This window comes from Gossypium hirsutum, chromosome D13, assembly GCF_007990345.1.
Source record: "Gossypium hirsutum isolate 1008001.06 chromosome D13, Gossypium_hirsutum_v2.1, whole genome shotgun sequence".
NCBI classification, from domain to species: domain Eukaryota; kingdom Viridiplantae; phylum Streptophyta; class Magnoliopsida; order Malvales; family Malvaceae; genus Gossypium; species Gossypium hirsutum.
Genome location: NC_053449.1, coordinates 49,941,178 through 50,013,266, shown reverse-complemented (window position 1 = coordinate 50,013,266; position 72,089 = coordinate 49,941,178). Strand labels below are relative to the sequence as shown.

The window sequence follows — 72,089 nt, the reverse complement described above, 5'->3', positions numbered from 1 at the left end:
ATTCAATATGAAATTGAATTGTGTTATATTGATGAATTTTAATTGTTTTAATTCTGTAGCTAACGTCATACCAGAATCCTCGACTAAGGAGGGGAAAGATAAAGTCGACGTCGAATAGCTCGAAATTCCTTGTTTGTATTTCTATAATCCGAACCTAGTTGTTAATTGATGTATTTTGATTTAATGCATATGGTAAGTGGTTGAGGTGAGTATTTGACACTTTGATTATTGAATTGATTTCATGTGTATATGAGATTATATGAAAAATTTATTTGGCACTTGATATTGAATTGAATTAAAATTGATTGAACTAATATATATCTTATGAATATATTTTTGTAAATGTGATAATGTGTAAATATGATAATTGGATATTGGTTGTATTTGGAAAGTGAATTGGAACCTTCTTAATTGTATAGGGCTGAGTCAGATACCAATGGCATGCCATAAGATAGGAAAAGTTCAGAGATTTCTTCGACTTTGAGTCGATGAGGCACTGGAACGACGGAAATGTGCAAGTGTACACAATCGCAATAAGTAATAAGGTGATAAGTAAATGTCGAGTTATCGTACCCATAAGGACTGTGAAAAGAATTATTTATGAATGCTATTTAAAACACTCTAGTGAAGAAAAATATTTTGTTTGAAGAGGGTGATTAAAAACTAAGATTTTAAACTAAGTGAACTAAATAAATAAATCTCAAATGCACAATTTCAAAATACGATTTTAATTAAGATGACATAATTGTGTTAGATTAATTACGTCTCTTAACTAAATAAACTCATGTTTATATTGTTACAAATAAGTTCACGGCAACTTGGTAATTTGCTAACTTATGAACATACTCACCTACCAAAATCCATTTATCTATTGACTATATCCCTATGTCAATTCAACCGATTAAACAAATCTTAATAGACAAATATGTTATTGCACATACATACTTATTAAATTGAAATAATCTCTTGTACATATCCCTATGTCAATTCAAACAATTAACTCGATTTAATAAGCACATAAAAGACTATGTGAGGTAACAAAGTATCCTTACCTTGAAACATTTTAATCACAATAATCTTGCAAGTTATGCAAGACAAATGTATCGTCAGATATCGTTGCTAATCTAACCCTCATCTACTTTAGATGATTAAACATGCACTGATTAATTACTGTGTCCATTAATTACAATTTCAATCCGTTTAAATAATTAATTCATTAGTTACCTAACAATTGTAATGCAAGAATAACTTAGTCATGATTTTACTTAATCAAGCATCTTATCGAGGCCAATAACAACATTACACAATTTTAATAATTTTAACAAATGAAATGCAATCAACCTAACACGAATTAAATTCAAGCTAAATTGATTAAATTAACCTTTCCAACAACATAAATATTCATAGATATGTTCAGCATAACAACAACAAAAATTAAAATGATAGGGAACAAGAATCAAATCTGGTGTTTTTTCGTGGCTTGACTAGTTGATCCGTTCTTCCTTCTCCGTTGTCCTCGTCGACCAAGGCTACTATGAACACTTAATTGCTGCTCCAAATAGCTGATGAATTCCCCTTTCCCAAGAGGAGAAATCTACAAGAGAGCAAGTGAATTTCGGAATGGAAAAGAAGAGAGAAAGTGGAGAGAATAGAGGAAAGATGTGAATGCTTGAGGTGTGTTTTTAAAATGACCAGCCTAAGGAGGTTTTTATAGCTGAGGAGGGCTGCTAAAAATAGCTAAAATTATCAGCCAAAGAACCCTCCCTTGGCCAGCCACACATGTGGCAAGGTTTATAGTTTTAACTTTGCTAATTTAGGCTTGGGGCAAATTTATAAAGCCACCAATTGTGGAGGTGTTTGAATGCAACTTGAACAAGTATTCAAGGGCCTCTTTGCAAGCTTAAATAATCAGCTAATAAGATGATTTAGGTTAGCTCTTGGGACGGTTTTTGGGCTGTCCATTTCTTGGTCGGTTCGGTTCACTCGGTTCAGTTCAACTGGACCACTTTTTCATAATTAATTAATAATAATTTATTAACCCAAATTAAATTAGACATAAATTGAAACTAATTATAGTATGAATTAATACATATAATTTTGGACCGTCTTAGGTTGAAATTTAGTTCGCCTCAATACTTCAAATTGCTTCCCGGTTTTGCGCTTCTAGTAGTGTCTGCCGAGCCATTTTTCGCCTTTTGTGCAAATCTGTCAAAAATAACCAAAATTCATCAAAATTAGTTATAAAATTAACTAAAATTCAACATGTTCATATTTTAAGTGCACTTTAATTATTTTGTAAAAATTAATTATTTTTTCGACAATAATTTTACTGAAACTGTATGATTTTAAGTTAAAAAGGGTATGTAAAAATGTTTAAATTTTTGTGTTTCCAGGCATTGGGTGCCAATTTACTTTGGTTTAACTGATGAGACACTAGGTGTCAAATTTATAGAGCACTGGGCACAATTACTACTTCGGATTTATCCGATGAGGCACTCGGTGCGAAACTGGTGTGTTGGTTGGGTCCGTGTATCTGTCCGAGTCCATGTTGTGTTAATAGGGGTAATTAAATAAAATTGTTTTATGATTGATATTGTATGTGAATTGAAATTGGGATAGTGATTTGAAACATGAAAATGAGATACATGAGTTATGTACTCATGAAGTGGATATGAAATGACTAATACTATTGTTTAAATGATGTGTGGATCAAATTGTGAAAAGTTATTGTATTGCAATGATGAGAATTAAGTATGGTATGAAATGATGTATTCATGAATTAAGTATTGAATGACTAATGTCATTGTACAAATAAATATGTTTTCATATGTGAATAATTATTTATATAGCAATTGTGTGAATGATGACATTGTTCAACAAATGAAATATGATAGCATATGATAGTCATTATATTAGACATTAATATGTGCTTAAAATTCAATTGTGCATATTATATTATCTTGTCTTTAAAGATTTAGATTATAAAAATACCACTGAGTTTTATTTAGCGTACGTTTATGTTTTCTGTGCGTAGGTTAGGTACTTAACTTTTGATCGCCGATTCAGCATTCAATAACGATCCCGAACTCAAATGTAGTGATGTTTATCTTTTGTGTCGGCATGTACCTAGGATGTCTAAATGATAATTTTTTATTGGATGGATTGTAAATAAGGTTATAAGTGTAATGTTGGTTTGGTATATATATAAACATGTGTTTGTGTTTGAAGCCATATTATGGCATGGTAAATTGAACCAAATCTAGATAGGTGCATGTGAATTTAGGTTGATGTTTAAGTGCTCATGAACTAGGCAAAATGGATTAAATTTGATATGTTTATAATTTGGATTTGACTGATGCTTTGATGATTTGAATTGAGGATATAAATGTGGTACTAATGAAGGTACATTGGTTAGGCACCTAGGATGATTGTTTTGACATGTTTTGATTGTATTTGATCGTATTTTGAACTAGTTAAATGAATGGTTTTTTGAATTGTTTAATGTCTAACCTTGCAGGGAATGGTAAATTATTGTTTAAGACACATTTTAGGTCCACACGGCCAGGCACACGAGCATGTGACTTTGCTGTGTGAGACACACGGCTAGCACACAGCGTGCGAGGCCATTTCGAAAGGTACACGGCCTAGCACACGGGTGTGTGGCTCAAGTCAGAGAGTTACACGAGCACAGATACGAGCTGGGACGCAGTCGTGTGTCCTTACTTCAAATGCCCACACATCCAGAAACACAGGCATGTGATTTGGTCATGTGAACCCTGCAGCTAAAAAATTTCTAACTTTTTCTAACAATTTTTAAATGTTCCCTATTTAGTCTCAAATCGTTTCTAAAGTGTTTTCAAACCCTCAAAAACTTAATATGAGATTCTATGCATGTTAATGATGAATCATTTTATGAGTTTTGAAATGTTTGAAATGAATGATTAGATTACGATTACTCAGTAATGTCCCGTAACCCTATTATGGCGACGGATACGGGTTAGGGGTGTTACAACCATGTAGGCGAACCTACACCTAGGGAACACATGCTAATCTTAGAATAGGGTATGTGTTGGCATACATGAGGACCTACCTACGACATCACATTTATGAACAGTAACAATATCATATAAATAGAGATTTTAACCCTTTTGAGGGACACAAATACAAAAACATTCAACAAGTTTGGTTTCCTTATTACAAGTTTAATTGATTTTGTAATCATTTTATGAGGGCTTTTATAGCATTTAAGCATTTTTTGTTAACTCTATTTAAAATTAGGTATAATAATAAATTTAGCTCTTAATTTTTTAATCTTTTTTTTCAATTTAGCCCCTACTTCTTTTCTTTTACCCAACTTTTTTTTATCAAATTGGACAAATTTCGTTATAATTTAATGGAATGATTAGAAATTATGCTAGAAACAGTCCCTAAGATAGTCCAAATATATTTTATGATTGACCTGTCACTATTCTTTCTTATATGTTTAACAAAATTTAAAAAATAATTTTATAAAAAAATACAAAAAATATTAAAAAGAGAAAAAAAATCCAAAACTAAGAATTAGAAAAAATGTAAAAAGAATACTATTTCACTACTTTGTTATAAATCTTCAATTGCTATGTTACACAATATAAATATAATTTTACTACAAGTATTTTTTATTTAAATTTTAATAAGAAAATTTTTAATAATGAAAATGAATAAATAAAAAAGGTTACGTTAAATTGTAAAAACAATAAAATTATTTCTTCCATAAAAATATAATAAATAATTTTTAAAAGACTTAAAAATAGCAGAAAAAGGAAAAAAATATTTTATAAGAATATTTTAAAAGAATATAGAAAATAATTAAGTAATTTAAAAGGCTAAATATATTTTCAGTTCAATTATTTTAATAAGAAAAGTATTTTTCTAATAACAAAAAGGAAAGACGGTTTTTAAAATATAGAATATAATAAAAAGGGAAATTTATAAAGATGTTGAAAAAGAATTCAAAAAAAACAACAACTATTAAATATTTTGGAACCATAAATATATATTTATTTTTTAATCAAATATTTTATAAGGATATCATAAAAGAAATTTTATATATAAAATATTTTAAAAGGATATTTTTAATATTTTTGGAGTTCACACTTATGCTTTGCATTGGTTAAATTTATTTAAGAAAAAACCGAGTAACAAGAAAGTAGTAATAGCTTACCATTAAGGCAGAATAAACGTTAATTCCATATTGCCAATCCACAAAGCAGCAACTTGTTTGAATATTGCCTATAATTATTTATCCATATCCCTCAACTAGCCCTCATTGATTCCGGTCCGGCTAATGTCAAATTTTAGGCCCACTTTTTAGGTTTGAGATCGACTCGACTTAAAAAATAAGTTTAAAATTTTTTTCAAGTCCAACTCAAATAAAAAATATCAAATCCAAGCTCGATCCGGTTCGCTTGTATTAAAATTTTTTATATAAAAATAAAATTTTAAAAATATAATACATCAAATATACTAAAAATATTAAAATAAATGTTCCCAATAAATTGAAAATACATTAAAAAAATCTTTATACTTAAATAGTAGCAATTGTCTTTAAAATAGTAGCAAAATTATTAAATAAAACAAAAGTTATACAATATCCAAATAATAACAATAAAATAGTAACAATATAATAGTAAAATGACATCAAAATAACAACAAAACAGTAGAAAAACAGTACCAAACATCAGAAAATTTTTTTTAGACATATTCGGGTTGGGCTAGGCTCGGGCCAAAAAACTTACTCGATGCCCAGCTCATTTTGAAAACAGACCTTATTTTTTTGTAAAAGTTTATTTTTCGAATCTATATTTTTGTCCAAACCCTCCCACTTTTTAGTCAGGTGGCCTGACCTATGATCAGGTCTACCCTCGACACACCAACCAATTGGATTGTAGCAAATCACCGTAACCTTCCAAGAAAACAATCAGCAACATGATCACTTTTAAGAATTCTTCGGGGAAGCTAGCAAAATAATTCAAGAAAGATACTTTTATTTCTCTATGTGAATGTTAAAGCCTTTTGTTTTTGTTCATATTCATGCAAAGCCTTTTCAAGGCACTGATAGTATCAACTCATACGCCATTAATCATTATCCTTGTTGTTGATCTCTGATATGCCATTTTTCTTTTCTTTCATCTCTCTGTCTGAATGTTAAAGATTTTTGTTCTTGTTCATTTCTCATACAAAGTCATTTCAAGGCATTGAAATTATCTGCTCATATGCTATTATTGTTATTGACCTTTTGATAAGCTATTATACTTTTCTTTTATCTCTCTATATGAATGTCAAAGCTTTTTGTTCTTATTCATGTCTCATGCAAAGTCATTTCAAGGTACTACAACTATTTGCTCATACAATGTTATTGTTGTTGTCGATCTCTTGATATACCATTATATTATTGTTTTATCTCATTATATGACTGTTGAAGTTTTTTGTTCTCATTTCAAGGCACTCAAATTATTTACAGATACCTCTTTATTGTTGTTGTTGATACCTTGATATGTCATTTTACTTTTCTATAAGTTAAATCTTTCGGTAAACTATCCCGTTAATCACTCAAAAATAAAATCTTCGTCTAAATCGCTGCAAGTACATACAGGTTAAATACAAGCTAAATAGTGGTTTTGACTTTCCCATTGAATGGTTAATACCTGGTAAGGATGTGTGTTCAAGGAAGCAAGAAATTATGACAGAGATAGGTTGGGGCAGTATTATAGACTTCGCAAGGGTCGCGTGCCTGCACAGCTCGCCTGGCCACATGGAGCTACTGACGAGTTGGGGTTCATATTATTGGGGAACAAAGATTAGCCTAAAAATTATTTTTATAGTTTTTGTAAATTAAAGCCCCGTGCGTGGTCTTCAAAATCTTTAAGGAATGCAGAAAATGGTGCGAACACTCTTATGCTAACTGCTGGTGCTGATGTTACACTTGTTGGCGATGCAGGCACAGCTTGCAACATTGAAGAAAGTTTAGAGGAATCCACCAGCTTATCGAAAGAGATCAATGAATACATAGACGTGCAATAATTTATGCAGAATATGCAAGGTGGCCCCTTTGGCATTGCTATTGGGGAATGAAATGCCAATAGTAGAAAGAGGCAAAGAACTATTTTTGGGATTGGTAACATTATACTAAGTAGCGAGGATGAGGGTAGCCCAATAAGGGAGCTTCTTCGTAAAAAGAGAAGGGATCGCTATAGACCTTCTGTTGAGGTAACTCCTATTACTACAATTCTTGCCACCATTCCATCTCCCCATATTTCTCCTATTGCTTTTCCACCCCCACCAAGACCAGCAACTAACAAAGTCTTTGGAGTTGTTGTTTATCATGGCCTTCTGGTGGTTCCATAAAGTTCACTGCTTGTGGTGGTGAAAGAGGGACCTTATTTCCATGGCGAGAGCATTTCAATATGCAAAAGTTTCCCTTTAGTCCTAATGAGGTGAGGAAATAACGAAATATTTGTATGTCTGAAGAAGCAAAGAAACACATCTGCCCATCTGAGTCATTTAGCAGTTCAAGCAAACCTTTATTGCAAGATTTAACACTCTCTTTGCAAGTGATGTTAGCTGAAGCTGGCGTGGGGTATATTTCTCCTATTGCAAGGTTGCAATATCCCTAGACTGGGTCTAGTAGTTTTGGGTATATTTTTCGGGTTCCAAGCGTGAATTTAGGAATTTATCGGGTTAATAGTAATTTTTAATTTGATTTAGAAGGTTAATTTCATCTAAAATTGTTTAAACAATAATCCAAAAAAAATAAAAATATTTTTTAGAAAATTAATTTTAAAGTAATTAAATAATTATTAGTGAAAATAATTAATTTGGGTCGAAAAAGAATTTTAAAATAATTTTTATTAGGGGTTAATTTGAGTTAAATTTAAATATTAATTAAATTAGATTTAATTGTAAAATAAGAAAAATTTTGGAGTATTTATTTGGCAAATAAACTTTTAAATTTAGAATTTTGGAGGGAAATGATCAATTGGTAAAGTAAGGGAAGTGTGAGAGTGGCCATTGGGCAAATTTCGTAATTTTTAAATTTTTGGTGAATTGTTTCAGTTTTAAATATAATGCATCTAACCTACTTTTCACACCGTTTACATTAGATTAGAGAGTTATAAAATTCGTTTTCTTTGCATGGTTTTAAAGATCAATCATCAGAGAATAGATTTAACAAATTTCGTTCTCAAAATACTCTCTTTTCACCCGAAATTATTCATTAAAGTAGCCAAAAATATTTTAAAATTTCTCAAGATTCTTGAATCATGATTTTCAATCAAAGAATTTAGAACGAATCAAAGGTAATTATTATTTCTAAACTTATTTTTATGATGATTAGAAGCATATAAACATGATTTGAGTGATAATTACATGATATTTTTTTTATCAATGTCATATTCTTCAAAAGCTTAAGGTGTTTTAATGCTAGATCTTGAATTTTGAGAGGGAATCAACAAATCAATAGATGTTCTAACTCAAAATGAATCTCTTAGAAGGTTTTTGATCTTATTTATCAAGATTAAACATGTTTTTTAAAGTAATTTAATGAAATTCGAATTTCATCATCTTCATGAACTAATTTTCTAGATTTTTGTGAAATACTTAGTATATGTTTATTTGGTCTATTATTGATGTTTGGAAGTGATTAGGAGGGCTGGAGTGATCGATTTTGTGAGGATTGAGTTTTCGACTTGATGATACTAATCCGGTAAGGTAACTTTGAGTGAGAATTTCGTGTAACCTAGTTGATGAAAATTTGTGTTTATTAAATCTTTAGAAAGGTGGTAATATCTATTTTATCTCTATTGAAGCTCCAAATCTTGAAGAGGATTGAGCTAATCAAAATTGAATCTTGGATTTGCTTGGTTGATCACTTGTTTGTGGTTGAGTTAGTTGTGTAATGAGTGTTATTAAATGGTGATTTGGTAAATTGACCCTCACTTATGCTTAATTGGATGATTAATTACTGATTGCAAATATTTAATTGAGTGTTTGTTGGTTAATTTGCAAGATTATTGATATATGTTTAAGTGATGAATTTTTTGTTAAGTGTTGGTAAGTGAGCATCTAGTGATTTTATGTGCTTGATTTGATTGATTATAATGGTGAACTCAGCAAGCATGCTGGAGTTTTTGGTTTATGGTATGTTGATATTTCAATTGATAAATAAACTTTGATAATAGGTAATTGGTATGCTAGATTTAATTTGATGTTAAAATGACTATGTTACATGATTCATATATGCATTTTGGCACTTTAAATTGAGCACATTATTGACTGAAATTACGTTATGATTGATTGGTTATATTTGCATTATAGCATGGTGGATCCCTTGGATATAGTTGGCATGCCATAGGATTTGTGAGTACTCACCATATTGATATGTTATTTGTGAGAAATGAGGCTATAGGTGGATTGGTTTGGAGTAGATAAGGGAGTGTTGTGTAACACCCCTAACCCGAATCCGTTGCCAGAACAGGGTTACAGAGCATTTCGGAGTTTACAAATCAAAAAGGAAAAAATGCAAACATTTCATATCATATAATATTCATATCAAAACCAATCGAAATCAAACATATTGTCCCTTATACAAGCTCTCGGGGCCCAAAATACGCGTTAGAAACAAATTGAGACTATTTGGTTACTTAAAGAATTCTTTCAGAAAACATTGAAATTTTTCAATGCTGTAGGGATTACACGGCCGTGTGGCCAGACCATGTGATTCACATGGCCAAGAGATATGCCCGTGTCTTAGGCCGTGTGGACATTCGAAATAGGGACACACGGCTGTGTCCCAGCCCGTGTCTGTGCCCGTGTAACTCTCTAACTTGGGTTACACGGCCAAGGTACACGCTCGTGTGCTAGGCCGTGTAAGCATATTGACTTGCATTTTAAATAGATACAGGGGACACACGACTGTGTCATTTGGTCGTGTGTCACACATGGATGAGACACTCCCCCGTGTCTCTGCCCGTGTGGACGAAAATAAACCCTTTTCCAAGCCATATTTCTCACCCAATTTGATACCAACCTAAACTCAACATCTTGCACATCAACAAGTCATAACAAGGCATTCAAAACAAGCCAAAATTGAGTCTTAAACATGAAATATCACCACATACAACCAATATGCCCTTAAGCACCTCAAATGACAACTTAAAAACATGTCAACCAAGTGTCTCAACTTACCTAAATGACCAAATACATATATGCATATTCAAACCACATTTTTTACTTTCTTTTATTCTACCATATCAAACACACATCATACATGATAAGGCCACATATATATACTTCAAAATATACCAAACACAAGCCATATAAATGGTTAACCTCAACAAAACTCTTATATGCCAACATTGGCCAAATTAAACTATACATGCCATTATAACCGAATTTAAATATCTGAAAGTACCAAAAGAGTCGATGGATAGTGTGATAAAGCTCCAACAAGCTTCCAAACCGGACAAGCTTCCAAATTACTAAAAAACATAGAAAAATAACACAGAGTAAGCATCTAAGCTTAGTAAGTTCGTATAACATGGAATTTAACTTACCATATATCCATAAAATAGATAAGTAAATATAACATATCTTAACCAATTTGGTCAAAAGCCTAAGCACATGATCACTAACATATTAGCCACGAAAATCACATATAAGATCCAACAAACATGGTTTAATTCATCAAATAATCACATTTTATGTATTTCATGTAAATACCAGTAATAGTTCATATAGAACTCATATAATCTCGTAACAGAATTGTGCCCGTTGAACCATTTAGAATAATGTTGGATAGCAGGTAGTACACACGAGGTGTACTGAACTGTAATCCGTCAATTCATGTACATGTTTGCTCATACAAGCTATAAACGGTAAGCTCCACCGAGCTGAGTAACGGTAAGCTCATATGAGCTGAGTAACGGTAAGCTCATATGAGCTGAGTATCAGTAAGCTCATAAGAGCTGAAATCGGTAACCCTAATGATATGTCATATGTGTCCTACGAATTCCTAAGGTTCAAACGGGGCTCGGTAATTATCGAATATACTACCGGTATTTATTCATGGAAATTATACAATTCACAATCAAATATTCAATTTAAAACATATAAATGTATAATTTAATTACATGAACTTACCTCGATGAGTGTACGTAAACATGGAGGTGACTGATCCGATATTTTCTCTTTACCTCGATCTAACTTTGTACGAGGTCTGACAGGATCTATACAAATAAATTTAACTCATTTCAATATAATCCTCATTCAATTTAATCTATCATGGAATTTTGGAAAAATTACCTTTTTTCCCTATACTTTTAATTCCTTTGTAATTTAGTCCCTAAGCTCAAAAAAATGGAATTCCTACAATTTAATCCTTACTCAAGCCTAGCCGATTTTTATACATATTAATAGCAGCCCATATATTTCACAAAATTCACAAATTTTACCATAAATTTATCACCTTTCTCAATTTAACCCCTAATAGATAATTTCATCAAAATTCTCTTTACAAAAGTTATTTATCTAACAACAACCATTCATTTTCTATTATCAAACTTCAAAATTCAACCATACTCATCAGTGGAAAAACCCAAATACTTTAACATTTTTGCAAATTAATCCCCGATCTAGCTAGATTAAGCTACTATGATCTCGAAAACATAAAAATATTAAAAACGAGACAAAAATTCATACCTAATTGAGCAAAATAAGCTTGCCTAAATTTTAAGCTTCCATGGCTAGTTTTTTTTTTAAATTTTGGTGGAAGATGATGAGAATGGATGATAATAGTTTATTTTATTTAATTTATTTTAACTTTAATCACTAATTTCAAAAATTAACCTTAATATTTCATTCAGTTTCCAATGATGACTATTCATGCTTATCCAATAACAACTTTAATGGCTAATTACTATATAAGGACCTCCAATTTAAAATTCTATAGCTATGTAATATCTTTAGCTATTAGAACTTAACTTTTGCACTTTACGCAATTTAGTCCCTTTTATCAAATTAGGTATGTAAACGGTAAAACTTCTTAACGAATTTTTTATACAGTATTTCTATCATACTGTAGACCATAAAATAATAATAAAATAAATTTTTTTTGAATTCAAATTTGTGGTCCCGTAACCATTGTTCCGATTTCACTAAAAACGGATTGTTACATGTTGAGCTTGTGTCTCTACTCAACGGGACTGATTTAAGACGATATAAAGAAGCGTGTGGCCTCGGCCCGCTCAATCTGGGACTGATTCTAATTCTGATTGGGAGTAAGGAGATCCATTCATTCGACGTATGATCACCCGATTAAGCTATGATTGTATATGCCAATATAAATGTATGAAATGTTATATGCTAAATTGATGATTATATGCCATGAGTAACTCTGATTTTAGATAGATGGTTGAGCATATGACATTGAACTATTATGGATTGATATTGTGATTGAAAATTTATATTTGATTGGTTTCAATTTAAGCATGATTTTGGTGCTAATTTACTCGTCGTTTTATTAACATTCATTGAGCTTTTTAAGCTCATACCCTCAAATTCGTGTAGTTAATCGACGGGATTGAGGAGCTGAGGAGCCGAGCAAGAGAGTTCCAAGAGATTAAGGCTTGGTAGAGATTTAGTTACACGTTTTAGAGATATTAATCGGGATTTGTGGAACTTTCGGGACTTAGTTTAATTTTGGTTGTAATTAGACTTGGGCATTGTACATTTTTAATTTTGGATCATTTTATAATATCATATATGCATGTTTGAGTTTGATTATTGAATAAATTACGACGTATTGTTGCTTGATAACACGGTGATTGGTAACACGGTGTGTGAAGCATGATGTTTACAATAACCATTGTTTAAATGAAGCTTCTATGGAGTGGTTTACTAGCAACTAAGGTATGCCACTTGTTTGAATTAACCGGTGGGTGATATGCATGAAATTGAATGTTTAATTCTATTTAATTGAGGCTTAATTGGTGTTAATAAATTCAATTGAAAGGGTATGAACATTTATGATATTTAATTGTAGTTGAATCAAGTTTAATTGGCCATTAAAATACTCAAAATCAGTTTTAAAATCAAATTTTTCGCACAAAAAAAACTGCAGTGGACTGTTGGGGTTTGAATTCTAGTCTTTTTAAATTGTCTCTCTAGTTTGTTTAAATTACAAATTAGTCCTATAACTTGATAAGTCTAATTAGGGCCTTAAATGATAAGGAAACTTGATAAAATTTTAGGATTAGACTTGTAATTGATACAATTTGTTAAAAACGCACTCAATTTAATATTCAAGTATAGTACTCATAGTTTGAAATTGTTACAATTTAGTCCTTAATGATAAAACTTGAATTAGACATAGAAAATAAACTCAGATTAAGCTAAAATTTTTAGGGCTTATATAAATTGACTAAAAGAGTGTTGGAAAATATATAGATCTAAATTCAGGTTAATTTAATCATAGGTGGTAAAATAATAAAAATGCCCTTATGTTAAATTACTTATAAAAAGTTTAAAATTGGTTCACATATTGCTTTCACATTAATAAATAACTAATAAATGGATAAGATTGAGGTGTTATAAGGTCGGGGTGTGTCTTGGGAGGTCGTTAGCCGGGGAGTCACTTAGCTGGCTAATGTAATGCTTCGAATTCAGGTCAGTCTGTCCAGGTCGGGTTTGGGGTGTCACAAAGGTAGTTGCTCTATGAAGTGGTAAGAATTTAGAACCCAAGGAAGCTGTGATTGAAGATGAACTTATTGATAAAGAGGAAAGTCAACCAACAGTTGAAATTCCTACACTAGAAGAGCCAAAACTTACAAAGTCTGATGAGGTAAAATTTAAATTAGGAATTTTTGATAATCTAACATCTTCTTTAGATGCAGATTTATCTCCTTAGAAAAATTGTCTAGTCCAACTCAAATCTCCATCACCTCCGTATCATAAAAAAATTCCAACCAAATAAGCAGAAACAAAAGGTACAATTTAAGAAGTTTCTGGATGTTCTAAAACAACTTCACATCAATATCCCATTGGTAGAGGCTTTAAAACAAATGCCCAGCTATGTCAAGTTCATAAAGGACATCCTATCCAAAAAGAAAAGACTTAGTGAGTATGAGACTGTAGTACTAACGAAGGAGTGCAGTGCGTTTTTTACAAAACAAGCTACTTCATAAACTGAAGAACCCTGGAAGCTTTACTAAACCATGTAATATTGGATAATCTTACTGTGGTAAAGCTTTGTGCGACTTAGAAGAAGGCATCAACTTGATTCCCAGATCTATTTTCAAGTTGTTGGGAATAGGTGAAGTAAGACCCACAACTGTGACACTTCAACTGGTGGATTGATCTTTAGCATACCCTAAAAGAAAGATCGAGAATGTTTTGGTAGGAGTAGATAAGTTTATTTTTCCTGTTGGCTTCGTTGTCTTAGATTTTAAAGTAGATAAGGAAGTACCGTTCATCCTAAGGAGACCTTTCTTCACCATGAGAGTTCAAGACAATTAGGTGACACTTAATGTTCTTAAAGCAATGAAATTTTCCAATCTAATGGAAGAATGTTCAGTGATGGAGGAGTTAGAAACCTTAGTTTCTATGGAATGGGAGAACAATCTTGTAGAGGATCCATTAAAGAAAACCTTAAGGTCTGAGCCATTGGAAGATGAATAAGGTAATGAAAATGTGGGTTTGATGAAAGCCAATACGAGGAATTATGTTCAACCAGCACAGTTTGAACCCTTAGAGTTAGAAGTTCGGGAATTCGCACAACTGAAGTTGTCAATCGAGGAACCACCGAAACTCAAACTTAAGGTACTTCCTTCCCATTTGAAATATGTTTATTTGGGTGATTGTTTTACTTTGCCTATGATATTTTCAGTAGAACTAATAGAACACCAAGAGGAGCAATTGATCAAAGTTTTAAAGAAATTTAAAAAGGCGATCGGCTAGACCATAGTTGAAATTTGAGGAATAAGAACTTCTTTCTATATAGATAAAATTATCTTATAGGAGGGTGAGTGAATTAGAATTGATGGGCAAATGAGACTCAATCCTATTATGAAAGAGGTAGTTCGAAAGGAAGTTATCAAATGGTTAGATGCAGGAATTATCTACCCCATCTTATATAGTTAATGGGTAAGTTTGGTATAATATGTACCAAAGAAAGGTGGAATCACAATTGTTGAGAATGAACGAAATGAGTTAATCCCTGTCAGAACGGTCACGGGTTGGAGAATCTATATAGACTACAAAAAATTGAACAAAGCCACTCGGAAAGATCATTTTTCGTTTTCTTTTATGGATCAGATGTTAGACCGACTTGCAAGTAATGAATATTATTGTTTTTTAGATGGATATTCGAGATGAAACCAAATAGTTGTAGCCCCAAAAGACCAAACCAAAACCACTTTTATTTTCCTGTATGATACATTTGTTTTTAGGTGAATAGTTTTCAGTTTATGTAATGCACCTGCCATATTTTAACGATGCATGATGGCAATATTTACTAATATGGTAGAAAATTTTGTTGAGGTTTTCATGGATGATTTTTCTGTTTTCAGTAATACTTACGATGTTTGTTTGAGTAATTTGGCTAAGGTACTGAAAAGATGCGAGGAGACAAATCTTGTCTTTCATTGGGAGAAATGATATTTTATGGTTAATGAGGGAATTGTCTTGGGGTATAAAATTTCCAAAAGAGGGATTGAATTCAACAAAGTGAAGGTGGACGTAATTGAAAATTTACCACCACCAGTTAGTGTGAAAGGAGGTAGAAGTTTCTTAGGCCATGCTGATTTTTACTAAAGGTTTATCAAAGATTTTTCAAAAATTTCCAAGCCTTTGTGTATGCTTTTAGAAAAAGACACCATTTTTTATTTTAACAAAGCATGCTCGAAAGTTTTTGAAGAATTAAAAATTCAATTAATCTTAACCCCAATAACCGTTACACCTGACTAGAACTCACCTTTTGAGTTAATGTGTGATGCAAATGATTTTGCTGTTGGAGCTGTGATGGGTCAAAAAAGAAACAAAATGTTTCATTTGATATACTATGCAAGTAAAACTTTGATAGAAGCCCGGCTTAATGACACGACAACTAAAAAAAACTCTTTGATATAGTTTTTTCTTTTGACAAGTTTCGCTTATATCTTATAGGTACCAAAGTTATATTATTTACTAATCATGCGACCATTAAATACCTACTCACAAAGAAAGATGCTAAACCAAGGCTGATTCGATGGATACTTTTACTCCAAGAGTTTAACCTTGAGATCCAAGAAAGAAAAGGTGTTGAAAATCAAGTACCTAATCATCTGTTGAGGTTGGAACAAAACGAGGTAACTCATTCACTTGTTTTAATTAATGAGAATTTCCCAGATGAGCATATCTTCAAAATAAGTCGATTTCATGAAATACCTTAGTCTGCTGATTATACAAATTATTTAGCATTTGGAATAATTCCTCGAGAAATGACATACCAACAAAGGAAGAAATTCCTTCACGATAGTCAGTATTATTTTTGGGAGGATCTATTTTTGTTTAAACAATGTGCAGATAACATAATCAGGAAGTGCGCAGCTGGAAGTGAAATTGATGAGATCTTGTATCACTACCATTCATCTCCAAGTGGGGGGCACGTTGGTGGTGCCTACATTGTAGCGAAGATTTTACAAGTAAGATTCTTTGAAAAACATATCAATGAAGAACAAGATGTCCTTGAAAAACATTTTAAAGGTAGAATTATTTGACGTATAGGGCATTAATTTTCTAGGCTTGTTTCCTTCTTCTTATGGTAACTTTTATATCTTAGTAGCTGTGGATTACGTATCCAAGTGGGTTGAAGCCGAGGCATACCCAATGAATGATGCTAAGGTTGTCATGCGATTCCTACATAAGCATGTGTTTACACGGTTTGGGACTCCTAAAGCTATAATTAGGATGAAGGATCTCACTTTTTAAATAAATGGCTTAAGTGGTTGCTTGACAAGTACAATGTGAAACACAAGATTGCCACTGCCTATCATCCACAGTCAAATGGGCAAGTTGAACAGGTTAACCATGAGATCAGAGGAATCATTGAGAAGGTAGTGCGACCTAATAGAAAAGATTGGTCTCGAAGGCTCGATGATGCTGTATGGTCCTATCGAACTTCTTTTAAAACACCGTTAGGAATGGCTCTTGTTGGTTAGTCTTTGGAAAGGCATGTCATTTGCCACTTAAGTTGGAGACTAAAGCTCATTGGTCTTTGAAATAATTAAATTTGGATCTTAAACAAACCGTTAAGAGAAAGATGTTATAGCTTGACGAGCTTGAAGAGTTGAGGTTATTTTCATACGAGAATGCTAAGATGTATAAAGAAAAGACAAAGAGATGGCATGACAGTCATATCCAACCTTATGAATTCAAAGAAGGTTAGAAAGTGTTGTTTAATTCAAGGATAACGTTATTTTCGGGAGAGCTCAAATCTCGATGGAAAGGACCTTATACTATCCACAAAGTTTATCCATATGGAGCTGTAGAATTGTATGACAACAATAAAGGTATATTTAAAGTTAATGGTCAATGTCTCAAACACCATTGGGATGGTGAAATTGAGCGAATTGAAACCCTGTTCAATTTAATAGACCCTTAAATTTTAATAATTTCATTTTTAATAAATGATATAGATAGAAATTATTTTTCTTGAATTAGTACATTAAATTAAATCTGTCTAAGGAGATTAGAACTTAAGCAGGACCATTTGTGACCCCTCCAACCTTTTTTAGGTTATTAATTTAATGTAATTTTTCGAGAAGAAATTTTCTAAGTAATCTATTTTTTAAAAAATTTTATTTATTTGTTTAAGCTTAATAAGAGGGTCAATTTGGCCCAAGTTATAATTAGTTTATTTTTCTAGTTTTGTTTAATTTTTTTGTACAAAAAATAATTGCAGTTTGGGCTTGAGGCCTGAAATAGTGATGAGGAGAGAATTACCCATCATTGTCATCCAAAGGGTTCCCCAAAACTCTAATTTTTTCTGCCATTTCCCTTCCCTCCTTACCTTGTTGCCCAAGCATCCTTTATAGCTAAATTTTTGCTACAAATTCACCCTAATTTATTACTATATAAACCACTCTCTACAATCATATTTTCCACACCATTCAAGCAATTAGCTCAAAACTAGCCACATGCTTTTCTTCTCTTGCCGCAACCTCAAATCCCAAAAGATCTCTCTAATTTTCTTTATTTTTAGTAAAACCCTCCTATCGCGGTAGCAACATCATCGTCGAAGCAACCTTGTCGTCTCCACAATACAGTCGTTGTCGCAATCTTTCACATTGTTGATTCCTTATTCTTCCTTTGCTGGAATTTCTCTTGTTGTTTCGGGATAAGTTACCATGTCTTACAAAAGAACTAGATTTTCCAAAACTTTTGCCGAAACTCCAATTGTCTCTGTTACTTCACATGAAATTTAAGAAACTCTTAGTTGAATATGATTAGTAAAATGCATGTTTTTCTAAGTAAAAAATTTCGAAAGGAATTAATTTTGGTTTCAAACTCATGAAAGATAGAGTTGCCTTGGATTACTTTTCCAGAGCATTGTAAGCATGATGAAAATGATTACTTTTCCAGAGCATTGTAAGCATGATGAAAATGAACTAAGTTGAATAATGTGACTATTCTAGCATATGCATGTTATTGTTGTTGAAATTTGTGATTTTGCTGCTAAATTCATCTCATACATTTTAGTTAACTATCATACTTAGGATAAATTGCATTAGGGATCATCTTGCATCTAGTTAATTATTCTTTACATCCATCACTCAAAATATTGTGTTTTTTATCACCAACTTGTGAACTTTAAATTTACAATTAATTGATTAACATTGATTAACATACACAGTTCCTATGGAGACGATAACTCTTTTATTTACTTATTACTTGATAACACACTGTGTTTACACTTGCAAAGGAAAATTTTCCTTAGGGCAAGCTTTATTAAGGTTGGTGAAGTGAGTACACATTTTTCACTTTCCACTAGCCTTATTCACCATCACAACATTCGACATCCAATTAAGTTAGCCACTTCTCTGAGAATACATGCTGACAGTAGTTTCCCTACCTCTTGCCTTATTGCCTCTACAAATTGCGGAGCAAACTTTCTCTTCTTCTACTTAACTTATTTGACCTCTGGGAACACAATTAACCTGTGAACCATTACTTGAGGATCCACCTTAGACATGTCTGTAGCTGACGACATAAAAACATCGAAGTTCACCTTTAAACACTAAACCAAATCCTCTTTTTCCTCCTTTGCCAATGCTGAAGAAATTTTCACCAATTTATCCACATTATCGTAGAAAAATTGTAAAGTTTTCGTGACCTCTGTCGCTTTTGGCTTCCTAACTCTTTCTTCACCATTGACATCCAAGTTGTCCAAATCCAGGACTTGACCAGCCATTCATGTCTACTGTGAGCAATGCCCTTGTGGCACCTGTTTGTACGTTTGCTTGACTGACAACATATGACACTGCCTTATTGTTTGTTGATCAGACTTCATAAGACCTATCCCTATTTTTGTAGGAAATTTAATCTTCATATAGAAAGTTGCAACCATCGTCTTAGTCATTCTCATGATGGGACGCTAAAAAATGACATAGAATCCAGTGGATGGTCTACAATAAAAAACTGAATGTACTCTATCGTGGTATGCTCGCTACCCCTTAAGGTCACAAGTAAAGTAAAGCATCCCTTTACCTCGATAGGATGGTTCCTAAAACCATACAAAGGGATCGCCCTACTCAAAACTTATTCATTGAATCCCACTTTCTGGTAAGCCTCCCAAGTTAGCACCTCCACAGCACTACTACTACCAACCAATATTCTCTTTACCTCGAACCCTGTAATAGTTGCTGACACAACCCTCAGATCATTTCATTCTTCGTCAGAAATCAATTCCTCATTTTCATCATTAATTCCACCTTCCACTTTTCTTGTTGTTGCGACCTTTTTGGGAGCTGACTGACATCACACTTCTAAGGTAAGCCTTTCTCTTTGTGTTAAAGGTTGCCCAATCTTCATCAGTACCGATTATCACATGAATTGTTTCTCTAACCTTTTGCTTACCTTTGGCTTCACCTAGCGAACTTTGACCTAGCTGGCTAGTGACTTAAGCTATAAAATCTTTTAGCTTGCCATTTCTAATCGCTTCCTCAATAGCATGTTTTAGAGAAGAGCAATCCTCAGTCTTGTGTGCCTCATCATTGTGAAAACCACATATGTCTCTCGAGCTCGATCTTGGCACATGGGTGGAGGACTTGGCAAGATGCCCAAGCTTTTAACTTGGCTAAAGATATGCACGCGTAACATTTAAAAGAGTATAAGTCTTAAATTTACCATGAGGGGCATACCATCTTGTGTACTTTGGTCGAGATCTTTAGAATGCTCTCGATGATTCATTTTGTGAATGCTCTCATCAAGTCTGCCAAACTCAGTGGCCTATTATTAGTAAACTAATACTGCACGTGCTCATTCTGAACACCTATGATAAAAGCATTAATGGCCTACTGGTCCTCCAAGTTCTTTGTATTTAGCATTGTTGCATGAAAGCATTTAACATAATTCTACAAGGTTTCTCCCTCTCTCTGCTTTAAAGACATTAAACCCATAAGAGTGCTCATTATGGTTCTATGAGCTCGAAATCTTCCCAAAAACATTTGACCCAACTGTGAGAAACTCTAGATGGAACCCTGTGGGAGAAACAAATACCAACCTTTTACATTTCCCTTAAGAGTCGTTAACAAGGCCTTGCACCTTACAGAGTCAGAGGCTCCTAGCACTTTCATATAATCATTGTACTACATGAGATGTAATCGAGGATCCCTTCTTCATTCGAACATTTCCTACAGAACTTTAATTCAACAGGCAAGCTCATAGTCTCTACTTCAGGAGCCAATGGATTGTCTAAACAAAATAACCAATCCATATCTCGAGAATCAGGATGTAGAGCCCCTAAATCCCTACGCAAAGCATCCATTTAACTCTGCCACAATCTTGCATGTGCCCTAACATCCTCTTCCTGGGTGAGCATGATCTTGAGGATTGGAATTATCATATTACACCTTCCTCTTCAAGTCTTAATTCTGTCTTAACATTTCTTGCTGAAATGTTTGCTACTGCTCGAACCTACTACTTTATAAAGCCATCTGCTCTCTCATCAGCCTTAATTGTTCCTAAAGGACAAATAACTATGATGGGGATGCCTCTTGATGAAAGGGAAAGATAATCCCTGACTAGAAGGAACATTTAAATCAAAAGAATTCAAATCCCCTGCATAAGCTGACTTACCCAAATTTTCCATTCGTTCGGCAAACCAACTAGCAAATAATTCCATCTCACTGGGTTGATTGTCGATGCCAAAGTCTCCAGCTTGTACCGTTAAAAAATATTTGGGGAATTCTCATTGGGGTGAGCCATTTTGATATTTTACAAATTGAAAATCTGAAGGTCGGAAGTCTGTCCACACTGACCACATCAAATTGTTATGTGTTTTTCTCTATCTTATTTAGATGGTAAGGTTGTATATTTATATGATATGGTTACTGTTCATTGATGCGATATTATAGGTAGGTTTCATGCATGCCATCACGTACCCTACTTTAGACTTAACACGTGTTCATACAATGTGGGTTCGCATAAGAATTCACGGGCAAACCCATATCGCACGATCCCATATGTAACAACATTTAGCGTCATGTGAGCTCTCTACGCGAGCCCTATGTGCGAGCTCAATATGCGAGCCCAATGTGTGAGCTCAATACACAAGCCTAATGTGCGAGATCAATGTGTGAACCATTTAGAATCCAACCCGAACCCATTTGGGTTGTAGGTGGACAATAGTAAGTATCATAACAAAAATCCATTAAAAAGGGATTTTTGTTTATGCTGTGCATGCTCTTTATCTTGTACTTGAGAGAAGGTTCTTGGTTTTCTTCAACTTGTTTAGACTCTAGCTTGGTTTCTGTTTTAGATTCTTGTTTGGTTTTTGGTTTTCTATTTTTTTGGTAGCTATTAGAGAAAATTAATACCAAAGACAAAAACATTAATTTTCCCAAAAAAATTGGACTAAAAATATAGAGAGAAAGAGATTATAAACTCTAAGGAAATGCTTAAGAAGTGAAGTTTTAAAGAATGACTAAAAAATAAACTTAACGTCTAGGGAGTTGGTGCTGACTGGGGTAGCAAAGGAGCAGTAGCTTTTGAGAAATTAATTTGCATGCACTTTGATGGAATGTCAATTTCTTAAAGATTTGTTTGTCGACCATGGAACCAGGCCAACTGATGCACACGTCGGTTAAAATGCCATTTAGGTCAATGATACCTTGAAGGGTGTTGGAATACGAGTGTTTTGGGTATTTTCCCATTTGTTTCTTATTTAAATATGCAGTAGCGGTGGTTTTCTAAGTGCTGACTGGAACGTGAGTGGTGTAGGTCGTGCTGACGACATTTGGATCTCGATGACTGTTTAGGTTTTTTTATTATTGATTTTTCATTTTAGTCTAACCCACTTATCATTTTACATTGTTTTAAATGTAAGGAAATTTTGACCTTTTAAATATATGGATAATAGGTAGATCCCAGGCTGGCTTGGCTTAGTTTTCCATTAGAGAGGTAATAGTTGAGTGACTATTTTGAAAAAATTTCTAGCGATAGTGACTAAACCGAGAAAAAAATTTAGATAACCATAATAGGAATGATCTTATTTTAGAATAGCTAATGAAATAATTTACCCTAAATCATTTTGTTCTTGTGCATGATTTCTCATACAAATTCATTTTAGGCACTGAAATTATTTTCTCATAGGTATTGTTCTTGTTGTTGATCTCTTATATGCATTATACTTTTTGTTCTTATCTATATCTCATATAGAGAATTTAAAGAACTCATTCATTCTTCTTGTTCATCTTTCACATAAAGAATCCAATAAATCTTTTCATTTCATTCGAAGTAATATGTGCAAGATAAGCCATTATGTAATATATGTTGGATATTGAGATTTGAAGTTTTTTATGTTCATCTTTCACAACATAAGAAGGATGTTTTGATGAAAACAAGAAAGAACCTTTATCTACAATGTTTGGATGAATTGGTTCTTGTGAAAGTGGCTAATGCTACCATTGCAAAAGAAGCTTGGAGATTTTGCAAAGTTCTCTCGAAGGGTCGACAGAGTGAAGAAGGTTTAACTTCAAGTATTACAGGTGAGTTTGAAACTTTGTGAAGGAAGGAATCCCAGTTAATTTCATATTATTATCAAAGGGTGTTGGCTATTGTAAATAAAATAAAAAGATATGGAGAAACTTTAGTTCCAAAGTTTGATTATGTGGCTTGTGTCATTGAGTCAAAAGATTTAGACTCCATGACAATTGAACAAGTAATAGGAGAGTTACAAACACAAGAAGATAAATTCAAAAGGAGACAAGATAAGTCCTTAGAATATGTTCTCAAATCCAAGGTATTTTTGAAAGATAATCAAGAAGAAAAGAGCCAAAATATGAGATCGAGGAGATGGATACGAACATGGGCGCAATTATGGCCAAGTGACCACGCCGCGGTGTGCTTGCACCGATGCTAGATAAATAATACAAATAAAGATATGTAAGTGTGATATACTACAAGTATATAGGTCAAATTATAATATAGTTAATTGCAACGAAATACTAAAGTATTACGAAGACTGTACTCAAGGGATTGTTAAAATTGGTAAATGTTGTTACTAAATTAATTATTTAACAAAAGTACTAATCTAATCAAATTACGAATTAGTAGTGCAAATCCAGAATCAAATTGAAATAAAAATAATTAAAATAAAATTAATCCTAATTTACTAGCTACTAATGAAATTCTTATATCTCTATTAAACATGAAAAAATCAATCAATTAATTAATAATTAAGCTAAAATCCTAACTCGATTGAATTGTTAACTACATTTACCCAGAAATACCCCTTTGGTCTCTTCCTGCTTAAGGATTACTACCTAAGATATCATTTGTGTCTCACTTAGAGGTATACCTACTAGATTGATACACGAAAAAACATCTCATTTCAGTCTTATTTGTCTAGATGATCTACTAGAGACGTCAATTCTAGGATACTAGCAATTTATTGAAATCAAATAACAACCCAAACGAATCAAATTAGAAAATTAATTGAATAATTAATTTATACAAAATATTCATGTCAACCCAAAAATCAATCTCATTATTTTACAAGAATCCAATTACGCAAATGACAAATAAAATATAAAAGAGATTGAGTTGAGAAAATTCTCATTGATAAAGTTTGTTTGATCATGAAGTCTTGAATCATCTCCGAATGCAACGTCAAATCAAGAAAATAGAACTTCAATTCAATAACAAAAATAAGAGAAAAAAAATATAAAAAGAAAAATAAAATAATACAAAGTAACTTTACGAACGTATTTACCTAAGAGAAAACGTAACCTAAACTAATCTACTGACTAACTACTGATTATCTCCCCTAATTCTGAATAAAATGTTGATTATATAGTTACTAATCGAAAGACCAAAGTGCCCCTACATTTAATACAATAATTAGGATTTAAAGTTAGAGAAAGACCCCGAATTTCCCTTAAAACTGAAGTCAACACACGCAGGAATTCATTGCGACGTCGAGCATCTCCTCGTCGCAACGTGGAGTCTGTTTTGGATCTTCCTTGCGTCTGTCTTTGGTGTAGTGACTTCCATGGCCTATTTTTGTGAAAACAGCTGCAGTTTCATCCCATAAGTTGTATTTTCAGCTCCCGATCAATCCCACATAACCACATAATCTTATTTAAATGTAAAATAACATAAAACTACTAAATATCATACTTTTAATGCTTAAACTCTAAAAATATAAATTATCATTAAAATAACTCAATTTTACTTGCAAACATGCTAAAATAAGTGTAAAAGAATATCAAATAAGCATGATAAATTGTGACAAATCAAATCCCCCACACTTACCTTTCTACTTGTTCTCAGGAAAAGCAAAGTCTAAACACACCAAGCATGCAAAAAAAAAACATCCCTTGAATTATTTTAAATTTTATGAAACATGACAAGTAAATATTAAATTTTCCTCAAACCTATCTCACATGCAACTTAAGCTTGATATTTCGATAACTTGAAAACTCCTAAAGTAAATCTCCTTAGTTCATTAAGTTAAAAAGTTAACAAACCTAGAGGTAATCCAAGTAAACATATATTGAATTATGTTACCATAAATATAAATCATATGGATACATAATAGATATAATCATGGGAAAAAAAACATTCAACAAGTTAATTATTAGCAACTTAAGAGAATCATGCAAAGGAAATGCTTAAGTCATATAGGTCTTTTAAGTTTGTAACGTTCTGAGGCTTAAGACGATATGAATTCAAAGAAAATATGGCTCAAACGATTCAAACACTAAAAAAAGTAAGGCACATGACATTGTTCCTGTTCACTCCCAAATTTATCTTTTAAGCTCATTTCCTTATTTCTCCCTCTCTCACATTCCTTATCTCTTCAAATATGTGGATGATATGGTTTTATATTGATGAGTACAACAACCTCAGTAAGTTTTAGTGCATTGTAGAAATAAAAAAAATTTCTTTGAAGCTTGAAAATGATTTTTTGCTTAAGCACATGCTAAGTATTTCACTCTCAATGATTTTAACTCAATCCATGCTTTTATCCATTCACTTTGCTTTTAACCTTCATAATGCTTTTATTCACTCAAATATTTTTCATTACGCACATTTTTACAACAGTTCCATACTCACCATTTTGCACCATCTCTTCACTTTTCACTCAAACTTATTTTGGAACCGCCAATATGTCTCTACCTAGCCCCCCAATATCTATGGTCTAACGTCTATTTCATAATGCAATTAAAAGACAAGGACAAAAAAGGTTTTATGTTTCAATTCAGTTTCAGCTCAAGGTTTCAATCATGAAAGGTTCATCAAGAAAGAGTAACATAGGCTAAAAAATGGGAACTAGTTATACATAGCATAAAAGTAGGTTTATTTAAACATTGTCTATTCAAAGAATGCCTTAAGTCATCCCTAAGCATTCCACAAAACACAATTTCTTTCATGCCTTTAATTACACAAATGAATGATAATCAATTTAAACATCATCTATCTAAAGACATCTATACTACTTATCTATTATATGGCATAGAATCAAACATATTTACAAAGGTAGTTTCCTCTTAGTTTATTAAGCAATTTAACTAAGTAAACTAGTTAATCTACCTTTAAAATAACCAAATTATCTCCTATCAATCAAATTTTGCATGTTTGAAAAAAATCAACACATAATTTACTATTCACAACTAATATTCTCAGTATCGACATAATCCAAGCACCATGCAATTCAAACAAAAACAATTTTTTTGGGTATATAAAAAAATAACAACCAAAACAAAGCAAACCAACAAAACAAACAAACTAACTAACCAAAAACCTATGTACTCCCCCCACTCTTAGAACATACATTGTCCTTAATGTAAAATAAATAAAGCATACACAAGAAAACATCCTTGAATAAGGTCAAATCCTTTCTATCATCCAGCATCAAGATTACGTGTACTCCAAATGGACAGAATATTACCTAATAAGACTTAACACCAAAGTAAAATAAGACATAAAGAATGTAAAAAAAAGGAATAAAGTAACAAAATAAAAATAATTTTTTTAAAGAAAATAAACAAATACAAAGAATAAAGAAGACTTCCCCAAAGGTCATTAAAGTAACCATCATCGAACTCGTCCGCACTGTTGTAGTTGTCCTTGTCCAAGATGATCATTTTCTCCTTCGTTTTGCTTGTGGAAATGGGCTATTGAGGTGGAATCATAGGATCAACATTGGTGGGAGCATTCAATGATAGAGGTGGTTGTGGCCATGGGGACATCTTTAAACCATGCATGTCAGCATAGTAAGTCACTACTGACCCGAGACTTACTAAGCACCGCGTCAGATACTCGATGTACACTTGCATGTTCGGGTTCCCACTCATTAGAGCTGATGATATTTCTTTCTTCTGTTGTACCATCGGTGACACAGGTCTCGGTTCCTCCATGGGTTTCAAAATTTCGTGGTCTCAAGTATAATCTTTTTGAGTCACCGCTCTGATCCTACTCATATTGTCCCTGTTGAAGAGATCGAGGTTAGGCCAGATTTGACCTTTGAGGAAGAGCCGGTTCAGATTCTAGATCACGATGTTAAGGTTCTGAGAAGGAAATCCATTCTACTGGTAAAGGTTCTATGGCATAATCATAGCACTGAGGAGGCCACATGGCAGCCTGAGGATGCAATGTGTCAGCGGTGTCCTCATCTGTTTTGATCAAGTAAATTTCGAGGACGAAATTTTCTTTAGGGGGTAGAATTGTAACACCCCAAAATTTTAATTTTGGGTATTGTGAATGTGTGACACAAAATATCTGTCTGCTTTAGTGGTTATATGTTCTGGGTGTGTTTGAGAGGTCCTAAGTTTAAGCCAGGACTTGGGCAAATTTTGGTATTTTTATGAATAAGCGTATCTTTGGTTAGTAGGCTTTTAAGTAAAAGTTGGCAAATAATTAACAGAATGGGCCTGCTGCTTTGGTTGATAAGTGGAGTGTTAGTGTGAAGGAGGTTCTTTGTTTGAATCTTAGCATAGGCATTATTTTTGCTCGTACGTCTAGGAGAGTTTGAGATGGACTAAAAATCTGAGTGGTGGATTTAGTGGGGAGTTTGATGGAGAGAAATAAGGGATTGGGGTGGTTATCAAATATTTTGTTCATCTTTTTTTTTCTTTTTTTACTTTCCCCAAAATCCCTCCACCCTCTTGTCATTTTTCTCTTTATTGCTGTCGAATTTCTGCTCTCTTTCACCCTTCATCTTCTTGACTTTTCTTTTCCCACTCTGCCTCGTGTGGCTCTACGTTTGTCTACGATCGTTCAGTAAGTTTTAGATAAGTGATTTGTCTCCGTTTGTTAACTTTCTTCTAAAGTGTTTAGTTTATGCCAAATAGGGGAGGATTCAAGGGCTCGTAATCACCAATCGGAGTAAATTGCTTGCTATTTGGACAGCAATAGTAGGCTAAATTTGAAAAATCTCCATAAATTGTGGAAATCAAATTAGAGGATGACAAAAATAAGAAATTAAATCCTATTGAGTCTAGTTTTTCATAGCAGAAACGGTGTAAGTAATGGAATTGTAAATCACGAGATATAATAAGTTTTGTGAGACAAGGTCAGAATGAATTTGGGTTCCCCTATTCTGAATTTGGAAAATCATCAAAAATTGGAGAAAATTAATTAGGGGTTAAAATTTACATGTTTAAATGATGAGTCTATTTTCAATAGAAACAAATGATAACATTATCCAAATTTTGTAGTAAGAGATAATTAATTTTTAGCAAAGAAAGGTCTAAGCTGTCATACAACAGAACGACGGTAAGATTGAAGATTTTACTGTACTTATTGGCTAAACAAAAAATTCTAAAAATTTTATGGTATAAATATATTTGAGTCTAGATTCAAAAACATCAAGCAGACCTTAATTTGGAATTTTGTAGCTTGAGATATAAATAATTTAGTAACAGTGAGTGAAGCAGACAGCTTTGAAAGAACATATAAATAAATAGTGAAAACATATTTGAATATTTAGCTAGCAGGGTTACATGAAAAATAGACCACGCGACCAAGGTCAATTTGGGCTGAGTGGGCCACACAGGCAGACCACATGGGCGTGTGAACCTATTTTCACTGAATTGATTGCTATGGTTGTACGGGTTGCCCAAGTCAACTGTGAACCTACTGTAGGGTCGGTAAGCATCACTTAGACCCCTAATTGTACTAACTGACTGTCTGATTTCTATATGTTTTGAGCATGATGATAGTATGCTTGTATACTGAACTGGTTATATGTACTTATGTCCTGAGATAGCATGTCATGACTTGTATGTTACATTGCATGGGGTTGGGTTAATTATATTTGGAGGAAGTGTACTGAAAAGCTCTTAAGCCTAGCATACTGGCAGCTCAGCTGCAAATTACTGTTTTGTGCCACATTCGGTACTACCTAGAGTGTAGGGATGGATGGGTTGATTTGATCCCCACATGGAGTGTAGGGTTGGACAGAGATGGTGTGTAGAGGCTGGTTGGGTAGGACTTTGTTACTGAATACTGCATAACTACTACTGATACTGTGTTGGGCTAAGGTCCTACTGCATATTTGATACTGTACTGAGATGGGCTAAGGCCCAAACTGTTATTGATACTGAAAAAGGGCTTAGGCCCAGGACTGCTTTAACTGTGCATTGTGATTTGCTATTGTTTGTTTTCTGTGGGATTACACACTGAGTTTTCATAAACTCACCCCTTTTGTTTAAATGTGCATAGGTAATCCCCAGATCTAGACGGTCGGTGCAGTAGAGGACTCGGCGGTGACCATAGTTTTAGGGTTTCATGGTTTTTAACCCATATTTACAATTGTACAGGCCCATTTTGACCTACCCAACTGACCAAACCCAACTAGCCTAGCCCAATACACCACAGCCCAAATCAGAAAATAATAAGCCCTATTACCTAAACCCAAATCAGGCCTAAAACAATTATTCAAACTAGGGTTTTAGCTTTTTTGAAACCCTAGCGCCGCAGCCGCCGCTACCTCTTCTGACCCCTGCTCTTCTGCTACCTGCCGCCACCTACTCTGTCGCTCACCTGCCCTGCCCACTTGTGCCTACACCTGAAGTGACAAGAATATTAAAAAATGAAGCTTGTATATTCGGCTATAAAGCCATTTTTAAACAGATTGTAAAAGGGGGGGCGATCTTTATGTTTGTAAAATAGAGGGCTCTCTCTTTCACGATTTGAAGAAATAAAAGCAAAAAAAAAAAGAATAGATTCGAAAAACCCTTCTTCGGTATAATCTCTATTTTTTTATTTTTCATTTTTTCTTTATTTTTCTTTCTTTCGTTTGCAATCGTTTTTTTATATTTATATTTTTCTTTTATTTTTAAACAACTTATAAACAAAGAAAAAAAGCAAAAAAATAAAATAAAATACCTTTTTGAATTTTCTGGCCACCACGGGCGGTGGCCAGCGCGGCGGCGACGAGGTGGCCCTGTTCGCAGGTTTCTGGGCTCTGGCCATATGCTTGAGAGAAAAAAAATGAATGGTTTTGAGTTTTTTTTTAAAGAATGGCTGCTAATGAGTTATTTGAAAAAAAAATTAATTTAAATAAGGGTGCAAAACAGCGCCGTTTGGAGCTAGGGTTAATAGGCTCCAAAACGACGCCGTTTAGCTCCTGACCCATGACCCGACCCGCCTTCCCAAAGGGGATCCGCGTGTTTTTTATGTAAGGGCTAATTTCACGTTTAGCCCTTCTGATTTTTAATGCTTGTAGAATTAGGTTCTTCTAATCTTTCGAATTTTGCCCGGAAATTTTTTTGTGTTTTCAATTTAACCCTTACCCGAACTACGTCGTTTTAAAGGAAGGGCAATTTGCTTTTCTGGTCCCTCCATGTTTTGTGCGCGTTCAGAGCAGTCCCGCCCTTTTCGTTTATTTGCGTTTTGAACCCCCGAATCTTATTTTAATGTTTAATCTAATCCTTTTGCTATTTTGTTTATTTTCCTAACAAATTTCATATTATTATTATTATTATTATTATTATTATTATTACTTTTATATATATACGTATTTTTACATATATATTTTTATTACTTTTTTTATATAATTTTTATATATACTTATTTACATTTTTTTATTTTCATAAATACATACACATACTTATATGTTTTTTATTTATGTATATATTTCCATATAATTTACATATACATACAAACTCATATTTTTATATATTTTTATAATTCATATATGTACATATTTGTATACTTTATAGCTTAAAACTATCTATATATATCTATATGCATTTTTATAAATACATGTATATAAAAACATATTTTTATACATCTTTTATAATATATATACGCATATGTGTATGCATTTGCTTGCTTACATGTTTATTTACAATAATTTTAAAATGTATTCATATATATGTATCCTTTTTACATTTACATTATCTTATTTATTTCTTTTTGTTTATTTCTTTATTTGTATTCATATTATTTAGAATGAAGGCTTTAATATTATTGTGTGCATGTTTGCCATGGTGTATTATATTAGTTTGACTTTTTATTTATTTTATAGCCTTTGTTTTTATGTTACTTACATTATCATCTTTATCATTGTTTTACATCCATTTTCACTTGGGTTTGCCAAAAAAATGAAAATTTTTTAAATATAAATAATATTCGGTATTTTGGATCTTCGAGAGAATCGAGCCCTAACGTATTGGGTTTCGACTTTCTTCGTTGGATTTAAATAATCGAGATTACTCTTTTAAAAATGATAAAAAGCTCGTTATCGAGAATTCAATATGTTGTGTCCTAACGCATTGGATGTGACATGTTGTTTTCTCGAGACGAGGATTTTTCGAAATAAATACAATATTCAATGTTTAATATTTTGAGAAATTGTGCCCTAACGTATTGAGTTGCGATTTCTTCATTTGATTTAAACAATTGAATATTCTTTTAAACTTCATTACACGAATCTTTTCAAACTCAAGTTTTAAACGATATCGGGAATTAAAAAAGGATCGTGTCCTAACTTACTGGTCGTGATCCCTTTTTTATCCAAGATAGTTAAATGTCTTTTGAACAAGCATTTTCATTCGTGTATCGGGAATTCGAGACATTGTGTCCTAACTTACTGGATATGATTCTCTTTCTCGAATAACGTGAAACATGCCCTTTTCCTGAAAATTTTCAACTTTTTAATACAAGGATCGTATTTTTAAATTCTTCAAAGTTTTCACTCTTCGACACTAAGACATTAAGTAATCAACTAGGTACCAATTTTGGGTGTATTGAGGGTGCTAATCCTTCCTCGTGCGTAACCGACTCGCGAACCCGTTTTTCTGAATTTCGTGGACCAAACTTGTTGTTTTAATAAAATCAAACCGTTTATTAAAAACAACCCCTTTTCGAGGTGATCCAATCACACCTCATAAAAAAAAGGATTGGTGGCGACTCCCGTTTTCATTTTCAAAATCCAAGTCGACCCCGTTTTTCATCCAAAAAAATGGTGTCAACAACGATAATTGGTTTTATTTCTATTCTATTTTTACTAGCTAAGTTTTTGGATTGTAATTGAACTTTTAGACTTTGTTTTTGGGTTTTAATTATCTTTACCTTATGGATTACAACTGCTAGTAGTAGGAAACCTCGGTTTTCAAAAGAAACAAATGTTTTTTCTAAACACATGATTGTTTAATCTGTTTTAAAAGCTTTCGCAAGCGAATAACGTTTTGAAACTATCAATTAAATGAGCAACACAATTTTGGAACTAATAATATATTAAGATAAGGAATTCAATGGAAATGGTTTTAATGTGACGACACAGTTTTCAACACCCTATCATGTGACATCGCTAGATCCGGCAACAACTTCTGGGCCGGGTTTGAGGTGTTACAATTCATTCATAAAATAGTTGCGTATAAAAATCAAATCCACGCTCCTAAATTAGTGGTTTGTCCATTTAACTGAAGAGCTCGATGACTTTTTGAGAGATAAATCATCTCTTCAACAGATTTGGAGCATCGCGTTCGACTAGTCTCCGAGTGGCTGTCTACTTTCACGATGTCATATTTCTAATCGAACAATCAATTTTAGCACACACACCACCAACAAGACTCAATATTCTAGTTCTATAAATATACTAGTAATAATATATGTTATGATTCAACAACTTAGAAATTTAGAGTTAGAATGATATCATCAGAATTTTTATTGAGTTGATGGTTGCATTGGTTTGTTCTTTGATTAGCAACAAATTCGCCCAAAAGAATTTATTTGCTGCACTAGATAGGAAGATTAGAAATAACAGATGAAACACTAAAAATTTCTATCAAAACTAGAAACTATAAGTAGAATAATGAAGATCTAAATGAAAAAGAAAGAAAACAAAGGTTGTTGTGGTGGAGAGCAAAAATGGCGAGAGGAAGAAAAAGGAAATTTGGGCAGTTGACAAGTAAGGATGTCGGAACATTAGGGATTTATAATTTTCACCTCATTGTGATGTCAAGGCCCTACTTGTCGGGACGCTGTATTTAAATTTATAAGTTCCAAAGCAAGCATATCACGACTCGTCGCAACTTTGTTAGCAATATCGTGACTTTAGGGTATCACATTGTGATGTCAAGACTTACCACATCGCGACATAAGTCAAAAACTTGGGTGTCTTGGTGTTGCATGTCGCGACATCGAGTTGCAAATTCGTGACTTCAAACTTCCTCATTGCAACCATGAAGCATCCCATGTTGCGACATCACTCATTGACTTGTGATCCCCTGCGCATTGCCATTTCAATGTCATGACTTCAAGGTTCCCATGTCACAATGTCGAGCCTAGCCTCTAAAATTCTTCAATTCTTTGATTTCTTTACTCCACGATATCAACACCCAATCCAAAAATCAAATAAAAATAATTATAATTAACACTTCAAATGTATAATATCAAACGAACAAATAAAAAAAAGAAATTGAAAGCATAAATCACAACAAAAATTAAAGAAAAACGTAAAAGTCTTTTATAAATTAAGACGATCCGTATCACCACAATAGAAAAACATTCAACTAATTCTTGATACTTTGATTCACTTCTTGTTCTCTAGGCGAAAAATATAAAATAACATCCTCATAGAATCCACTAATGTTGTCTTATCTTCGACCAACGCAACATGCACATTATAAGCCATTTGTCACCAAATCTGAGCCAAACCCATATTTGATTTTAGGGTATTATTATCTCATGCATCACCACCTCAATGTCGAATGAGGCCATGGTTGCTTAAGTTTTTCTCTCTTCAAATGAGAATGAAATTAAGTCACTGACTCACTCAATTGGCATCTCCCCAACTACGGCTAAAAGGCATATAGGCTCTTTTGCATCTTCACTCAGTGTTAGTTTAAGCTCAACTTCAACAACGAATTCTACATCTACTCCTACTCCTATGGCAATTGGATTGGAAAATATACAGCATGGAAGAGTGGAGACCAATGGTAAAGTGACCCTCATCTTCAAGTCAGAAGCATCATGCGTGACCTCTTTCATTGGAGTATTAACTTCTGACTGATATTGGGATGTTTCCAATATCTAATCCAACCATTTTTGGATTTGTTCTACATTAATAGCTATCTCATCTAAAGATTGAACCTCCTCATATCTATTAAGATTCTCATCCCAATTTGGATAGTAATACCGAGGCTGTCGCATATTTATACAATTCATAAGAAGGTTCATATGAATACTCATGCCTTCTGTATTCTCCTTCATAATACCACTAGTTTGCCGAGTCTCCGTTCAACCAACTTAATCTATCATTTTATCCATATCGATCATTGATCTGTCATAATTTGATATGGAAAATTAGGGTTTCGCAGTATACTTAAGAATCTTATTCTCGAGCAAAGTAACATCTGTTGCATAGATTTTCATAATTTTTAGATTTTAAGTCAATCAGTGAAAATGTCTCGTTTTTACTCATTTTGTGACCTAATTTAGCCAATAGTGCCATTGAGGGGCCTAACGTGTGACTGAGTGGTGTAGGGTTGTGTTGGAGGTTGAAAACGTGAGAGAACGACACCAAAGGAAAGGGTATCACGATATCCACACCTTGGAATCACGATACCTCCAACAGCATGGAAGAGTGGAGACCACCCTTAAGTGGTATCGTTATATCCACTTTGGGTATCATGGTATCCACCCTTCAAAGAAAACCCTAAAACTCAAAACTGCCCGAGGTGTCGTGATATAATCTTCTAGGTATCGTGACACCGATATCATGAGGGGGACAAAATTGGACAAAAAGGGTAGTCTTTATCACCCCAATCCACCAATCACCCAAGACCCTTGTATGGGCAAATTTGGCAACAAAAATTTATCAAAATTCAACCTAAAATAGCCAAAAATGGATGAGGAGGAGAGAGACACACATTACCTTAATTTTAGCCTTAGTTTTGTTTTAGAGTTTCTCTTAGTTTTTTTTTACTTTTTCTAGGGTTTTCATTTTTCTTCTTCTTTCTTAGTTTTAGAGTTTCTTTTTTTGTATTTACTTTTTGTTCTTGATGTTCTTAGTGTTAGTTAAGTTAGTTATCACTATAGCTTAGGTTTATTTACACTTTCAGTCCTTGTACCTTGGTTCTAAGACATTTCTAGCTTTAGTTTAATGTATTTCAGTCTATTTTACTTTAAATCAACTAAAATTTGTTCCTTTTATGTTTATTGTTTTATATTTTCCTATCGAATGTATGAAAAAATTCAGTACATGCAGTGTTAAAAAATTCACTTCCATTATCATTCCGTATAGTTTTAACAGTAGCTGAGTTTTACTTATTAGAAATGACAGTCTAGTTTGTTTTGCTAGAGGACATACAAAACATTGTTGTATAGAAGTACTATTGGAAAAAATACATGGTTGCAAAGGCATCGTATTCAACCTTGAAATAGAAGAATGCCAAGTTTGGAATGCTAGAGTAAAGACGAATCAGTAGTGGAAATTGTATGAAATGAGATGTTACCTATGGTTGATGCAGATTTTGGTGACATAATTGAAGCTAAATTTAGGGAAAAATAATTCAATAAGGATGGAAAATATACAGACCATCTTGTTCTCTACCAATCCCCTTCATTTTTCCATTTCAGAGATCCTGAAATATGCAGAACTGGGGATAAAATGAAACGAAACAATGCAAGTCTTTACTAATCTTAGAAATGGAAAAAAAATTATAACAAAAATCTGGTATATACAAAACATTGGCTAATTTAATATCAGGAGAAACAATACAAGAACCAGTATGTGTAATTGGTGAGGATGATGTACATGAAACAACACATTCTAAATAAGGAAAGTTAGATAGCATGTGGTTAGTAGTTCCAGTGTCCAATATCCATTCACAAGGTAAGACCATACTTGCCAAACTAGTCTCGGCCAAACTTGCAGCAAGCGTTACAGAAGACTCTTTATTCAACAAGTTTAATATTTGTTGATATTGAGCTTGTGTGAAGATAGGAGCTTGAGGAGTATGAGATGGATCAACATTAGCCATTATATCAACTGTGTCAGTTGCAATAACATTATTTACCACTAAGTTAGTGGAATTGGTAGTCTTCCTTTTTGTGAACTTAAAATCGGGAGGATATCCAATTATCCTGTAACAATTTTCCTGTTTGTGTCCCTTAATTTTACAATGGTCACAAACACCATTAAATCGTTTCTTTTGAGCTATATTAGCAAATAATAATGTTGGTTAGGAAGCAACCGACCCTGAAGCATGAAACCTTTGAGATCCTTCTTGCATCAACATAGAATAGGCTTGACTAACAGTGGGCAGCGTGGTCATTAACAGAATCTAACTATGAATAGCACTATAAGTTTCATTCAGACCCATTAAAAACTGGAACAAACATTGTTGAATAATATGGTCAGAATTTTGCTTTGAGTGTTCACAATAACCACAAGAAGAAAACGCAACAAGCACATCATACTCATCCCACAACAGTTGCATTTTGGTAAAATATACATACACTGATGTAGTCCCCTGACAATGAGAATCATTTTCATGATGCAAAAGGAAAACTCGAGAATCATCAACTTTGTTGAAACATTCACTAAGATCTGTCCAAACTGTTGCATCACTAGAAGCAAAGACTATTCCAGTCGAAAGCTCATTGCTAACAGTGTTTAAAATCCATGACAACACTAGAGAATTATATCTATCCTATTGTGGATACAAATCGACTAGCAACAATTCTTTAGAATAGGAACCACCAACAAAACCTAATTTATTCTTTGCCAACAGTGCTATTCGCATAGCACGACTCCAACCAGTAAAATTCTCAGGCCCAAGAAGTTGATAAGAAACTAATTGTGTACCTGGAGTATTAGACGGATGCAAATACAATAGATGTTTGAAACTGACAACATAATTCGAAGGAGTCACCATTCTAACTAATCAACAATCAGCAACAACCACACTTATGTCAAGAAAGTTACTGAATGGTGAACAATCAAACAGAAGAAATTTGTAGAAGAGGAAAGTTGTGTTGTAAAGGAAAAATCAAACTGAGAATAGACTCATGACAACTGGAAAAGAAGTAGCCGGCGGTGGCTCTAATACCATGCTAAAAAACTTTAGTGACCATCATCAGTCGGTGGTACGTTGGTGATAATCACAAAGAAATAGGGCCAATAGTTAAGGCATGAAAAAGAGGGGAAACAAAAGTGATTTGAAAGATGCTTTCATTAAAAGATAAAAGGAATATTTTTAAATTACACCCGCAACCTATTTATATGTCAATATTTTAGTCCCTAACTAATTAACTAAGTAACAAAATTTAGTTAGATTTACAAACTAACCAGTAACCAACACCAGCCTTTCAACAAATGGCAGGTTCCATAGTGTTTAGCTGGAGATTTCAAAGTCGTTAGAACACAAGAAGAAAGAATTGGGTGCCTCAGAATCTGATAACTATGGAGGTTTTCTCAAATTTCATTGAATCGCTCATGCTAGTTGACTTACCACTCAAGGGAGGCTAATTTATGTGGGGTAATAACAGGTGTATTACTACTCAGTGTAGGTTGGATAGGGTTTTGCTCTCACCCATTTTGTAGGAAATGTACCCTGGTTTGTCTTAAAAAATTCTTCAGATCACAATCCTATAATTGTGTTTCAAAATAGTTGGAATTGGGGTCTTAAAGAGTTCTGTGGGGTTGGCCTTGTGAATTTTAATATAAAAAACATGGCCATGCTGTTAAAATGGTTATGGGGAGAAGTAATTATAGCCAAATATGAACAGGAGGGGAGCTACCTTCTTCCTTTGAATCAGAATCCAAGTACATAAATCCTAACAAATTCAAGTTCTAATCAATTAATAAGATAATGTTGGAAAAACTGTTCCCCAACAAAATTTCAATAAAAACAATGAATGGTGATGAAAAATTGACTTTTAAAAAATTATTTTCAACAATGGCCTTGTAGTTAGAGACCAATTTCCTCGAATCTTTGCCCTTGCAGTCAAAAAGTGTGAGAAAGTAAGCGAGTTCAGTTGTTACAACAATAATTGCTGGTGTTGGAATGTTGCACTTAGAAGAAATCCCTTTGACTGGGAACTACATCAATATTTAGAGTCACAACATCAATAGTGGCTCTTCAGATTGCATTTTTTGGAAAGGTTCCAAGACTAGAATTTACACACTGTAGTCTTTTTGTTCGAATCTTTATAGAAACACCTTTCAGAGATCGGATGCTAGCAAGTTCTTGTGGGTTGGTTTCGCTCCACCTAAAATCGAAATCTTCACTTGGCAACCTATTAAAGGCAGGATTCTGACTAAGGTTGAATTGGCTAAGAGGAACATCATCTCGTAGGAATCGACATTGTGTACTTTTTTTTACTAAAGATTACAAGTCTGTTCATTTTTTCTTTAGCTATGAGGTTTGTTAAAATTAAGTGGCCCAAATCCTTATTTAAATAAAATACAATGGTAAAATAAAATAAAAGTAAAATCCCTATAGACTTATACTTCTTTTATTTTATTTTAGAATAAGGTTTTTTAAACCTTATTAAACTTCATCTATTTGATATTGATTAGAATAAGGTGTTTCATTCTTAATACACTCCTATTAGAATATGGTTTTACAAGCCTATAAATAGACATAGTCTACTCCTCTTGTAATCTATTCGAATTTGACATAGTGATTTTTCTTCTCCCCTGCCCGTGGTTTTTTCCCAAAAGGTTTTCCATGTAAAAATCTGTGTGTTCTTTATTTTTCTCTCTCTTTTTCTTTGCGATAAATTGTCATTACAGATAATTATTTTTTTTTCAAATTGGTATCCAAGTTTTCAGGTTTTCATCTCAATCACGGTAATGGCGTCTTTGAAGTATGAAATTTTACTGTTGGATCGCAACACCAGATTCGTATTATGGTAGATAAAGATGCATGCAGTTCTTGCACAAATGGATTTAGAGGAAGCCCTGCTAAGGGTAGATAAGATGCCTTCAACATTGACGGAGGAAGAGAAGAAGCATAAGGATCGAAAGGCATTAACACAGTTACATCTGTATTTGTCTAACGAAATTTTATAGGATATGATGAAGGAGAAGACCGCTGCTGTATTATGGAAGAGGTTGGAGCAAATATGTATGTCGAAAACTCTAACTAGCAAGCTGCAAATGAAGCAGCATCTTTATGCTCATCGTTTGGAGGAAGGTGCATCTGTGCACGAACACTTAACAGTGTTTAAAGAAATTCTCTCAAACTTGGAGGCCATGAAGGTTCAGTATGATAAGGAAGATCTAGGGTTGATTCTACTTTGTTCGTTGCCCCCGTCTTATTCAGCCTTTAGAGATACGATTTTATATAGCCACAAGTCTCTCACAGTTGATGAGGTTTGTGATTCTTTAACCTCGTATAAAAAGGTGAAACATCTTGTGGTTAAAACCGGCTCTCAGGGAGAGGGTCTCATTGTTTGTGGGAGACAAGATCGAAATGCTGATAATGATCATGGAAGGACACAGGAAAGGAATCCTCACGTTAAATCTAAGGGTAGATCGAAGTCTTCAAACAAAGGTAAAACTTGTAACTTCTGCAAGAAGAAAGGGCACATTAAATCCGAGTGCTATAAGCTACAGAACAAGATCAAAATGGAGGCTGCGAATCAAAATAGAAAACAACTAGAAAATTTCGGTAAAGTTGATGTTGTAGAAGACTACAGCGATGATGAACTTCTAGTCGCTTTTGTCAACAATTCTAGGGTGAGCGAAGAGTGGATCCTTGATTCGGGCTGCACCTTCCACATGAGTCCCAATCGGGATTGGTTTACAACTTACGAAACAGTGTCTGAAGGTGTTGTTTTGATGGGAAATAATGCTTTATGTAGAATTACAGGTGTTGGAATAATTAAAGTTAAGATGTTTGATAGGAAATAATGCTTTATGTAGAATTACAGGTTTACAACGTACGACATGTTCTAGAATTGAAAAGAAATTTAATTTCGTTGAGTACTCTTGATTCAAAAGGGTACAAATATACAGCTGAAAGTGGGGTTTTGAAGATTTCCAAAGGTTCCCTCGTTGTGATGAAAGGGCAAAGAAAGACTGCCAAGTTATATGTTTTGCAGGGTTCTACTGTTACTGGTGATGCAGTTGTCGCACCCTCTTCCTTGTCAGATGATGATATTACTAAACTTTGGTATATGCGCCTAGGGCATATGAATGAGAATGGCAGAATTGAGCAAAAGAGAACTTTTTGATGGGCAAGGAATTTGCAAGCTGAAGTTCTGTGAGCACTGCATTTTTGGGAAGCAAAAGAGAGTTCGATTCAATAAAGGAATTCATAACACGAAGGGAACGTTGGAGTATATTCACTCTGATCTGTGGGGGCCATCTAGAGTGCCTTCAAAAGGTGGAGCTAATAAGGGGTGAGCAAAACTCGATTCGACTCGAAAAAATCGAAAAAAAATTCGAATTTCGAGTTAAACGAATCGAGTTATTCGAGTTAATCGAGTTATTCGAATTAACTCGAATTTTTTTTTCGAATTTCAAGTTCGAATCGAGCTGAGTTTTCGAATTCGAATAACTCGAATATTTCGAATAATTCGAATAATTCGAATATCAAACTATAACATTTTACATTTTTACCCTAAACTCTCAAACTTTTTTACTTTTTCCTCAAAACTTTTACTCCTTCCCACTTTCCCCCCAAAACTTTTACTCCCCTCCCCTCCCAACCCCCCAATCTACCCAAAATCCATTTCCCACCAAAATTTTACTTTTCCATTTACTTTTTCTCAAAATTTTACTCCCACAAACCCTCAAAACCTTTTATTTTACCCCAAAATTTTTACTCTCTCCCACTTTTCCCCTAAAACTTTTATTCTCTTCCCATCCCACCTCCCATCTACCCCAAACCCTCCCCCCTCCAATTTTTTTTTTGATATTTTGCCTTTAAAATTTTACTCTCCCTATTTACTTTCCCTCAAACTTTTATTCCCCAAAACTTTTTATTTCCCCCCAAATAAAAAATTAAAATTATCCAAAAAAAATCACTAAACATAAATAGTAATAATTTTATTTATATATACTATTTATATTATTAAATTAAATTTCACATTTTATATTATTTATATTATTTAGTCATATTGAATATTTATATTAAAATTAAATTCTTAATTATGCCATAAAATCTTCGTGTTAAAATTTTATATTGGTATCAATTTCACATTTTATTTTTAAAATAACTTTTATTAAAAAATCATATTTTTATATTTAATATATTTTTTAATTCCAAAATACATAGTGACAAGAATCTGAAGATAATTGAAACAACTAAACAAACAAATAAGCTAACCAGTATATAAAAAATTAATAAATAAATTATGAGGTGATGAAAGTTAATAAAAAATTTGATTAAGGTGGACAAATTTTATTACGATGGGTGACAATGGTTACAAGGACCCAAATTTATTTTTTAAAATTTAACTCGAACAACTATATTCGATTCGATTCAATTCAAATTCCATCTCACTCAACTCGATTCGAGAAAACTTTAAATAAAGTTAGAATGATAAAATGAGACTCGAAAACTCGATTAACTCGAAAATTTTTTATTCGATTCGATTCGATTCAATCGAATGCTCACCCCTAAAGGTAATTATATACTAACTTTTATTGATGATTTTTTTAGAAAAGTTTGGGCATTCTTCCTGAAGTAGAAAAGCGATGTGTTTTCCGCATTTAAGTCTTGAAAACTATGATTGAAAAACATACGGAAAAACAAATAAAATACCTTCGCACAGAAAATGGCTTAGAGTTCTGTTCTGATGAGTTTAATAAACTGTGCATGACGAGTTTAATAAACTGTGCAAGTCAGAAGAGATCGTGAGGCACTTGATAGTTCGTCATACTCCATAGCAAAATGACATTGCAGAACGAATGAACAAAATGATCATGGAGAAGGTTTGATGTATATTGTCAAATGCCAACTTACCAAAGTCATTTTAGGCCGAAACAGCCTCTACTGCATGTTTTTTGATCAACCGATCTCTATCCGTTGCCATTGAGAAAAGGACTCCACAAAAGGTATGGTCTGGTAATCCTGTTGACTATTCTGATTTAAAGATATTTGGGTGTCCTACGTATGCTCATGTTGATAATGGAAAATTGGAACCGAGATCCATTAAATGTGTTTTTCTTGGTTATAAAGTTGGTGTAAAAGGGTATAACTTATGGTGTCTTGAAAATAGAGAAGTTGTGATTAGCAGAGATATTATTTTCGATGAAACTGCTATACTACCTAACTTTTCTCTTAAAGACTCTTCCAATAAAGAAAATCAAAAGCAGGTGGAGCATCAGATTAATCCAGAATCTATAACAGAGTCGACTCCTCAAGCCAGTACAAAAATTTAGAATAGAGTTGTTTCTTCACCACAATACTCTATCTCCAAAAACAGAACTAGAAGAGAAATTAAACCTCTAAATAAGTATGCCGAGGCTGATCTAGTTGCTTATGCTTTAAATGTGGCTGAAGATATAAATGCAAACCAATAGCCATCTAATTATTCTGAAGTGGTTAGCTGTGAAAACTCAGAAAAGTGGATGTTTGCTATGTAAGAGGAGATGGAATCACTCCACAAAAATAAAACATGGGATCTTGTGAAACTTCCTAAAGGTAAAAAGATTGTTCGTTTTAAATGGGTGTTTAAAAAGAAAGAAGGGACTCCAAGAGTTGAAGAACCCAGATATAAAGCAAGGCTTGTTGCAAAGGGTTACAGTCAAATTCCAAGAGTGGACTTCACGGATGTGTTCTCCTCAGTTGTGAAGCATAGTTCGATTCGAGCTTTGCTTGGTATTGTGGCCTTGCATGATTTGGAGCTTGAGTAGTTAGATGTAAAAACTATATTTTTGCATGGAGAACTTGAGGAGGATATTTACATGCAACAACCAGAGGGTTTTACAGTCTCAGAAAAAGAAGACTATGTTTGCTTGCTGAAAAAGTCTCTTTAAGGTTTGAAATAGTCACCAAAACAGTGGTACAAGAGGTTTGATTCCTTTATGACTTCTCATGATTTTAAAAGAAGTAGCTTTGATAGTTGTGTTTACTTTAAGAAAACTAGTGATAGTTCTTTTGTGTATATACTCCTTTATGTTGATGACATGTTAATAGCAGCGAAAGATAAAGGAGAGATAAGAAAGGTCAAAACCCAACTAAGTAAAGAATTTGAGATGAAAGATTTAGGACCAGCAAAGAAGATATTTGGTATAGAGATTCTCAAAGATAGAAAAGCAAGTAAATTGTACCTAAGTCAGAAGGGGTACATTGAGAAAGTTCTTTGCAGATTTAATATGCAGAATGCTAAGCCTGTTAGTACTCCTTTAGTAGCCCATTTCAGACTTTTATCGGCTTTGTCTCCATAATCAGATGATGAGATTGAGTACATGTCACATGTTCCATACACTAATGCAGTGGGATCTCTCATGTATGCTATGGTTTGTTCATGTCTAGATTTATCATATGCAGTCAGTGCAGTTAGCAGATACATGGCGAATCCCGGTAAAAAACATTGGATAGCAGTTCAGTGGATTTTAAGATAGTTACGAGGTACTATTGATGTTTGCTTACAGTTTGAAAGAACCAGAGATAGAGACATTGGGTATGTTAATGCTGATTTTGCTGGAGACCTTGATAGAAGAATATCTCTCACAAGTTATGTCTTTACAATTGGAGGTTGTGCAATCAGTTGGAAAGCCACTTTGCAAACCACAGTTGCTTTGCCTACCACTGAAGCTGAGTAAATGGCGATTACTGAGGCTTGTAAATAAGCTATTTGGTTGAATGGGCTCTTTAGTAAACTCAATGAAGACCTTCAAATCAATATAGTATTTTGTGACAGTTAGAGTGTCATCTTCCTTACAAAAGATCAAATGTTTGATGAGAGAACAAAACACATTGATGTTCGGTATCATTTTGTTCATGATATTATTGCTTGTGGTGATATTGTTGTGAGCAAAATTAGTACTCATGAAAATCCTGCAGATATGATGACTAAGTCACTTCCTATAACCAAGTTTGAGCATTGCTTAAACTTGGTTGGTGTTCATTGTTGAAGTTAAACCCTTAAGGGGTTTTATGGAAGAAGTGGAGAACTTGTTCGTTGAGAGTTCGCGATGAAGAAATTGTTCATTAAGAATTCGTGTCAATGTGGAGATTGTTAGAATTAAGTGACCCAAATCCTTATTTAAATAAAATATAGTGGTAAAATAAAATAAAAATAAAATCCCTATAGAATTATACTTCTTTTATTTTATTTTATTTTAGAATAAGGTTTTTTAAACATTATTAAACTCCATCTATTTGATATTGATTAGAATAAGGTGTTTTAATCTTACTACATTCCTATTATTAGAATATGGTTTTACAATCTTATAAATAGACATAATCTACTTCTCTTGTAATCAATTCGAATTTGATATAGTGAATTTTCTTCTCCTCTGCCCGTGGTTTTTTTTCCAAAAGGGTTTCCACGTAAAAATCTGCGTATTCTTTATTTTTATTTTCCTTTTCTTTGTGATATATTGTCATTACTAATATTCTATTATTTTTACAAGGTTACATGGGAGTTTGACAATTTTTCTGCAAGCTATGAAGCATTGGTTGGGTTTGTCCAGTGGAGCCTTTGGACGCGTTCTTGATATGGCAGCAGGCTCTCCCTTCAACCTGTTGGGTTTCTCCCTTCTCAAAATGCATGGGTATGGCGAGCCCTCATTTAGCTGAGATGTTGGCTGTGAAGGAGGCTTGCGTTTTATTTTGTTTTTCAAAATGGAAAGGTTCTCATGCTCTAATGGTTGAATGCGATAGCCGGTTCAAGAATTTTTAAAATGCCTGCGGACCGACGAGTATTATTGCTAACGTTGAAGCCTTAGCTAAATAGGTGAATTGGAGGATCTAGCACATTCCTTGGGAGGCGAATACTGAAGCAGATAAATTGGCAAAATCAGGGGCTAACAGATCTAGGCCTTTACTGTATGCATGTGTTTAGTTTGATGCTGTAGGGTTATGTTAATGCCTACCAACAGTGATGGAAACCTCCACCGAGTGGGCATACTAAATTCAGTGTCAACAACCCCGTTTGTGGCTCCGACTTATGTAAGGAGAGAAGCCAATATGGTTGTGGAAAAGCGAATTAAAAAAGGGCTGCATATAACAAAAAAACAAACTCGGCTGTAGATCGGCTGGCCAAAGTAGGAATTAATCGCATCGTCAATCTTGTTGTGGTGGCTACCCTTTGAGTAGTGTTTTATGGAGAGGTTCTGCTGTAGAGCTAATTTGGCATAGGTTGTGGATTGTTCATAGCAACTTTGAGGTTTATTGATTCTTTCCAGGAACAGTGTACTTAGTTGGTGTTTTGGCACTAGCTTTAAGCTCAAATCAGTTATCTTTTGGTGTCGCGCTAGCTAAACCTGGTGCTTGTTTGTGTTTGTCTATTTGTCTTAGTTTTGTCTTGTGCTAGACTCTAGATGATTTATGGTTTGCGCGGCTGCGTGTTGCTGGATGCAAGGTGCTCTTCTTTTTTCCGTTCACTCTTTTCTTTTTTCCGCCGTCTTTGTTGGTCTGGGTTACGAGGGGATTTTTAACGAGCCACTCTTTCTCTTTCAAAAAAATATTATCATGATACTTTTGTTTTTTTTTACTTTTATATCATTTTTAAATAAAATAATTAAAAATTAAAAATATAATGATGAATCAGTGTTCAATAATATTAAAATATAAATTTATTATTTCAAATAAGACTATACTCAAATTATAAAAAAGAATGAGAACACTTGTGATTTATAAAAAAATATAAAATTATTTCTATTACTGAATAAATTTTATAAAAAAATATTTTTAATATGATTTTTTCACCTATATTATTGATATGATAAATTTTAATATAAATTTATAATGTATAAAATATGAATAAATCATTAAAATAAATCTAATTTTTATCTTGTATAATAAAATTTAATTAAAATTATTAACTATTAACTATTAAAATATTGGAAAAAAGAGAGTAAATTGAAGGAAGTGAGGGTATTGATCTTAGGGTCTGTTTGTTTGCTAGTAAAATGTTTTCCGTAAAATGATTTCTAGAAAATGTTTTACTTTTCTGTAAAATGATTTACTGGAAAATATTTTCTGGTGTTTGGATGAATCTGTGTAAAATATTTTCTGTTGTTTGGCAGATTTCCTGAAAATATTTTCCGGAATTTTTTTTTTACATATATTAATATATATTAATAAATTTATATTTTAAATTGTTTTTACATATATTGCAATGATTTATTTATTTATAAATAAATCAAATTAAATATATAATAATACTCAATTATTAAGCTAGAATATTAATCGTCATAAATTGAAAACAACCAAAGTCAAATAAATTACTTACAATTGTGTTATAAAAAAATAAAAAATAAGGATTGAATAATTATAAATTAGCTTCCAAACCACAATTAATACTAGAAATTAATAATATTATCCAAATGCATAATTAGTAGTACACCATATAATAATAACATTATCCAAGTGCATAACTAATATTACACCACATTAAAAAAAATATCAATATCTTCAACCTGCATTGGCTCAATGTTGAATAAGATCAAGAAGGCAAATCTGTTGACAAGTTGTATTACTGCCTCAATATCTCAGTTCATGCACAAACATAAATCAAGCATTCATTGGAAGAAATTGAAGCACTTGAAAAGCTTACTTGCTCCGCCTTTTTCTATTATAGGTAAAACTCCAAACATAATGGCATTTCCAAAGATCTACCATCAATTCTCTATTGACACTCTGTTTTGGTTAACATATGTTACGTTGTATTAAACTTGCAAGTAAAAAGCACAACAAATACCAAGGACATAAGTAAGCAAATGCAGTGAGTATTAAGACCAATGCTGGAAACTAAACAATGAAGTTGAATGAAGTCCACCACTGATCTTATGAATTAAAATCAGCCCATAACAAGTCAACTGCCTAAAAGAATTTAATTTTATGGATGCAACAACAATAATGGATCACAATCAACCATATATGACACTGAATGGTCCTATACAGATTATGACACAAGTTGATAGTCTAATAGTTGCATCCCTTTTGATCATTTTGCAGCACTCAACATATCCCATGAAATAAAAGTAGAACAAAAAAGCAAAGTCATGATTTGGATTCTAATAGAGTTCAAAAAATTATAGATATCATATGTTGTTGAGAATTTAAACGAGTTGAATTGAAATTGGTGTCAAAGCAAGAATGGTGGATACATTTTTAGTTCAACTAGTGCAGCAAAAGCATTAAAAGTGCCTTAAGTGCATTAATGCAAATCCTATGAGTTTCAAACTTGCAGAATTACTAGTTCTGCTTGACATGGTAAATAATCACAGTAAATACAACCAATACAAGTGCTATGAATTTGAAACATGCAGAGAGCTTTAAGCACCAGCCTGTTTGAAGAAATGGGCGTGCCTTTTACTCGCAGCAAAACTCCGGGAAGTCGCTGGTTCGAACTTAAACGTGGCCTACTTGAACTACTTACAAAAACTGGTTGTTGTATGACAAAGCCAAATTCATTATAGCATTTCTCTGAAAGACACTCAAAATATTCATTACTGAAGAAGTGGTACTAGCAACACTAGCTCAATGCACTTAACTGTTAAGTAATTTCCCCAAAGTAAAAGCAAATCACAAAGTAATGCAATATCAAGCAATCTTATCTATCTATATACATATTATATGTTATTGGATGAAATTTACAGCAATTTAGCTTAGGGCTCAGAACTCAAATAAAAATTATCGAAAAAATTTTACATTACATAACTACTTTTGTTCATAAACGAATACAAAACCCAAACCACATGAATGTCGATCAAAACAATTTTAATTCAAGAAAATTTTTGATTGGTTTGTTTCTCAAGTAGAAAGTCTATATATGAGCTGCTAACAATTTTTAATATTCAAGAAATAAAAGATAAAAACAATTTTAATTCAAGAAAATTAAAAGCGAAAGCTTCCCTTAGTGAAGAAGTGGGGGTCGAGTAGTGTTGGGAAGAAGAGGATGAGTTTTCATCCTTTTTCTGATTTTTGGAAAATACCAAAATATCAATAACCCCATTTCATTAACCCATTTTAAGCTGTAAACTCAAAAAATTCCTCCATGCATGGTTTAACAAACGGACCCTAACCCCATTTCATTGATCCATTAGCAATTTAGAAATTTAGAAAATTGATCATCATATCGGACTGAACAGAAAGCGAAGTTTAGAAATTATTGAGCCAAAAAAAAAAACTTGAAGCATATGGGTGACTCACCGGAACTGATCTATGGAGTAGAAAGATGAAGAAGGAAGACGAAGCTGAGAGATAGAGATAGCGAGGCAAAGATGAGGAGGAGAGGTGGAGGCTTTGAGGAAGGGAGAACCACTACTTAGAAGAGAAGGGAAAATGTCTTACGGCTTAGAAATCGGTAAGACATTTTCTGAAAATTGGCTTTGATTTTACCCGTGTTTTAGAGTTCATTTTCCAAATGGAAAATATTTTCCCCCAAACAAACGCTGGAAAAGTTGGAAATGATTTTCCGGAAAACCAATTCCATCAATCAAATAGACCCTAGTTCTCTTTAAAATGCAACTACAAAGAAAATAAAATATAAAATATAAAAATAAATAGAATAAAACCTTGTCACAGCTTGACATGTGTCAAAAAGTTAGCAAAGGACGTTACTTTATATATAGTTTAGATGGATTTATAGATGAGTTGTAGTTGAAATTGAATGAAAGCTAATAATGAACACATTTTTATTAAAAATTAAACTCGTGTCATCATTGGAGTTGAAGTCAAGTCTAAAATGAAATCAAATCTGACAAGAGATCTTGAATATAACAAAATAAAATATTAAATATTGGTATAACATCGATGGTTCACATTGTAGGGAACGCAGAGAGTTATTAAGGTAGGGATGGTCCATATTGTGGGAGGTGCGAAAAGTTCTTGTTTTGGAGACATATGGAGATAGTAAAGAGAGATCTGAGCAAAGTGAAGTCTAGTATCTCGTTCCTTTTTCTAGAACTCTTCTTCACCTTAGAGGAGTATTTATAGGAAAAGGAAGGTTAGTCGAGGACCCCATCTACTGAGCAAAGGTAAATACAAACGATAACAAAGACTACTTAACTTATTTGATATTTGTATTCCACCATGATATATGATATGTACGTTCTAATATACTGCTCGAACACTTCATCAATCACATACACTACACCAAAACAGGCTTTTAGCGGCATTTTTAGCGGCGTTTGGATAAAAAAAGCCGCTAAAGATCGATCATTAGCGGCGCTGTCAGGAAAACACCGCTGGAAATAAGAATTAGCGGCGTTTTCCAGAAAGCGCCGCAAAAAACCTAAGCCCAATGACGCTATTTACCGAGCTTTCGGGGATTTTGTGGCGTTTTTAAGAAAGCGCCGCTAATTCTCAGGGCTTTAGCGGCGTTTTTGAGAAAGCGCCGCAAAAAAACCTAAGCCCAACGACGCTGTTTTCTGAGCTTTCGTGGGCTTAGCGGCATTTTTAAGGAAGCGCCGCTAATGCTCAGGGCTTTAGCGGCGTTTTTGAGAAAGCGCCGCAAAAAAACCTAAGCCCAACGACGCCGTTTTTTGAGCTTTTCGGGTGTTTAGTGGCGTTTTTAAGAAAGCGGCTTTAATACTCAGGGCTTTAGCGGCGTTTTTGGGGAAGCGCCGCAAAAAAACCTAAGCCCAACGACACCGTTTCCTTAGCTTTCGGGGAATTAGCGGCGTTTTTCAGAAAGCGCCGCTAATGCTCAGGGATTTAGCGGCGTTTTTGGGAAAGCGCCGCAAGAAAAACTAAGCCAAACGGCGCCGTTTTCTGTGCTTTCGGGGATTTAGCGGCGTTTTTATGAAAGCGCCGCTAATGCTTAGGGATTTAAAATAATTTAAAATATTTGTTAAAAATGGAAAAATTAAAATACTATTATTTAAAATATTTTTAAAGTTTTTTGGATACATTAATGATTTTTTTAGTTTATATATTAAATAATTTCTGATATAATCGTAAAAGAGATAGTATTAATTTTAAAATATTGAATTAATTATCACTATAGTATATGGTTTAGAGTTTAAAGAGTAGGTCGGGGTATGGATTTAGGGTTTGGGATTTAAGGTTTAGGGGTTAGGTGTTATGCTTTAGGGTTAGGGGATTTAAGGTTAGGGGATTTAGGGGTTAGGGTTTTAATGGTTAGGTTAGAGTTTATGTTTAGGTTAATTAGTTTTATTAATTTTTATATTAAATATGTTCTTATATATTTCTAAAATAGATAATAATAAATTTAATTTATTGAAATTATGAGTATATAGTTTATATTATTTAAGAGATATATAATAGATAGATGATCACTTTATGCATGTAGATTGATACATGTATCAAATACTTTTAAATAAATTTTTTTGGATGGTATTTTAAGGAGTAGGGGGTATGGATTTAGGGTTTGTGTTTTGTGGTTTAAGGGTTATGCGTTAGGGGTTAAGGGGATTTAGGGGTTAGGGTTATGTTTTAGGGGTTAGGGGGATTTAGGGGTTAGGGTTATGTTTCAAGGGTTAGGGGGATTTAGGGGTTATGCGTTTAGGGTTAGGGGGATTTATGGGTTATTAAATTTTATACTAAATATGTTCTTATGTATTTGTAAAATAGATAATAATAAATTTAATATATTGAAATTATGAGTATAGTATATTATTTAAGATATATATAATAGATAGATGATCACTTTATGCATATAGATTGATTGGTTAATTTAGGGTTTAAGGTTTATAATTTATTTTCTTATTAAAATATACGATATTTATTTTGAAAGTATTTAGTTTTTTATAAAAATCTAATTTATAAAAAATAGTAATAATAAATGTTTTATAAAATAACTTAACTAATAATTTTTAGCAGATAAAATAAAGGATTTTTAGCATAACAAAACGACGTCGTTTTGTTCAAAATGAAATAATTTTTGTGGCGTTTTTTATAAAAACGCCGCTATTACTTACCTTTTCCGGCGTTTTTCATAAAAACGCCACAAAAAATCATTTCATTTTGAACAAAACGACGTCGTTTTGTTATGCTAAAAATCCTTTATTTTATCTGCTAAAAATTATTAGTTTGCGGCGTTTTTCGTAAAAACGCTACAAAAAATCATTTCATTTTGAACAAAACGATGTCGTTTTGTTATGCTAAAAATCCTTTATTTTATCTGCTAAAAATTATTAGTTTGCGGCGTTTTTCGTAAAACGCCACAAAAAATCATTTCATTTTGAACAAAACGACGTCATTTTGTTATGCTAAAAATCCTTTATTTTATTTGCTAAAAATTATTAGTTTGCGGCGTTTTTCGTAAAAACGCCACAAAAAATCATTTCATTTTGAACAAAACGAAGTCGTTTTGTTATGCTAAAAATCTTTTATTTTATCTGCTAAAAATTATTAGTTTGTGGCGTTTTTCGTAAAAACGCCGCTATTGCTTACCTTTTGCGGCGTTTTTCATAAAAACGCCACAAAAAATCATTTCATTTTGAACAAAACGACGTCGTTTTGTTATACTAAAAATTTTTTATTTTATCCGCTTAAATGAAATAATTTTTTGTGGCATTTTTATGAAAAATACTGCACAATATAAGTAATAGCGGCGTTTGTATAAAAACGCCGCAAATACTTTTAAAATAATTCGCGCCATATTTTTCCCAAATTCTCGAAATCCCTAATTTTCGCCCTCAAACCCCTAACGTTTCGTTCCATTTTTCCTCTTTATTTTCTAATTTTGGGTGTTATTTATTCTATACAGATTTTTAATTATAATTTTGATCATCTTCCAAAAAAGGGAACTCGTTTTTGAAAACCCTAAGCAGAAGGAAGAAATCAAAGTGATTTTAGCCACTGCCTCTGCTCCGCCGCCAGCCATGAAGGTTCTATCTTTCAATCATGAATGTATCTTGCTTACACAAAAAAATAAGCTTTACGAAGTTTAAAATTTAACCGTGCACCCTTTTCTTTTTATTATTGTTTTTTTTCTCTTGTATTTTAGCTAGAAATCGACGATGCCAGAAGAAGCTAGAAATCGACAATGACCAGAAACTATAAGTTTCCTTGCTTATCTCTTTATATATTATATGCTTATCTTTCAATTTTCTTTAGCTTTATTTTTGAAATGTTTTATTCCAAAATAACCAGCATTTGTAGCCAATTTTTACTTACTGTAGTATAAACTAATATCAAGCACTTTGCTTGACGAATGCAATTTTATTCATCGCAATGGGGGTTTTTGATTTGTTGTTTTTTCGTCAAATCTTTGTAAGAATCCGGTTGATGGGTTCTCGGCCGGATTGGTTGATGAAAACAATATCTTTGAATGGAGTGTTACAATTATCGGACCACCTGATACTCTTTAGTAAGTCCTCCCCGCCTTTTTTTTTTGGTAAAGTTTCTTTCTTTCTTTTGTTATTATCTTTGAAATTAGTTGTTCTTGTGCTTTTGGAATTTGTTTAGTCACAAAAGCTTGTAGCTTATGTTCCTTGTTACGTGTTTTGCCTTCCTGTTACTTGTTATCCTCAAGTAATCTTGACATTGAATTGAGTTAATGAAGGTAACTCCCTCCTTTAAGCCTTAACTGCATTTTGGTGCTTTTTAACATTTTGCTTGTTATAATGCTACATCAGTGTTCTCCCTTGTATGTTTGATGCTCATGAGTTCTGCAAATGTGCACTGCAGATGTCTTACTACTGGTTGGCTATGTTGCAACTATCAATCCCTTTTAATTTTCCTGTTAATTTTTTGCTTTTCACTGGCCATCTTCATGGTAGTTAGTTACTGCTGCTGGTCTCATTACTGATGGTAAAAAGTTGGGTTTTGGTATCTTATTTGAATTATTTGCAGAATTTGAATAATAAAAACATTGTCAAGTATCTTGGATCATTGAAGACAACAACTCACCTGCATATAATTCTTGAGTAAGAAACCTTACATTGTGACTGTAGTGTACTTTGAGCTGTTTGAAACTTGTACTTATTACTTTACATGTTTGAAGGTATGTGGAGAATGGTTCACTTGCAAACATTATCAAGCCAAATAAATTTGGGCCTTTTCCTGAATCATTGGTGGCTGTTTATATTGCCCAGGTTTGTTTCTACTGCAATTTATTGCTTCATTTCCCTATTAAAGTATCATTTCGATATTCTAATTACTTGTTGAACAGGTTTTGGAAGGTTTGGTTTATCTACATGAACAGGGTGTTATCCATCGGGATATCAAGGTGCAAATATTTTGACAACTAAAGAGGTAACCTACCAACTAGTTCTCTTTTTTCTTATTTCTTGTCCATCAGGAGTTCTATTACTATTTCTGGATCAGCTTTTTTTAGTGATTTTCTTGCTGTAAATTTGATTGTGGCGGCAGAGATCTAATAGAGAACAATACCATTTGACCTCCTCATTTTTGGGGCACTTAGAGACTGGTTGAATTTGGTTCACTTCGTTCATATGTTTCATTGTACTTCAGCTGCTTATGTTGTGAGAAATCTGCTAAGATAAAATAATAAATGAAGTTGAAGTTAGTCATTGTTATCCCCAGTTTGATGGTTGAATAAAGTTAGTCAAATTGGAAATTTGATCCTGTTTTTGGTGCATCCATGCACTTGGACCAACTGTTGTTGTTTTGAATACAGTTGGTCTTTGAAACAAATTGTTGTTGTTTACTATATATAATTTACTTGCTGCATGGATGGAGGAAATTTGGATAGTATTTGCCTTTCTTGACTTTCTATAAATGATTTTTCCTTTTGCTAAAGACCTCCATCTATAATGTGTGAGCTACAGTTTCTTGTTGTTCTGATTTAATGGATAATTGTTTGTTCCTCAAAATAAGATTGATGTGGTTTACTTTGTTCAATTGCATATTGGATTGTCATGTGTGTGTGTGTGTGTGTGTGTGTCAGTTTTATGGAAATGGCAGGTTTAATGTATGTTGTTTTCTTGAGCTTTCTTTTGGCTTTCTTACCCGTCCGATGCTACTTCATTTTAATTTTGTATTCATTGTATTTGTTAATGCAGGCGCCAAAGCCATCGTCTGGACCCCACAAGTTGAGGAATGTTTGCCATTATTGTCATTCTGCGAAACAGACTGAAGTATGCTTTGACATACAGAGAAGTGATTGCTATTCTTATGCAAAGGCATGTTATGTTAGATGGGAAGGTTAGGACTGATAAGACCTACCCTGCAGGTTTTATGGGTATGTGGGACTTGACATTGTGAATCAATTGAATACTTGTATTTTTATTCATATTATAAAGTCATATAAAGTAGGTTGAATATCTAGACTTTATTTTAAATTTTTTGTACATATTAATATTATTAAACAAAAGTTTTCACCTACACATATTACATATTTTATTTTATTCATATTGCATATGTTATTTTTAAATAAAAAATAATGTTATTTTTGTATGTGTTTTAAAATGCAAATCTAAGATTTAAAATCGTAATTTGAAGACTGTATCTTTTAAAGAAATTATCTTTTTATGTATGATCTCATAAATCTGGTAATATTTCTGGAAAGTGCCGTTTATAATAATTTTCTTATAATAATTTGTGGTGTTTTTATAATAATTTTTTTTATTTTTCGTGACCTTTAGTGGTGCTTTCTCTAAACATGCCGCTAAAGGTCTTGCTCTTTAGCGGCGTTTTCAGGTAAAGCGCCGCTAAAAGTCTTGTTCTTTAACGACGTTTTCGGGGAAAGCGCCGCTAAAGGTCTTGTTCTTTAGCGGCGTTTTTGGGGAAGCGCCGCTAAAGGTCTTGTTCTTTAGCGGCGTTTTTATGGAAAGCGTTGTTAAAGTTCTTGTTCTTGTTCTTTAGCGGCGTTTTTGGGAAAAGTGCCGCTAAAGGTCATGATCTTTAGCGACGCTTATTTCTAAAAACGCCGCAAATGTTAGCGACGTTGTCGATAGCGGCGCTTTTTGCGGCGCTTGTGAAAGCGCCGCTAAAGGCCTAAAAAACGCCGTTAAAAACCTGTTTTGGTGTAGTGATAGGATGTTGGATCAATGTTTTTAGCCAAATGAACTTCACTTGGCCTATTGATAGCATTCTTATATCAACTAGATGATGCTCAATCAACCTCGGCACTTCCACTTCAAGGTCAGTTTGAGACCCCTCGGTTTCAACAGCTCCTTTAATGGGAAGGTATATGATTAAGGCTATATATTCAAGGTGTTTGTGGCTTTACCGCATGAAAAGTGGAAAGTAATGGTTTCCAGTCTCCAACCTTTTCACTATGGTGCAGTGGTAGCTACATGAAAGTGAGCTATTTCCATCACCTTCAGAAAACCAATTACATCTAGCAATGCTCTTAATTGATGTTCCATCAAATTTGAAGAGTGCATTCTCGTCCTAGTGTCACGGGGCTAGACCTTTCGTCTCGCAATCCGTGCGGCCTTAGGCGATCCGTTCATCCAAACTCGCCCAAGTTAGCCTTAACTCCCAAAAGAGAGGATTCTTTTAGAACTCCTCCAAGGCACCAATTTATATAGCGGAAGCGATTGTGCCAAAAGAAGCCACAAGAGAACAACAGAAAGCTAAAGAAAGAAAGCACACAAAGTGTTTGAGTAAATGCTTAAGAATTCTATTACTCTTAATAATTCAAGTTACAATGGATGATTTACAAATGAGGGGGAGGCTCTCTATTTATAGTTGAGCTCCCCCAAAACCGACGGTCAAGATACATGTACATCAACGGACGAGATTCACTATATCCCTTAATTTTAGGGATTTACAAGATTTGCCATATCAAATCTAATCTAATCTTACAAGATACGATTCTCTTCTATCTTCTAAGATTAGTTACCGAAATTGCCTAAGTTGCCATGTCTTCATCATTGGGCCAACCAGGCTTTAATCTGATAGGCTTCTTTAGTAGCTCTCTGAATTGGGCCAGTTCTTGTGGGCTGAATGTCCCCCATCTAATCGATAGACCTCCATGGGGCGCTTCTTGCGGCATGGTCACGGGCTTTGCACTTTGGCCCGTGACATTCTCCCCCACCCAATCTCGCAACGCCCTCGTTGCGTTTTCTGGATGACACTGACTTGATTCACTATGAAACTTTCTCGTTGCCTCGGCTTCTTCCCGACTCGTCTTGCGATCGGGTTGTCCCTTCCTTCGGAACTTATGCCTCGACTTTCGTCGCCTCTTATCTTGAACCGTTCCACTCGTTGGTACATTTTGCTGGCAAGAAGTCTCCGTTATAACTTGCCCCAATTTTGACTTGTTTCTGTTGGAATCCCCTCGATTCTCATACCTCGGCTTCGTACCACCCACAGTTTCTTGGCCTCCTTGCTTATGAACTTTGAAAGGGCCCCTACGACCTTGCCAAGCCAACAAGTCAGAATTCAAAACATTATCAGAGTGTTTACAATGTACCTTACTCGTAGCATTTACTCGTCTCGACTGTCTTTGCATTGCTCCTTTTCCCTTGGAGCCCGATGCACAACCCACATTTCCCAAAGTTGTCGGTTCCACAGTTGATCTCGCAGGCTTCATATCGGTCCCTTGCGCCACTAACACTTCCGAAGGGGCTTTCATAGCATTCCGTTTCGACGAATCAATGTTTCTCCCATAAGAAACATCTTCGACTAGTTGGATTGACGATAACCCCTTAGTCCCAACTTTCACATCCCGATGCACCGGCAAAATACTCTTTGTTGATGGACTGGTGGCAATATGGATTTGATCGGCCCATAGTTGCAGAGTTGCCTGAATCCTGACATGGAAGTTTAAGCCAAGCACAAAATTGTAATCATCTAATTGGATTACCTCGAATTTTTCCTTACTTTTCCATTCGCCGATTTGTAGTTCCACATCACGAACTACTCCCACAGTTGGGGCTTTCTCAGAAGTTGCTACCTTGATCTTCTTATTTGATTTCCGAATCGACAGACCAAGCTTCTTCGTAGCCTTTTCCGACATAAACAAGTCTGATGCTCCCGTATCAATAAGAGCACTCCGCTTCTGACCCGCAATGTTGATGTCTACAAACATCAACCCATTTTCATTCCTCTTCCCAGGAATGTGCACCATCGAATTGACTTTCGATGTGTTTCCCTCGGTAGGTTTCGCCTCCTCCTTCGGCTCATCCTTCTTTGCCGAAATCATCACTTTATTTGGACATTTAAGCGCCATGTGTGGTCCTTGACAAAGGAAGCATTTCATCTTCTTCCTCTTGTCCCTTGGGTTGTCTAATCCCCGCTTCGCATCTCGTGGTTTCCCATTGCCACTTGTGCTATCAGTACTGTTGCCATCATTGCTATGTCCCTCTTCATCTTTTTCATTGTTTCTCTCACCATTGCCCCTTCCATTGGGCTTAGATGCCTCAAGCTTGTCTCCTGCCGGATCAAGCTCAACAAAGGACTCTGCTTCGGCCATGGCTACAGTAAGTTCGGTGATTCATTGCCTTCACAACTCTTGCTTTGCCCACGGCTTTAACTCATCCTCGAACCAATAGAATGCTTCTTTCTCGCTCAAGTCAGAGATTTGAAGCATCAACTCGCTAAATGTCCGAACATACTCCCGAACAGTGCCTTGTTGTGTGAGACGACGCAACTTTGCTCGAGCCTCCTTCTCAGCAAACTGAGGGTAAAACTGCTTCTTCAACTCTCATTGAAACTCCTCCCAAGTTCCAATATTTGTTCCTCCACGTTTCTCATCCGTGGACCTACGTCGCCACCACAAGAGAGCAACATCAGTAAAGTAAATCGAAGCAGTGTTTACCTTAATGGCATCATCCTCGATGCCCATCGCTCGGAAGTATTGCTCTATTTCCCACAAGAAGTTGTCCACATCCCTTGCGGATCGTGCACCCTTAAACTTCTCCGGTTTGGGAACATCCATTGCATGTTGCTTCGGCCTTGAAGACAACATCCCATTACTCAAAGCGGCTTTGTAAATCGCGAGCTCCCATTTGAGCTCCTCCATTTCTTTCTGCATGGCTAGCACCATATCCTCGAGAGCTTCATCCCTCTCTGCCAGCTTTACCTCAATGGACTCGAGTAATTCCGTTATCTTTTCCCTATTTGCACCGAGAGAATCCAACACAAAATCTCTGAGTTGCTCCTCCATTGAGTCAAACCCATCTGTGCGTCCCTCGACCAATTCAAGCGTCTCTTTCACGTTCCCTACAGATTCCTCGAGATTCACCACTCGATTTTCCAAAGCTGTCAGTATTTCCCTCGAGCGACTGGATTTTCTAGCCCTCCCACGGGTCTCCATTGGTTCACTCTGACCGATGACTTCTTTCGACATCCCAACAGTGCCTTCGAACCACTCGAATATAACTTGGTTCAAAACGTGGCTCGGATACCACTTGTCACGGGGCTAGACCTTTCGTCTCGCAATCCGTTCGTCCAAACTCGCCCAAGTTAGTCTTAACTCCCAAAAGAGAGGATTCTTTTAGAACTCCTCCAAGGCACCAATTTATATAGCGGAAGCGATTGTGCCAAAAGAAGCCACAAGAGAACAACAGAAAGCTAAAGAAAGAAAGCACACAAAGTGTTTGAGTAAATGCTCAAGAATTCTATTACTCTTAATAATTCAAGTTACAATGGATGATTTACAAATGAGGGGGAGGCTCTCTATTTATAGTTGAGCTCCCCCAAAACCGACGGTCAAGATACATGTACATCAACGGACGAGATTCACTATATCCCTTGATTTTAGGGATTTACAAGATTTGCCATATCAAATCTAATCTAATCTTACAAGATACGATTCTCTTCTATCTTCTAAGATTAGTTACCAAAATTGCCTAAGTTGCCATGTCTTCATCATTGGGCCAACCAGGCTTTAATCTGATAGGCTTCTTTAGTAGCTCTCTGAATCGGGCCAGTTCTTGTGGGCTGAATGTCCCCCATCTAATCGATAGACCTCCATGGGGCACTTCTTGCGGCATGGTCACGGGCTTTGCACTTTGGCCCGTGACACTAGTAAATAAAATGAAAACAAAAATAAATATTTTATGTTGAACAATATAAAAAATTAACACTAAAATTAAATATTAACAAGAAATAAATATTAACTTGATTTATAAATTAAAAAATTACCATATCTACAACTTCTAACACAATATGATTGTCTTCCCTAATAAGGTTTAAAAAAATCAAAATTGTAAGGTAAAAAGTAAGATTTTTGAAAGATTTTTGGCTTGAAAACTAAATAATGATAGACTGCGATCTTTGGCTATTTTAAAAAATAAAAGAAAGGATATCCATAAGCACAATAAAAAAAATTACATGGAACTTGACACCCATAAGTTCTAAGATCATTTTTTTTCTCGATAACTATCAAATTTATTAAAGAAAAAAGGCCAAACAACTTGAAAACAAAAGGCACCTCGTAAGAACAACAGCATTGAGCACAAAGCCAATAAACTAGAAGCAAAACCAAAGAGACGAAACAAAGGCAAAAGACGGAGAACTAATAGAATTACCACCAAGCCTTGAACAAGCAACAACAATGAACCTGCTTTCGCTAAACCATCCATCATACCATTAGCTTCTCTTTGAACATGGGCAAAGTCAACATCGCCTATTTCCAATTTGTTTTTATCAATCTCCTTAAATATCCCATAAATGCCATAGTCTTTTGTTTTCATTGAGGATCCATGAGATATCAACTATTAAATTTACCTTTTGCTACCATCTTGTTAATACAAAGATGCCCAAAGTTGTCTTAATAGCAAGAATTTTAATTGTAATAGCCTTCGAGGCAGGCAAGGACCCGAGAAAAAAGCTGAGGTTTCACCCATCTATTTTTGAAGCGCTCCGCCACACCTGGTAAGTCTCAGGCAAACTTTAGCTACCCCATCAACATTGAATTTAATGAAGCCAGGCCTTAGAGGAGCCCAAAGAAGAACACCTCTTCTATCGATAGTAGATGAAGAAATAACACATTGCTTAAGGGTTATCCCACCAAATTGTTTTTGAAATAAGTATCTCTTTAGTGTAAGCATTAGCCCATATCATTGACCTAAATTTGACAAGGAAAAAGCTTTTGTCAACTGGAGCCACTTGCTATCAAAACCCATATAGTTACTTGCCATCCAAAGTGTCCAAAGTGATAGTGGCCTCCCCCCAAATGAGAGATTTTCCAATTAGTCCCTTAAATTTTTATGAAATTACATGTTAGTATAATTATAAACTTATATTTTTACCCTTAATAATTTATAATTCATCTCTAATTTCTTCTAAAACAATTTTCTAGCTTCATTCTTGGAGACGCAACAAAATCGACCACTAACAAGGGTGCCAAGGTCCATTTAATACATTTTTTAGGGTTAGTTTAACCCCAAACAATAAAATTTAAAATAATGCAAATCTCAATACTCACGGGTGTTGAGCTCTATGAAATGCATTTATTAATATTAGAGTTTCTAAACAGTTCAAATTTATTTAAAGAAGAATTCAACACTCATAGGTGTCAAGGTGCTATTATAATTACAATTTTAACAATTAAAATTATATGTAGGTAAATTATATATAACTTAACACTCAGGGCATGTTTGGTTGGCATGAATAGTCATTCTATTCCTTGCCTATTCCCGCGCTACAGTAATTACAACCCTATTCCACCATTTGGTTCACCGTTTACTGATTCGGGAGTTTTGCTATTACACCATTATTCCCTCAGCAGTTGTAATAGGTATTCAGGGGTTTTAGCTTGGAATAGCTATTCATCGTTTTCTTCTTCACATTTGAGACCAAAATAGCCTGCCTTCTTCTCCCCCAAAAATTTCCCATCGATTTCATATCCCCAAAGCCAAATCGATTCGCCTTCATCTTCTTCCAACCAAAGGTCTTATCTTTGGCTTTGGCTTCTCCTCCATGCTTACGTTTCTCTTCATTCGCTTCTATCATTTTATTTCAGGTATTTTTTAATTATTCACTTATCTCTTTTTTTTTCAGATTAAATTTCATTTCGTTTTTTTTTATTTCAAGATTCTATTTTTAGTCCCCAATTTCACCAATTTTTTTCTGATTCTTTGTTCATTCATGATTCAATCCTATTTTTTTTCTTCTTTTTAAAAATTATCCCTTAAAGCTTCCAATATTGGAAGTTTTCGTAAATTTGATGGAAACCTAGAACATTAAATGAGTTTTTGTTGGAATGAGAAAAGAAAGATTGAAGTTTGGAACCTTTGAAGCATGCTATATTTAGAGATATGTAGGCAAAACTAATGGTATTTAATTCAATAATCTGTGAAAGAATCGAATCGCGAAGGATATTAGAAAATATGGTGGGATTGATTTGTCTCTTTTTAATTGTAGAACTTGTAGTATAAAGATGTGAGGAAAAGAATGATTAATGAGACTGTGAGAAATGAAAAGAATCTAAATCCAAGATCTCTTATTTGTAAAAAAATATATTTATATATATTAATTAGATTATATTGTAATTTCAATATTGTGGTACTATTGAAATGGAGACATAAATCTTGACTTAAAAAAATAAATTTATATATGTTGACACCATTTTTTTGATAAAACGGGGTCGACTTGGATTTTGAAAATGAAAACGAAAAAACGGGAGTCGCCACCAATCCTTTTTCATCTAGGTGTGATCGGATCACCTCATCATTTTAATAAAATTTAAATTTACTAAAACGATAATTTTTGGTCTACAAAATCCAGAAAATGAGTTTGGGAGGCGGTTACACACGAGGAAGGATTAGCACCCTCGATACGCCCAAAATTGGTACCTAGTTGATTTATTAATGTCTTGGTGTCGAAAATTAAAAACTTGAAAAGAATTTAAATATACTATCCTTCTTTACATTGTGTTATTATAAAATTACTCAAATAAATCAAAATGGAAAATGCCTCTTTGTATCGAAGTAACAAGATGTCACATCCAGCGAGTTAGGACACGACACCTCGTATTTTTGAGAGTAAGCTTGCCTTTTTATTTTTTATTTAAACCTCATTTATTTTAATTTTAAAAGGATATTCGATTATTTAGGATCAACGCGAGAAAAATCGAAGCTCAGTAAGTTAGGGCTCGATTTCTCGAATTTTCTAAATATGGAATATTGCCTTTATTTTCGAAATTTTACCCTTTTGAATTTTGAGTATGATTTAGTGGAATTGTTAAAAAAACAAATGCGTGCAATTTTGATTATATTTGAAAAGAAATTGTTCAAAACGGAAAGAATGTCGTACACGACCTATAATGAATATACAACATACACTTAAAATCCATAACATAATATGCATCATAAAATATACACATAGCATTGATACTAATAAATCGAAATGCATCACTACACCAAAACAGTCTTTTAGCGGCATTTTTTGTGGCGTTTGATTAACAAACGCTGCTAAAAATCGATCATTAGCGGCGCTAAACCTAAAACGCCGCTAAAACCTAAAGAACTAGTGGCGATTCTAAAAAACGCCGTAAAAGAACATAATTAGTGGCGTTTATTGTAAGCACCGCAAAATACCTTAACCAAAACGCAGCGTTGGTTCAATTGTATATTAGAATTCGTGGCGTTTTTATAAAAAACGCCGCAAAAGAATAGTATTAGCGGCGTTTAACAAAAAGCGCCGCAAATATCTTAAGGAAAACGCACCATTTTGTCTTGAGGTAGATTAATATTAGTGGCGTTTTTAAAAAACGCCGTAAAAGAACATAATTAGTGGCGTTTATTTGGATGCGTCGCAAAATACCTTAACCAAAACACAGCGTTTGGTTCAATTGTATATTAGACATTGTGGCGTTTTCTATAAAACGCTGCAAAAGAATAGTATTAGCGGCGTTTTCGGTAAAGCGCCGCAAATATCTTAATGAAAACGCACCGTTTCGTCTTGAGGTAGATTAGTATTAGTGGCGTTTTTAGAAAAACGCCGTAAAAGAACATAATTAGTGGCGTTTATTTTTATGCGCCGCAAAATACCTTAACCAAAACGCAGCGTTTGGTTTTGAGGTATATTAGAATTAGTGGCGTTTACGATAAAACGCCGCAAATATCTTAACGAAAACGCACCGTTTGGTCTTGAGGTAGATTAATATTAGTGGCGTTTTTAAAAAAACGCCGTAAAAGAACATAATTAGTGGCGTTTATTTGGAAGCGCCGCAAAATGCCTTAACCAAAACGCAACGTTTGGTTTTGATGTATATTAGAATTAGTGGCGTTTATGGTAAAACGCTGCTAAAGAATAGTATTAGCGGCGTTTTCGGTAAAGCGCCGCAAAACTACTTCAGCCCAACGATGCCGTTTTTGGCTTTTGGGGATTTAGTGGCGTTTTTATGAAGCGCCACTAATACTCAGGGATTTAAAATAATTTAAAATATTTGTTAAAAATGGATAAATTAAAATACTATTGATTTTTAATTTATGTGGTAAATTATTTCAAATACAATTGTAAGAGATAAGATAGTATTGATTTTAAAATATTTAATTTAATTATCATTATAGTTTAGGGTTTAATAAATATGGTTAGGGTATATATATGGTTAATTAATTTAGGATTTAAGACCGGTTTAGGAGGTACAATTTTAAGTTTTATAAATTATGGATTAGGGATTCTGGTTTAAGGGTTAATGTGATTTAAGGTTTATGGATTAGGGGTTAGGGGTTAGGTTAGGGGTTAGATGTTAAGAGTTAGGGTTTAGGATTTATAAAATTCGTGTTAGGTTAGAGTTTCGGATTTAGATTAATTAGTGTGTTTTAAGTATATATTAAATAAGTTTTAGGGGTTAGGGGTTAGAGGTCATGGGTTAAGGGTTTAGGGTTAAGGGTTAAGGGTTAGGGGTTAGGGGTTATGGGTTAGGGGTTAGGGATTGGGTTATGGTTTAAGGTTTAGATTAATTAGTGTTTTTTATTTTATATATTAAATAAAGTTTAGGGGTTAAGGGTTAGGGTTATGGGTTTGGAGTCGGGTTATGGATTAAGATTTGGATTAATTAGTCCTTATTTAATTAACATATTAAATAAGTTCTTTATATAAATGTAAAGGAGATAATAATAAATTGTAAAGATTATTAATTTAAAATTGATATGCAATATATAATAATTTGAATATAATAATTTGGAATTGTAAAAATTGTAAAAAAATTGTCAAAATTACAAAAAGTAAAATGAAAATAAAAAATAAAAAGAAATAAAAAAACTAAAATTTTTATTTTTACCTAATTTTTATAAATATTACTTAAAAAACTGAGATTGATAATTTTATCTAATTTTTTTAAATATTACCGAAATTAACAAAACTATTCATTAAAATCTGGCAAACCGGCGCCGTTTCAATAGAAAATTTAATGTAGTAATGGCGTTTTTATTAAAAACGCCGCTATAAAATAGACATTAGCGGCGTTTTATAACAAACGCCGTGAAATATTCTTAATATTGAAGATAAAACGGTGCAGTTTTTGGCTGAGATTCATACCATTTGATAAAAAACTGCGCCGTTTTATTATTTGCTTTTAGTGGCGCTTTAAAAAAATGCCGCAAATTATTTTAACTATGTTTTAAGATTTACGCAAACGCTGCCGTTTTATCTATATTATTAGTGGCGATTGGGCTAAAACGCCAGGAGTTCGAGTTAATCGACTGCATTTGGCCTAATATTTAGTGGCGTTTATGTATAAACGCCGCAATTTACAGAAATTGTTTACGAAAACGGCTCCGTTTTCTTATTTATCTTTAGTGGCGCTTTTAGTACACGCCGCAAAATTGTTTTAATTTTTATGGAGACGATGCCGTTTTGTCTAAAACGCCATGAGTTTTAGTTTACTAATCGGGGAACGACAGCGTTTGATCATATTACTAGTGGCGCTAGTATATAAACGCCGCAAAGTACAGAAATTGTTTAGGAAAACGGCTTCGTTTTCTTATTTACTTTTAGTGGCGCTTTTAGTAAACGCCGCAAAAATGTTTTAATTTTTATGGAGACGATGTCGTTTTCTCTAAAACGCAATGACTTAGAGTTAACTGATCGGGAAACGACAGCGTTTGATCATATTACTAGTGGCGCTGGTATATAAACGCCGCAAATGGGTTAATTATTTTGATGAAAACGACGTCGTTTTTTTCCCATCGTTTTGACTGAAGCTAAAACCCGATTCTCCCCATCCCCAACCTCTCTTTCTCCCAAACCCCTAAAATTTCCCTAATCTCTTACTGCATCACAACCTCTCATTCTCCCAACCCGTCTGCTTCACTGCATCAACGCCTCCGTCCGTGTCTGGTGCCGCAACCGTTCGGTAAGTTCAACTACTTCCTTCATCTTCTTCATGCGCGAATGTTTCTGGATAATCTTTGCTATTTGAACAAATATGGGTCTTTCGAATATTACTGGAATTTGGGGCTTTTGAGCATTTCGATTTTCTCATTTCAAATTGAATCATTTACTGCTGTTCTGTCGAAAATTAGTTTCCATTGCTACCATGTTGAATCATTTACTGCTGTTCTGTCGAAAATTGCAAAATTGTTCAAAATTGTTCAAAACCATGTCGAAAATTCCATTGCTACCATGTTGAATCATTTGCTATGGCAGGGCTACTATACTAATATTAGGAAAAATCCAATAGTGGCAAGGAACTGAACAATTTTCGACATTGTTCAAAACTTGTAAGTTCAAATTTCTAAAGAGCAAAGTAATATTTTATGTGTGAAATCTGAGATTCAATCTTATTTTTTTATTTTTTTCTTTGATAATATATTTAAAATTTATATACATTTTTAATATATAATATATATATAGTTTTAATTGCTACCATGTTGAATCATTTACTGCATGTTGTTCTGTCGAAAATTGCAAACTAGTGTTCAAAACCTATTGAATGATATCTATTAATATTTGCTATGGCAGGGCTACTATACTACTATTAGAAAAAATCATCAATTACAAGTGGCAAGGAACTGAACATCATACAGCACTGTTCAAAACTTGTAAGTTCAAACTTCTAAAGAGCAAAGTAATATTTTTGGTTATCGAAATGGGAGATTCAAATCTTTTTTTTTTTGATTTTTTTCTTTTATAATATACTAATATACATTTTTTGATTCATTCTCTTTATTATATATAGTTTTCTTTTTCTTTATTTAGGAACAGAAACTATAAACTGATGAGGGATTATAATTTAGACTTTGCTTAAATCATCAAATGTATTTATTTGTTTGGATTTCTTTCATGAAAATCAATTCTTTTACTTGGTAACAAATCTTGCAGCTTTGAAAGGAATATGGTCACAGAAATTTCTGTTTCTCTAGCATGTTATGTTTCTGTACCATTTTTATGTTTCTTTATTTTCTGTTTTCTGTTTTCTGTTTTCTGCATTCTGTTTTCTGTTTTCTATTTTTTGTTTTCTGTTTTGCTATTTTCTGTTGAATGAAGTGTTTATCAAGTGGAAACAAAAACCGAGTGGTTCCCCCACAGCTCCATCTTGAGGAGGTTGTCCAGTTTAGATTAATTTGTATCAGCAGTTTGCTAAACATTTAGAAAAATATTATTTGTCAAAATCATCAATTACAAGTTTTTCTTTTGATGTGGTTATGAGTTTTGTGATGACAAAAGGATGTTAGAGAGGATTGGTTCAATTTGATGATTCTATCGATCAAGTAACAACATTATCCACTTCTCTACTTGTATAGTTCTGTGTGCTGTAACGGAAATAGCAAAGATAATACATAGGCAACAATGATTTTGACACATTTTAGTTTTTATTTAACTTATTAATATTAAAAAAGTATATATTCATATATTTTATCATAACTTATTAATATTAAAAATATATATATGTTAATATTTTTAAAATTTAATTTAACTTATTACTAATACATATATTGTTCAAATATAATTTTTTAAAATTTATATATTACATTATGGGAATATATATATGTTAATATTTTTACAATTTAATTTAACTTATTACTAATACATATATTGTTCGAATATAATTTTTTAAAATTTATATATTACATGACTTAAATATATATATATGTTAATATTTTTACAATTTAATTTAACTTATTACTAATACATATATTGTTCGAATATAATTTTTCAAAATTTATATGTTACATTACTTAAATATATATATGTTAATATTTTTACAATTTAATTTAACTTATTACTAATACATATATTGTTCGAATATAATTTTTTAAAATTTATATATTACATTACTTAAATATATATATGTTAATATTTTTACAATTTAATTTAACTTATTACTAATACATATATTGTTCGAAGATAATTTTTTAAAATTTATATATTACATGACTTAAATATATATATGTTAATATTTTTACAATTTAATTTAACTTATTGCTAATACATATATTGTTCGAATATAATTTTTCAAAATTTATATATTACATTACTTAAATATATATTTTTAAGTATATTTTAGATGTCTTACAATATTAATAAATAAAACATATTTTTTACTAAATTTTACTCTTAATATATTACTTGAATATATTACTTAAATAAATTACTTAAATACATTACTTACTAAAATTTCGTTAAATTTTTTACTTAAATATGTTACTCAGTTACATTAATTACTAAAATTTGGTTAAATTTTATACTTAAATATGTTACTTGAATACATTACCCGCTATAAATTTAAGTATATATTACATTACTTACAGAACTTGTTAAAATATATTATAGTTTTAAATCGGTTATAAATCAGATACGTAATACTGATATACTTACATCATACATATCTTACATAACCAAAATTTGTATGTACAAGAACTTACATAATTTACACAACTTACTTAACCTACATAACTTACATAATACAAAGCTTACATAACTAAAATAGCTTACACAACTTACATAACTTACATAACTTACAGAAGTTATATAATACATAATAACTTACAACTTACATAACATACATTACTTTGATAACTTACATAAGTTACATAATACACAACTTACATAGTTTACTTAATACAAAACTTACATAACTTATACACGTACATAACCTACATAATTTACTTAATACATAAATATATATTATATGATATACTTACATAACTCATTTATACTTACCACTGAACAACTTACCCTTGTAATTTCTGGTGACAATCAGACTTCAAGAAATAAGAAATGGACCGTTCTTGGATGAATTTGTTAAGGGTAAGCGACGGTTATCGAAATGGAGTACAGACTTTTCTAAATTTTGCATTTCAATATGCAAGCCAGGAGAACATGATTCTTTGCCCGTGTAAGAAGTGTGTCAACATAAACTGGCATTATCGTGAAGTTGTATATGAGCATCTAATTGTTGATGGGTTTGTTCAGGTTATAAACAATGGTTTTTTCATGGAGAATGTCCGCCTAGTACTTCCTCTTCAAGGATGGATGTGTCTTATGACAGTACTACTTAACACCAGTCTAATAGAGGGGATGACATGGAAGGTATGTTGCGGGATGCATTTAATATGCACAATCATGGTGTCCAGTCGTTCCCAACGGACTTTGTGGCTTCTGATGATTGTAATATTTGGAGAAATGCTTTTACCGAACCGGGAAGTAGTGTACGTCATAAAGAACCGAACGAAGAAGCGGCAAAGTTTTACGCGCTACTTAATGACATGAACGACGACTTGTATGAGGGATCAAAATTTTCAAAAATGTCTTTCTGTGTTCGTCTTTTTCAATTAAAATGTTTGGGAGGGTGGACCGGAAACTCTTTGACAATGCTGTTAGAGTTCTTGAGAGAAATGTTTCCTTTTGCAAAAATCCCTCAGTCATGCAAAGATATGAAGAAATTGATAAAAGATTTAGGCCTTGGGTACAACAAAATCCATAGTTGCCCAAATGACTGCATGTTGTATTGGGGCGATCGGAGAAATCAACAGTGCTGTCATGTATACGGCCACTCCCGTTGGATAAGTAAAAACTTAGAAGGTGGGAACGACGATGAAAATGATGCACAGTCAAGAAAGAAGCCAGTCAAGGTTTTACGGTATTTTCCGCTGATACCGAGGCTTCAAAGGCTTTTCATGTCGTCGAAGACTGCAGAGTCTATGACGTGGCACCATGATGGACGAACCGATGATGGATTATTAAGGCATCTGGCAGATTCTTTAGCTTGGAAATCATTTGACAATAAATTTTCAGGCTTTGCAAGCGATCCTAGGAGTGTGAGGCTTGGGCTAGCATCTGACGGATTTAATCCTTTCAAGATCATGAGCACTGCGTACAGTACTTGGCCAGTAGTGCTTGTTCCTTACAATCTGCCTCTGTAGATTTGCATGAAGCAATCTTCCCTTATCTTATCTATGATTATCCCTGGAGAGAAAGGGCCCGGGAATGATATCGACATTTATTTGCAGCCACTTATTGAAGAGTTAAAACAATTGTGGGCTGGTGTCGAGACATACGATGTGCTGAGAAAGGAGAACTTTAATTTGCGTGCAGCTTTGATGTGGACCGTTAATGACTTTCCCGCTTATGCCAATTTATCCGGTTGGAGTACCAAGGGTCGTTATGCATGTCCTTGTTGTGCTGCAGAAACATGTTCGCAATGGTTGTACAATGGGAAAAAGTTCTCTTACATGGGGCATCGTCGGTGGTTACCGGAAAATCATAGATTTAGATTTCAGAGTTCTGTATTTGATGGTACTAAAGAGTTTAGAGAAGCTCCTTCGCAGACCAGTGGCTCTGAAATCTTATTCATGTTAGAAGATATGAATTTCATTTATGGGAAGATGAACCAACCGCCAAACACGCAAAGAAATAGAATATCAAATGATGAAGCTAATGATGACTCTGATGTAGATGACGATCCTAACGAGGCAGACTTGTGGAAAAAAAGAAGTATTTTTTTGAGTTGCCTTATTGGGAGCATCACCTGTTACGACACAATCTTGATGTTATGCACGTTGAGAAAAATGTCTGCGAGAACATTGTGGGTACAATTTTGAATGTCGAGGGAAAATCAAAAGACAATCTTCAGAGTCGACTTGATTTACTCCAAATGGGAATCCAACCTGATTTTCATCCCAATCCACTTCCAAATGGGAAATATCGGTTACCGCCTTCTATTTTTTCAATGTCGAAGACGGAAAAAGAAGTGTTCTGCACGGTGTTGAAGGATATAAAGGTTCCAGATGCGTATGCATCAAATATATCTCGATGTGTTAGCGTTAAAGATCGAAGATTATATTCGCTAAAATCACATGACTATCACATCTTGATGCAAGATTTACTGCCAGTGGCTCTACGATGTTGTATGTCCAAGAAGGTGACGTCTTGTATAATTGAACTATCCAACATAATGAAAGCCATTTGTGGCAAAGTTTTGGATGTTCAAGAACTTCAGAAGGTACAGGATCGAGCCGCTTTGACTTTATGCAACATGGAGAAAATCTTCCCACCTTCCTTCTTCACCATTATGGTTCACTTGATAATCCATCTCCCGCGCGAAGCAATTCTTGGCGGACCCATTTTCTATCGATGGATGTATCCCATAGAAAGGTGTTAATTAAAATTTTTAAATTTTTCCTTCATTCACATATATGCCTTTAGTTTCAATAATTAAGAAATGTTGTTATTGTGTTTAGGTTCCTATCCAAATTAAAGTCTTACTGCCGCAACAAGCGATATCCAGAAGGATCGATTGCTGAAGGCTACTTGGCAGAGGAATGTATGACCTTCTGCTCAAGATATTTGGAAGATGTTGAAACAAGGTTAAACAGACCAAATAGGAATGCTGGACTCACGGACCATAACTTAGCCGATACTTATTTGTTCCAAAGTTTTGGAGAACCAATCGGCAAAGTTGAAATTACAGAATTAGATCATTTATCGTGGGTACAAGCACATCGATATGTTCTGTTTCACCACGAATCATTGGAACCTTTACGGAAGTAAGTTCTACAAATTTGATAAATATTTATCAAACTAATAACTATTTATCTTCTAACAAGGTGAACATTTTTTTAACATAGTGAGTACAAACAAATATTGAGATCTCGTTCGCGCTCCCGAAGAACACAACATCGAGATATCAATAAGATGTTTACAGAATCTTTTTATGAATGGTTAAGCCAAACGGTATGCAGTTGGAGCTTCCGCTTACAAATAATAATGTTTTCTCATAACATTTTTAATTACTTAGTTTACTTTCCATTCAATAGGTTTGGAGTGGGAAGAACGTAAACGACGAAGTTAAATGGCTCTCCCAAGGTCCAAATCGAGTGGTTAAAAGATATAGTGCGTTCCTCATCAACGGATTCAGATTTCATACAAAATATCGCGAGAGGTTGAGGAGAACGCAAAATTGTAGAATAGTTGTCAATTCTGCAATTACAAGTTATGCTAGTGTTAGGGACAATAATCCTGTCGAGGGAAATGTGGAATATTTCGGACATCTAACTGACATAATTGAGTTGGATTACTACGGAAAATGGAAAGTTATCTTATTTCGAGGTGATTGGGCCGATGTTAATACAGCTCGTGGAATTAAGTAAGATCAATTTGGTTTTACAATGGTGAATTTTGACCGATTGATTCACACAGGACAACAACTGATAGATGAGTCGTATGTATTCTCATCTCAAGTCAAACAAGTTTTTTACTCAAAAGATCCAACTGATGAGGGTTGGTACGTTGTACTCCATAACATCCCTAGAGACTTGTTTGAAATGGGCAGTGGAAGTAGATATAACATCGACGACAGATCAGAAACTTTGCCCTTTCCAAAACAAAACTTAAACGACAATATCCCTAGTACTAGTGCACAATTTCAATGGGTTCGTCAGGATACCGATGAAGATATTTACGAATAATGATGTAGTAAGATTTTACGAT

The 72,089-nt window shown here is 33.7% G+C and overlaps 1 long non-coding RNA gene across 5 annotated transcripts; it reads left to right on the top strand.

Moving 5' to 3' along the window:
• Window positions 1-51,919: 51,919 nt before the first annotated feature.
• LOC107918806 (uncharacterized) lies at window positions 51,920-54,575 on the top strand. 5 transcript variants are annotated; one of them, XR_001690246.2, is made up of 6 exons: window positions 51,920-52,177; window positions 52,297-52,659; window positions 53,145-53,218; window positions 53,296-53,386; window positions 53,464-53,546; window positions 54,317-54,575. It is a non-coding gene; the product is annotated as an uncharacterized lncRNA (long non-coding RNA). The 5 variants fall into 5 exon arrangements; XR_005922961.1 differs by having other exon boundaries at window positions 51,949-52,177; window positions 52,297-53,067; XR_001690247.2 differs by having other exon boundaries at window positions 51,955-52,177; window positions 52,301-52,659.
• The last annotated feature ends 17,514 nt before the right edge of the window (window positions 54,576-72,089 follow it).